Genomic DNA, 72,089 nt, shown 5'->3' with positions numbered 1-72,089 from the left:
CTACCTATGCAAAACAATAAACCACCATATGCCTAAATTACAAAGTATAACCTTTGTGCTTACCAGCAATGGAACCTCAACCTACTTTTGGTATGATACTTGGCTCACCCCAAAACCACTAGCTACCACATTCCCCAACCTCTTCTCCCACTCAGAGGTGCCCATGATTAGGGTTGCAAATATTGGGCATTTTGGTTTGGAGGCTAACCCGCGAAATTGTTTAACCTTTTACGCTTCGCAGGAGTTGGTTTTGCTTTTGGCTGTGCTGCAGGATTTTTTGCCGTCTTAGATAAGGGTCAGCGCTTTCTCATTGGGGCCTTGCGTTCTCCACTAGGAGTGCCTATGATGTACTCATCCGGACAACCGACGACGACTGGAATGCACCACTTATTTGGCACTCCAAGGTACCTAACAAGATCAAGATCTTTGCTTGGCCGCACCGCGACAGGCTCCACACATGCGCCAACCTCGTCCACAAGCACATCATCTCCGGCGCTGCCTGTCCGCGGTGTCTGGCGCCCTTCGAACACGCCCCCCACCTCTTCATCGTCTGTCCCATCGCCGCCTGCATTTGGCAACGTGTGGGCATCAGACCAATTTCGGACTCCATCGACGATCTCTGGGATGCCTTGCCTCATCCACATGCGCCTGCCGGCGCCTAGTCTTTCGTATTTCTCACAATCTTATGGAAAAGTCGGGAAGCTCGTAACAATAAAGCCTTTAGGGCCATAGATAGGCACTCCACTATCTCCTCTACACTAATCATCTCCAATCTAGACCTGTGGTCAGATAGGCTCTCCAGGACATGTGACAAGGAAGCCATCTCCTCGTGACAGTTCTTCCTCTCTGCATGTTGTAATGTAGTCCTGTAATTCTGTAACACAACTTGTTGTGACACGTTTGAGTAATATATTCAGGAGCCCCTTTGCATGTAGCAAGGAGACTATCAAATGCAGTATCAGTAGTCGACATTTACGTACTTATGCATATATGGGTAGTGCATCCCTGGAACAAGAAGAACTCAAAATAAGTCAAATATCCTGAGGAAAAATCCGTTGATAAAATCACCAGTATGTCAAAAAGGAAAGGCAATAGCTTTGTTCGCCTCTGCCTCCGAATGCACGAACGGGTGATTCCATCTCCACCTGTTCCCGAACAACCACATGGCAATGCAAGAACCAAGTACAGGTGTGGTACTAATGGGAGCAATAATTAATAGTGCTAGAGTATACAGTAAATTTTCGCTGAGACATCGCGTGTGAATCATGATGCCATTCTTTCACACAGTAGAAAACTAGAAATGCCTTTTGGCCAGGGGAAGCAGAGCAAAAAACTCCTGACATCTGCTGTATTGGAATGTCCAAGGAAGTACAATTTAGACAAGGCCACTATTTTTCTTGGATTCTCTGGCTAGCTGGTTTTTACACGTCATTTGAGTATCCCTAAAGGAGGTTGTAGGCACCAAGTTGGTCATGTAACATTAAGATGACGCGGAAGAGTAATTTCCTATGCCTTCCAAGCCTATCTAGCTAACAAAGATCTGGTGCAGTCCTGACTCCGTCATTGTTGCATGAATGTCCACCGTCTCTAGAGAAATCAGAACTAAGCGGGTTTGACATCACGGATTGCATGTATAGTTGGTTTTAAATAGCGGATTGGGGTCCGCGTAGCGGAATGTGGATAGCGGGTGATATTGCGGGCACTATGTCCGTGTAGCGGCATATTTCTAGATCATTAACAAAATGTAATGACATTTAGTTTGAGCAATAGCGGATGCTATCTTCGCTATTTAAAACTAACCTCATCTCTACGCAATAGCGAACTAATAGTTGGACGTTGTAAGTGTGAAGGCACCTCGTCTCTTGCCATTTTATCAGCCAGTGTGTACATGGTTATTCAATAGTGCTCTTGGTTGTTCATTCTTTGTCGTTTTATGCATTACTCTAAACTATCTTTCACGTGTAGTAGTTGGAATAATTATTACGATAATACCAGAATTTGGTGGGGTGTTTCTGGTGGTTGCCATTATTTATTTGAGCTATAATATATCGGATGTGTACCTTTTACCAATATTTTAAAAATTAGAGAGAAAAAATGATAAACAACGTACTCAATGAATGCGCAAAGGAAGAGTTCGAGGGTGCTTGAATACATTTTAGTCCCATGACTAAAAGTAGTGGAACTAAACCTTGCTAGCCTCATCCATGCTTGGATCCAAATACTAAAGAGACTAAAATCAAGTTATTGAGCATTTATTATCCTCCAAACCCTCCAATTCAGAACTCGCATGTGTTAAAGGAGAGGAATTAAATGAGGAGAGAGAAGGATAATACATATTTTAGTAGGTTTCCTATGACTAAAAAATTTTAGCCTCAAGACTAGTCCTAGCCTTTCTTTAGTCAGGGGTGCTTGGAACTTTAGCCTCTAAAAGAGACTATTTTTAGTCAGACTAAAAATAGTCCCTTGGATCCAAGCACCCTCTTCCTCAACAAGTAGCTAAGAGCATCTCCACTCGCCCCCAACAACCCTCCTCCCCCGGGCCCTTTTTTTATCGCCGACGCTAAAAATACAGCCCAATCGGCCCCAGAAGCCCATTTCTCGCCGGTTAGACCTGGATTTGGCGCCAGCGGCCCCTGGGCGAACCCGGCGCGCTGTGGGGCCGCCGAATCAGTGATCGGTCTCGTCTCGTCTTCCTCATTGCCTCGGTTTCCCGTAGGGAATCAATGCCAGGGCTACCGCCGGTCAGCTTTACATTGATTTCTCACGGGCGGCGCAGTGCGGCGACGCGCCTCCTCCCGCCACGCATACACACGCTTGCCGCCCCCCGGCCGCTATAAAATCCGCCCCCTTCCTCGCCGGTGGACGCACTCGCCCGCATCCTCTCTCTCACCGCCGACGCCCCCCATCTCATCTCCCTCTCTCTCCGCGTGTAGGCCCTGCCGATAGGAGAGTAGTTCCCAAGCGACGGAGTGGCGATCAACGGCTTCGACCGACGCCACCTGCACGAGTGGGAAGCCCATCTCCTCCACCAGGAGAACTATCCAGCGCCACCTGACATGCGCGTGTCGGGGCGGTGGAGGCGTCCCCATACCCCTGCAGACGATCGAGGCCGGCCCCTTCCACGCTGAGATCGAGCGTGTTTGGGCCTCTCTGACGGAGGAGGAGCGGGACTTCTCAGAGTACGCCGCCGATGCCCACGCGCATTGTGCAGCGTACTTTCAGCGCCGCCACGAGGAGCAGCTCACCTCCACCAACCACGTGCCGGTGATAAGGGGCCACAACAAGAGCGACGGCCGCCACCTGTGGTGGGGCGCCCCCGGCCGCACGCTCCACGCCATCCTATAGTACCTCGAGGGCGGCAACTATCTGCCGCTTGAGTACCCGGCAACCCCGGCCCCCCGCCAGAGTGGCGGCCCGTGGCTGCCGAGGCGCATGGCGGGAGGGTCCTTCTCCTCCTCCTCGTCCTCCCGTTCCTCCGGGTCGACGACGCTCGTCAGCGTCAAGGCTGAGCCCGTGGAGACGCCGCTCGGCCGGCGCACTCGCGGCGCCGCCCCCGTCATCAACGAGGGCGGGCATGCCTCCTCTGCTCGTACCTCCCGCCTCGTGAAGCCGAAGACGGAGCCAGGGCTCACCGCCGTGAAGAGCAAGCACGATGACATGGCCGCCGCCGACGAGGCCTCTATCAAGTGGACGCGTGAGGACTAGGCCCGGTTGGAGATGGAGCGCCAACGCTGCTTCCTAGAGGAGATCGCTAGTCAGCACCGTGGCCGCGACGAGGGAGGCATCATCGTCCTCGAGGACAGCGACAACGAGGCGTCGCCGCCAGCCAAACCAGTCCGCCAGGGCGACCCTGGGCAGGGGTCTAGTAGGGACGGCCGCGATGTGAAGAAGGAGAAGGAGGATGACGACGATGGCGACTACGGCGCCTTCAGCAAGCTCTTCGGCCTGTGGGCGCGCGCGGGCGGCGGTGGCTTGGCAGCCATACTTTTTTTTCTTTTTTTTTCCTTTTAGGTTATGTTTTCAATATGTAAAAAAGACGATGGAATGCCTAAATATAGCCGAATCTGTGTCATGTTTGCCCGAAATTTGCCTGACTATGTTTTTAAAAACCTTTAGAAAATGTCACCTGGGGGCGGCGGCTGAAAACCCGATCGCCCCACAGTCAAATTATCGCCGGTTCGCCCCCAGGGCGGCGCTATTTCCAGCCCCTGGGAAGCCGAACGGCTGGAGATGCTCTAAAGGCGACCGACTGTCAAGTTCATTTTCACATGTTTCTAGAACAAAAAGAATTTCAAGTAAAAGGATGATCCTGAGGAGAATCCCGTAGACGGAAACATCGCCACCCGTTGCCTTTGTGTGTTCAGAAATAAAACATGTGATCAATTGTGGGAGGGATGCCTCCCAGAAGGTGTTTGTTGAGGGAAGAGGTGTCTCCCCAACACACCCTTTCACCATGTATATAAGTGGATCTCTCATGTTGTAATGAAACTAGTGGATCATTTAGACTCTTTGTTTGTCTCTTTAATTTTGCTCTACAATACATTATCAGCACTTATCTCTGCCAAAAGCAATTAGACCACGGAACGAGAAATAGATAGGCAGTCCCAAGAAGGAGGGCTGCGTGCAAGGCATCGCCGGCATGGAACGAAGACATGGAAGGAAGAGGAGATGCCTCTCGACGGCGGCCTCCACAACGAATGCTCCGACCATGCCATCCGGCTGCGCAGCGACATGTAGTCCCACGGCGGCTGTACACGACTGCGGGTTGCACCTGGTCCTGATGCCGCGTCAGCAACGCGGGCTGCAGCATGCATGATTGACGCGGTTTTCCAGAGAACAAGCAAACCAGGCCAGAAGAATTTCCCCTGCATCGGCACTTGGGACACGGCATGCACATCTCGTCCATGCCCGGGAAGGAAAATCAATTGACATAGATCAATTGGCATGCACTCATTCAATTTTTAGTGCATTGTATTGATTACTACAGATTGGGTTTAGATTGATGAACTAACCGTTGCACTTTGATGCCTTTTCTAATCATAATTCCAGAACTGCCAGCGATGGCGTTCCTCACGCAAAGACGAAGCAGACAGGCGTCCACGAACTGAAGCCTCAACGGGCACTAACGGAGGCCATCAGCGGTGGCAGCCACGACCGGAACTTCGCGGACCTTCAACCGGTGGAAGCCGTGGCGGCAAAAGCGTGCGGTGCCACTGCTGTGGCGACGGCCAACTCGGCACGGGTGCTCGTGCCCGACGGCCGCCATGGACGTGCGCGGCAATCGGGGCAGCGGCAGCCAAGAATGGTGGCTCAAGGCAAGGCCTACGGCCGGAGCCAAGCCCGGCGGCTCCGTACAGCGGCGCGGCCTCTTCTCCAAGAGGCGGGCGGCGAGGCAACGGAGCACGGAAGCAGGCGGCCATCCCGTGCGGCGACGCACAACCATCAAGGCTTGGTGGTGGGGCGCCCTAGGCTAGCGACGGCGGTCGAACATGACCTCCCCCCAGGCGTGGCGGCCTCCTAAAGGCCGGCGGCACGGCTAGCCTATCCCGACGGGAGAAGGATGGAAATCCTATCATTTGGTGATTTTGCAAATCAGCCAAGGATTCTTTGATAATCCTGAAAAGTCTTTTTTTTTAGCATCAGTACAGACACAAGCGCTCATATACACGCGCATACGCTCATCCCTATGAACGCACACATGCACACCCTACCCCTATGAGCACCTCCGAGAGACTGAGCCGGCATATCATCTTGAGATTTACGAAGTCACCGTAGGCGCCTCGTCGTCGACGGGAACGTCTCCTCCCACTGAAAGCGCATCGCCGGAAATCCTGAAATAAATGCAGAAATAATGCGAGCACCAGGATTTGAACCCTGGTGGGTTGGGGATACCACTGTCCACCTAACCATCTCAACCACAGGTTGGTTCGCAATCCTGAAAAGTCCTTGTTCTGGTTAGCCCTTGGGGCTTACGGAAACTTACAATAGAGCAATATGATGCTCGTTGGACTTTGCAGTTTAGCCATGGGCTGACTGTTTTCGGCACTTTAACCATAGGGTTATTGTTGCTTGCGTTTTATGCCCTAGGCTTCAGAGCAAATATACGTGCCAGACCAACAGGTCTAGTTGAATTGCATAATATAATTGATTATGCATCATTTTACATCATGTAAAATGATCATATGAGGCCCCAAGTTCTCATATATGTTGCACAAGTATGTCTATACTTCTGCATTTATTACATGAGTAATATTGTTGCAAAGCAATATGTTGATTCCATTATTGGAATAGAATATGGAACTTGCTTGCACATTTGGGAAACATAAGGTAGTAAAGTGTATGACGCTGCCTGACTATGTCAAATTTACATTTGTCACGAGGAATCGACAAATGGTATCTCCTGCTTAATTGCAGATTATCCATGTTATTGTGAGGTCTATATTATGTCATTCCGACATAATGACTACCTTCAATTTTTCACACAACTTATCTTATGGATTATATTATGACAACGATTAATTTCGTTCACAACTGTGAGGTCTACATCACTATGTGATGATTACCTTCAATGTGTTTTTAATTAACACAAGGTTGTGAGAAGCTCCATAAGAGTGAGGTCTACACTACTTAGTAGTGATTATCTCCATGTGCTCAAAGCAAAAAAAATGAAGGCACAAAACTTATGACATAGCCATTATAAGGCCTACACCAGTAGTGCCTATCTTCAAGATGTTTTTCCAAATACTTGTCAATTTCATAGCATTTGTCATTGGTTGTGACTATGGTGTCACATACTCCATCAGGAGATAAATCCAAGGCAATGGTAACTATGCTGCATGTTATGCTATGAAGAGAATTATGCTAAATACTTGCATATTTTGGTGATTACCTTCCATGCATACACAACTTATGAGACGCCATCATAGATATGAATTAAGTTTCATGCACAGCTGAGAGGTTCACGTCATTTTATGGTGATTACCTTCATATGTTATAAATAACATAAGGTTGTGGAGGCTATGATTAATGGGAATTGTCCATAAGACTAAGGCACCACTAGGTGGTCGACTACCTCTATGTGTTTTAAGGAAATTAAAGGTTTGTCCCTTTTGAGGTGACTACCTTTACTTGGAAGATCCACACCACACTATGGTGTTCTTCTGGAAGGCTTACCCTATGGGTCACTAAAAATCACCATCACCATGATTATGCTTAGCCATAGCATTTTCATCCTACTTAATTTACTGAAGGTAAATTAATGCATGAGAATTTCATGCAACATATGGCTGACCTTTTTGTAAAGGAAATGCGATGAGATGACATTTGGTGGCAGTAACTATTTAACATGGGTCATGGACATTAAAGATTTTGTCGACCTGGAGCCTTGTTGCCACATAAACTCCACCTGCATAAAATGTCATGGCTATTTATAAATAGCTAAGAATATGCATATTTGCATTTATGTGTCATCGCAATGGCTCGGTTCTCAAACTGAGCATGTAATGGATGATGAATATCCATTTTCCCTTTGAGCCTTCATTGGGGCGAGATATATTGTTATAAGCATCACATGAATGATTATTCATTCGTTGTCAGGACTTCGAGTCCATTGAGCCTTATAATTCTGTTGTCTATAAATCAACACTATGTTGAGATTATGTGATAAGGCGGCTTCAGATACATATCTGACTATAAGTTCTTACTGCACTTTACGTTCTCCTAGGATGGTAAACAGAAATATCATCTTTGTTTCAGGTTGCAATTCCTGAAACTCATGCTGGTACTCTTAGTACTAAGCAATAGTGGTTAGAGAACCATGAGGAGTTGAATGTAAAGTGAAGAAAAAAATGACAAGGAGAAATTGAGTGTATATCTCAAAAGGCAATGGATCATTTAATTTAAATGATCATAAAGAAAACTTTCAAGTTTGTCAGAATGGTGGTTTTACGAAATGTCGTACTAATGATTACCAATTGGTCAAGTATTGGGTTGAATCATACCACCGTCTCACTGGAGGCAAATGTATTTAATGGGATAAGTTTGAAGTTCCACTTCAAAAGGAAACAACCAGAAAATATTCTGGCATGGTAAAGGAGAATGAACTCCTCTATATTGATGATATGCTTGTGGAATGATATTCCAAAGATATTTTGGAGATCTCGTGTAGTCTCCTAGTTATCCCTAAATATCATTAGCCTATAATTTTACTACTACATGTAGTATAAATTGTGACGTCTTGTCCCTAGAACATGATAGTTGAGGAAATTGAGTGTATGAGTCAGTTCATACTCAATCTTGTTGCATACATAATAATGTTTCCTCCTTTATCATCATGGTATTGGACGATTAGAGACATTATTGACAATTCTGTTGGCCACAACTTGACAAGTTGCAATATTCCCAACAATCATCAGATTGTTTTGTGCACTACGTGTGACATTGGGGAATTAATTTTAAGGCACTTTCACCTTAAAATTTGAAATGAGCCAGCCAATACTCTTGATTGCATTCAAGAATATGTTTGGATTATTCAACCATTATCTGGGTTATGTTGGTACTTTATGAAGGAAATATGCCCTAGAGGCAATAATAAAGTTATTATTTATTTCCTTATATCATGATAAAAGTTTATTATTCATGCTAGAATTGTATTAACCGGAAACATAATACATGTGTGAATACATAGACAAACAGAGTGTCACTAGTATGCCTCTACTTGACTAGCTCGTTAATCAAAGATGGTTATGATTCCTAACCATAGACAAAGAGTTGTTATTTGATTAACGGGATCACATCATTAGTTGAATGATCTGATTGACATGACCCATTCCATTAGCTTAGCACCCGATCATTTAGTATGTTGCTATTGCTTTCTTCATGACTTATACATGTTCCTATGACTATGAGATTATGCAACTCCCGTTTTCCAGAGGAACACTTTGTGTGCTACCAAACGTCACATCGTAACTGGGTGATTATAAAGGAGCTCTACAGGTGTCTCCAAAGGTACATGTTGAGTTGGCGTATTTCGAGATTAGGATTTGTCACTCCGATTGTCGGAGAGGTATCTCTGGGCCCTCTCGGTAATGCACATCACTTAAGCCTTGCAAGCATTGCAACTAATGAGTTAGTTGTGGGATGATGTATTACAGAACGAGTAAAGAGACTTGCCGGTAACGAGATTGAACTAGGTGTAGGATACCGACGATCGAATCTCGGGCAAGTAACATACCGATGACAAAGGGGACAACATATGTTGTTATGCGGTCTGACCGATAAAAGATCTTCGTAGAATATGTAGGAGCCAATATGAGCATCCAGGTTCCGCTATTGGTTATTGACCGGAGATGTGTCTCGGTCATGTCTACATTGTTCTCGAACCCATAGGGTCCGCACGCTTAAGGTTACGATGACAGTTATATTATGAGTTTATGCATTTTGATGTATGGAAGGTTGTTCGGAGTCCCGGATGTGATCACGGACATGACGAGGAGTCTCGAAATGGTCGAGACATAAAGATTGACATATTGGACGGCTATATTCGGACACCGGAAGTGTTCCGGGTGATTTCGGAGAAAACCGGAGAGCCGGAGGGACTAGGAGAGGGGGGGGCGGCGCCCCCCTTTCCTTCTCCCTCCCCACTTCTTTCCCCCTCCTAGTAGGAGTCCTACTCCTACTAGGAGGAGGACTCCTCCTTGGCGCACCATAGGGGCCGGCCGGCCTCCTCCCACTTGCTCCTTTATATACGGGGGCAGGCGGCACCCCTAGACACAAGTTGATCCACGTGATCATATTCTTAGCCGTGTGCGGTACCCCCTTCCACCATAGTCCTCGATAATATTGTAGCGGTGCTTAGGCGAAGCCCTGCAACAGTAGTACATCAGGATCGTCACCACGCCGTCGTGCTGACGGAACTCTTCCCCGACACTTTGCTGGATTGGAGTCCGGGGATCGTCATCGAGCTGAACGTGTGCTAGAACTCGGAGGTGCCGTAGTTTCGGTGCTTGATCGGTCGGGCCGTGAAGACATACGACTACATCAACCAAGTTAACGCTTCCGTTGTCGATCTACAAGGGTACGTAGATCACACTCTCCCTCTCTCGTTGCTATGCATCACCATGATCTTGCGTGTGCGTAGGAAATTTTTTGAAATTACTACGAAACCCAATAGTGGCATCCGAGCCTAGGTTTTATATGTTGATGTTATATGCACGAGTAGAACACAAGTGAGTTGTGGGCGATATAAGTCATACTGCTTACCAGCATGTCATACTTTGGTTCGGCGGTATTGTTGGACGAAGCGGCCCGGACCGACATTACGCGTACGCTTACGCGAGACCGGTTTCCCCGACGTGCTTTGCACATAGGTGGCTTGCGGGTGACCGTTTCTCCAACTTTAGTTGAACCGAGTGTGGCTACGCCCGGTCCTTGCGAAGGTTAAAACAGCACCAACTTGACAAACTATCGTTGTGGTTTTGATGCGTAGGTAAGATTGGTTCTTGCTTAAGCCCGTAGCAGCCACGTAAAACATGCAACAACAAAGTAGAGGACGTCTAACTTGTTTTTGCAGGGCATGTTGTGATGTGATATGGTCAAGACATGATGCTAAATTTTATTGTATGAGATGATCATGTTTTGTAACCGAGTTATCGGCAACTGGCAGGAGCCATATGGTTGTCGCTTTATTGTATGCAATGCAATCGCGCCGTAATGCTTTACTTTATCACTAAGCGGTAGCGATAGTCGTGGAAGCATAAGATTGGCGAGACGACAACGATGCTACGATGGAGATCAAGGTGTCGCGCCGGTGACGATGGTGATCATGACGGTGCTTCAGAGATGGAGATCACAAGCACAAGATGATGATGGCCATATCATATCACTTATATTGATTGCATGTGATGTTTATCTTTTATGCATCTTATCTTGCTTTGATTGACGGTAGCATTATAAGATGATCTCTCACTAATTATCAAGAAGTGTTCTCCCTGAGTATGCACCGTTGCGAAAGTTCTTCGTGCTGAGACACCACGTGATGATCGGGTGTGATAGGCTCTACGTTCAAATACAACGGGTGCAAAACAGTTGCGCACACGGAATACTCAGGTTATACTTGACGAGCCAAGCATATATAGATATGGCCTCGGAACACGGAGACCGAAAGGTCGAGCGTGAATCATATAGTAGATATGATCAACATAGTGATGTTCACCAATGAAACTACTCCATCTCACGTGATGATCGGACATGGTTTAGTTGATTTGGATCACGTGATAACTTAGAGAATTAGAGGGATGTCTATCTAAGTGGGAGTTCTTTAAGTAATATGATTAATTGAACCTAAATTTATCATGAACTTAGTACCTGATAGTATCTTGCTTGTTTTATGTATGATTGTAGATAAATGGCCCGTGCTGTTGTTCCGTTGAATTTTAATGCGTTCCTTGAGAAAGCAAAGTTGAAAGATGATGGTAGCAATTACACGGACTGGGTCCGTAACTTGAGGATTATCCTCATTGCTGCACAGAAGAATTACGTCCTGGAAGCACCGCTGGGTGTCAGGCCTGCTGCTGGAGCAACACCAGATGTTGTGAACGTCTGGCAGAGCAAAGCTGATGACTACTCGATAGTTCAGTGTGCCATGCTTTACGGCTTAGAACCGGGACTTCAACGACGTTTTGAACGTCATGGAGCATATGAGATGTTCCAGGAGTTGAAGTTAATATTTCAAGCAAATGCCCGGATTGAGAGATATGAAGTCTCCAATAAGTTCTATAGCTGCAAGATGGAGGAGAACAGTTCTGTCAGTGAGCATATACTCAAAATGTCTAGGTATAATAATCACTTGATTCAAATGGGAGTTAATCTTCCAGATGATTACGTCATTGACAGAATTCTCCAATCACTGCCACCAAGCTACAAGAGCTTCGTGATGAACTATAATATGCAAGGGATGAATAAGACTATTCCCGAGCTCTTCGCAATGCTGAAAGCTGCCAAGGTAGAAATCAAAAAGGAGCATCAAGTGTTGATGGTCAACAAGACCACTAGTTTCAAGAAAAAGGGCAAAGGAAAGAAGAAGGGGAACTTCAAGAAGAACAGCAAGCAAGTTGCTGCTCAAGAGAAGAAACCCAAGTCTGGACCTAAGCCTGAAACTGAGTGCTTCTACTGCAAGCAGACTGGTCACTGGAAGCGGAACTGCCCCAAGTATTTGGCGGATAAGAAGGATGGCAAGGTGAACAAAGGTATATGTGATATACATGTTATTGATATGTACCTTACTAATGCTCGCAGTAACACCTGGGTATTTGATACTGGTTCTGTTGCTAATATTTGCAACTCGAAACAGGGACTACGGATTAAGCGAAGATTGGCTAAGGACGAGGTGACGATGCGCGTGGGAAACGGTTCCAAAGTCGATGTGATCGCGGTCGGCACGCTACCTCTACATCTACCTTCGGGATTAATATTAAACCTAAATAATTGTTATTTGGTGCCAGCGTTAAGCATGAACATTATATCTGGATCTTGTTTGATGCGAGACGGTTATTCATTTAAATCAGAGAATAATGGTTGTTCTATTTATATGAGTAATATCTTTTATGGTCATGCACTCTTGAAGAGTGGTCTATTCTTATTGAATCTCGATAGTAGTAACACACATATTCATAATGTTGAAGCCAAAAGATGCAAAGTTGATAATGATAGTGCAACTTATTTGTGGCACTGCCGTTTAGGTCATATCGGTGTAAAGCGCATGAAGAAACTCCATACTGATGGACTTTTGGAACCACTTGATTATGCATCACTTGGTACTTGCGAACCGTGCCTCGTGGGCAAGATGACTAAAACGCCGTTCTCCGGTACTATGGAGAGAGAAACAGATTTGTTGGAAATCATACATACAGATGTATGTGGTCCGATGAATATTGAGGCTCGTGGCGGATATCGTTATTTTCTCACCTTTACAGATGACTTAAGCAGATATGGGTATATCTACTTAATGAAACATAAGTCTGAAACACTTGAAAAGTTCAAAGAATTTCAGAGTGAAGTTGAAAATCATCGTAACAAGAAAATAAAGTTTCTATGATCTGATCGTGGAGGAGAATATTTGAGTTACGAGTTTGGTGTACATTTGAAACAATGCGGAATAGTTTCGCAACTCACGCCACCCGGAACACCACAGCGTAATGGTGTGTCCGAACGCCGTAATCGTACTTCACTAGATATGGTGCAATCTATGATGTCTCTTACTGATTTACCGCTATCGTTTTGGGGTTATGCTTTGGAGACGGCCGCATTCACGTTAAATAGGGCACCATCAAAATCCGTTGAGACGACGCCTTATGAACTATGGTTTGGCAAGAAACCAAAGTTGTCGTTTCTGAAAGTTTGGGGTTGTGATGCTTATGTGAAAAAGCTTCAACCTGATAAGCTCGAACCCAAATCAGAGAAATGTGTCTTCATAGGATATCCAAAGGAGACTATTGGATACACCTTCTATCACGGATCCGAAGGCAAGACTTTTTTTGCTAAGTTCGGAAACTTTCTGGAGAAGGAGTTTCTCTCGAAAGAAGTGAGTGGGAGGAAAGTAGAACTTGACGAGGTAACTGTACCTGCTCCCTTATTGGAAGGTAGTGCATCACAGAAAACTGTTTCTGTGACACCTACACCAATTAGTGAGGAAGCTAATGATAATGATCATGAAACTTCAGAACAAGATACTACTGAACCTCGTAGATCAACCAGAGTGAGATCCGCGCCAGACTGGTATGGTAATCCAGTTCTGGAAGTCATGCTACTAGATCATGATGAACCTATGAACTATGAAGAAGCGATGGTGAGCCCAGATTCCGCAAAATGGCTTGAAGCCATGAAATCTGAGAAGGGATCCATGTATGAGAACAAAGTATGGACTTTGGTTGACTTGCCCAATGATCGGCAAGAAATTGAGAATAAACGGATCTTCAAGAAGAAGATGATGCCGACGGTAATATTACTGTCTACAAAGCTCGACTTGTCGCAAAAGGGTTTCGGCAAGTTCAAGGGGTTGACTACGATGAGACCTTCTCACCCGTAGCGATGCTTAAGTCTGTCCGAATCATGTTAGCAATTGCCGCATTTTATGATTATGAAATTTGGCAGATGGATGTCAAAACTGCATTCCTGAATGGATTTCTGGAAAAAGAGTTGTATATGATGCAACCGGAATGTTTTGTCGATCCAAAGGGAGTTAACAAAGTGTGCAAGCTCCAGCGATCCATTTATGGATTGGTGCAAGCCTCTCGGAGTTGGAATAAACGCTTTGATAGTGTGATCAAAGCATTTGGTTTTATACAGACTTTTGGAGAAGCCTGTATTTACAAGAAAGTGAGTGGGAGCTCTATAGCATTTCTGTTATTATATGTGGATGACATATTACTGATTGGAAATGATATAGAATTTCTGGATAGCATAAAGGGATACTTGAATAAGAGTTTTTCAATGAAAGACCTCGGTGAAGCTGCTTACATATTAGGCATAAAGATCTATAGAGATAGATCAAGACGTTTAATTGGACTTTCACAAAGCACATACCTTGACAAGATTTTGAAGAAGTTCAAAATGGATCAAGCAAAGAAAGGGTTCTTGCCTGTGTTACAAGGTGTGAAGTTGAGTCAGACTCAATGCCCAACCACTGCAGAAGATAGAGAGAAAATGAAAGATGTTCCCTATGCTTCAACCATAGGCTCTATCATGTATGCAATGCTGTGTACCAGACCTGATGTGTGTCTTGCTATAAGTCTAGCAGGGAGGTACCAAAGTAATCCAGGAGTGGATCACTGGACAGCGGTCAAGAACATCCTGAAGTACCTGAAAAGGACTAAGGATATGTTTCTCGTATATGGAGGTGACAAAGAGCTCATCGTAAACGGTTACGTTGATGCAAGCTTTGACACTGATCCGGACGATTCTAAATCGCAAACCGGATACGTGTTTACATTAAACGGTGGAGCTGTCAGTTGGTGTAGTTCTAAACAGAGCGTCGTGGCAGGATCTACGTGTGAAGCGGAATACATAGCTGCTTCGGAAGCAGCGAATGAAGGAGTCTGGATGAAGGAGTTCATATCCGATCTAGGTGTCATACCTAGTGCATCGGGTCCAATGAAAATCTTTTGTGACAATACTGGTGCAATTGCCTTGGCGAAGGAATCCAGATTTCACAAGAGAACCAAGCACATCAAGAGACGCTTCAATTCCATCCGGGATCTAGTCCAGGTGGGAGACATAGAGATTTGCAAGATACATACGGATCTGAACATTGCAGACCCGTTGACTAAGCCTCTTCCACGAGCAAAACATGATCAGCACCAAGGCTCCATGGGTGTTAGAATCATTACTGTGTAATCTAGATTATTGACTGTAGTGCAAGTGGGGTACTGAAGGAAATATGCCCTAGAGGCAATAATAAAGTTATTATTTATTTCCTTATATCATGATAAAAGTTTATTATTCATGCTAGAATTGTATTAACCGGAAACATAATACATGTGTGAATACATAGACAAACAGAGTGTCACTAGTATGCCTCTACTTGACTAGCTCGTTAATCAAAGATGGTTATGTTTCCTAACCATGGACAAAGAGTTGTTATTTGATTAACGGGATCACATCATTAGTTGAATGATCTGATTGACATGACCCATTCCATTAGCTTAGCACCCGATCGTTTAGTATGTTGCTATTGCTTTCTTCATGACTTATACATGTTCCTATGACTATGAGATTATGCAACTCCCGTTTGCCAGAGGAACACTTTGTGTGCTACCAAACGTCACAACGTAACTGGGTGATTATAAAGGAGCTCTACAGGTGTCTCCAAAGGTACATGTTGAGTTGGCGTATTTCGAGATTAGGATTTGTCACTCCGATTATCGGAGAGGTATCTCTAGGCCCTCTCGATAATGCATATCACTTAAGCCTTGCAAACATTGCAACTAATGAGTTAGTTGCAGGATGATGTATTACAGAACGAGTAAAGAGACTTGCCGGTAACGAGATTGAACTAGGTATAGGATACCGACGATCGAATCTCGGGCAAGTAACATACCGATGACAAAGGGAACAACGTATGTTGTTATGCGGTCTGAGCGATAAAAGATCTTCATAGAATATGTAGGAGCCAATATGAGCATCCAGGTTTCGCTATTGGTTATTGACCGGAGACGTGTCTCGGTCATGTCTACATTGTTCTCGAACCCGTAGGGTCCGCACTCTTGAGGTTACGATGACAATTATATTATGAGTTTATGCATTTTGATGTACGGAAGGTTGTTCGGAGTCCCGGATGTGATCACGGACATGACGAGGAGTATCGAAATGGTCGAGACATAAAGATTGATATATTGGACGGCTATATTCGGACACTGGAAGTGTTCCGGGTGATTTCGGAGAAAATCGGAGAGCCGGAGGGTTACCGGAACCCCCCGGGAGAAGTAATGGGCCATATGGGCCTTAGTGGAGAGAGAGAGGGGCAGCCAAAAGTGGGCCGCGCGCCTCCTCCCCCCTGGTCTGAATTGGACTAGGAGAGGGGGGGGGGCGCCCCCCTTTCCTTCTCCCTCCCCACTTCTTTCCCCCTCCTAGTAGGAGTCCTACTCCTACTAGGAGGAGGACTCCTCCTTGGCGCGCCATAGGGGCCGGCCGGCCTCCTCCCCCTTGCTCCTTTATATACGGGGGCAGGGGGCACCCCTAGACACAAGTTGATCCACGTGATCATATTCTTAGCCGTGTGCGGTGCCCCCTTCCACCATAGTCCTCGATAATATTGTAGCGGTGCTTAGGCGAAGCCCTGCGACAGTAGTACATCAACATCGTCACCACGCCGTCGTGCTGACGGAACTCTTCCCCGACACTTTGCTGGATCGGAGTCCGGGGATCGTCATCGAGCTGAACGTGTGCTAGAACTCGGAGGTGCCGTAGTTTCGGTGCTTGATCAGTCGGGCCGTGAAGACGTATGACTACGTCAACCAAGTTAACGCTTCCGTTGTCGATCTACAAGGGTACGTAGATCACACTCTCCCCCTCTCGTTGCTATGCATCACCATGATCTTGCGTGTGCGTAGGAAATTTTTTGAAATTACTACGAAACCCAACACTTTATGGTGTTCATAGACGCATCTAGAAGATTGTCTTAGATGTGTATTCACACAAAACCATCTGTTTAGTGAATGAATTGCTCAAATTGACGAACTTAGAGCAAATTATCCTAACGTGGGATAATTCCATTGGAATGTAAATACCGTTGAAGTTCATTCACGAGCATTCAATGGTTATATTCAGTATATAGTACATAACCAGAATGGTTTGGCTTGATCTCTTATGAAAGAGATTCAATGTTGCATAATTGTGATTTACCAACATTTTTTTTGATGGTAACATGCGGTCTCACACTGCACAACTTTGGTCTAAATAAGATCAAATGATATTGCACCCCCTTGCAGTTTGTACGTGTAAATAAGTGAAGTATTTCCCATCTGCGGTAATTCGGTTGCATACCGGTATCACCACCCCAGCGTATATCATGGGCCTTCACATATGGTTGGGATCTATGTGTGGAATAATTATGGTTTGATCGTTAATCCGTCGAATACCTTAACCCTATGAAGGGAGTTATTTGCAGCCCATACGCTGATTGCTTTTGCAATAAGAATATTTTCTGGTATTAAGGAGAGATATGTACCACAAAGAATGCCAGGAAATGGATAATAAATGTAATAGAAATTTTTTCCACGTACTTAAGAATCTGAACTTGAGGTTCAGGTTATGTGAAATTTGCAGCATATTGCAAATAATCTGCCAAGTATATTTACTGATGACAAAAGTGTCATTATGGTCAATTACCAGAATGAGTGGAGGTACCTAATGAACCACTCATATCCCTAGATGAGAGCAAGAGGGGGAGAATTCTGGTTGCATGAGATTAAGTTCTCATATGTTTCAGTGGAAACATAGGAGATTGACCCCTCGATCAGTAAATATGATTCAACCTTGGGTTGAATGACACCTGAGGGATGCGCGACATCCAAAGTCCATCACATATGTGCACACATTTTTATGTGTTGGGACATCAAAATACCTTGACTCCGTTGTTGTGGGAAATCACAAGGAGTTAAGAGGCATAACAAGAATTCCACAATGATATTGATTCATGAGAATCGTATATGCGAAAGTCTACATATGTCAACATAAAATTTTTCTCGAGAATTGCTAGAATTATTTTGGGCCCTGAACCAAATCCATGGAGAGTGTTGTTGCACTTATATTGGTTCAAATGAAAGGAAGCAATTAAGGAAGAGTAGCACTCGCTCATCAAAAGAGAGGTATTTACCATTGTAAAACTCGCTACTCATAAGTATCTTCTAGAGGGAAGAGAAGTGAATTTTCGTTTGGAAACGGAAATAAATGAGGTGGTGATAAAGCGAGGCTTGTAGCACAAGGGTTTTTCGCAGAGACCCAACATCGGTTACGATGTAGCATACCTTCTTGGTATGAGTGGAATTATGTTTCGATACTGAATGTTAATGGCAGTACAGATCCATACGGTTCACGCATGTAATGTCTACATACTCCCATGGTCAGTTAGTTTGGATGTATATATTGAAGTCATTGAATGACTTAATACTCTGAATCCAAAGGTAAATCGCAACATGCATGTGTGGAACTTCTGAAGTCATTCTATGACTTAAACTAGTCGGAGAATTGTGTGGTGCAACCGACTAAGTGAGTTATTACTTGACAAGGATTACTCCCATACTAATGTTTGTTGACATGTATTCATGGAGAAATCCTGGATTGGATTTTACATCACCTTAATTTGTGGCGTCGATGATCTTATCGTCAAAGTCTATATAAGACATGAAATACACACAATCATGATTAAGACGGATTATTGGGTTAAACCAAATTATGCTAAGTTTATGACTTGAGCATATCCCCCTAAGATATCGGTCTTCATATATCCAAAAGTATTAGAGAAGTTCAATATGGATATATTATATCAAAGACACGTATGGTCATATTATACCTAATATGGGATACAAAATCCTTGAGACATTGGGGAGATGGTGAAGTGATAGTGGGGCATGAATTGCCATATCTATATACCATCGACACACTCACATATCTTGCAAAATATGTCAGGCCTGACACTATAGTTTTTGACAATTTATTGGGAGTGCAATCCCCCGAAAGGTATAAGGTTTGTGTAAGGAATATCCTCAGATATATCTAGGGCACAAAGGATCTTGATCAATTTCATCCGGAAAATCAAGATGGGACCTGATAACCCATAAGTATAGGGGATCGCAACAGCTTTCGAGGGTAGAGTATTCAACCCAAATTTATTGATTCGACACAAGGGGAGCCAAAGAATATTCTGAAGTATTAGCAGCTGAGTTGTCAATTCAACCACACCTGGAAAACTTAGTATCTGCAGCAAAGTGTTTAGTAGCAAAGTAATATGATAGTAGTGGTAGCAGCAACAAAAGTAAAGACAGCAAAAGTAATGTTTTTGGTATTTTGTAGTGATTGTAACAGTAGCAGCGGGAAAGTAAATAAGCGTAAACCAGTATATGGAAAACTCATAGGCACCGGATCGGTGATGGATAATTATGCCGGATGCGGTTCATCATGTAACAGTCATAACATAGGGTGACACAGAACTAGCTCCAATTCATCAATGTAATGTAGGCATGTATTCCGTATATAGTCATACGTGCTTATGGAAAAGAACTTGCATGACATATTTTGTCCTACCCTCCCGTGGCAGCGGGGTCCTATTGGAAACTAAGGGATATTAAGGCCTCCTTTTAATAGAGAACCGGAACAAAGCATTAGCACATAGTGAATACATGAACTCCTCAAACTATGGTCATCACCGGGAGTGGTCCCGATTATTGTCACTTCGGGGTTGCCGGATCATAACACATAGTAGGTGACTATAGACTTGCAAGATAGGATCAAGAACTCACATATATTCATGAAAACATAATAGGTTCGGATCTGAAATCATGGCACTCGGGCCCTTATGACAAGCATTAAGCATAGCAAAGTCATAGCAACATCAATCTCAGAACATAATGGATACTAGGGATCAAACCCTAACAAAACTAACTCGATTACATGATAAATCTCATCCAACCCATCACCGTCCAGCAAGCCTATGATGGAATTACTCACGCACGGCGGTGAGCATCATGGAATTGGTGATGGAGGATAGTTGATGATGATGACGGCGACGAATCCCCCTCTCCGGAGCCCCGAACGGACTCCAAATCAGCCATCCTGAGAGGTTTTAGGGCTTGGCGGCGGCTCCGTATCGTAAAACGCGATGATTTCTTCTCTCTGATTTTTTTCTCATCGAAACTCAATATATGGGGGTGGAGTTGGAGTCGGAGACGCAACAGGGGGCCCACGAGGTAGGGGGTCGCCCTATGGGGGCGCCCCCCACCCTCGTGAGAAGGGTGTGGCCCCCCTGGTCTTCATCTTTGGCGAGGATTTTTTATTGTTTTTTCTAAGATGTTCCGTGGAGTTTCAGGTCATTCCGAGAATATTTGTTTTCTGCACATAAAACAACACCATGGTAATTCTGCTGAAAACAGCGTCAGTCCGGATTAGTTCCATTCAAATCATACAAGTTAGAGTCCAAAACAAGGGCAAAAGTGTTTGGAAAAGTAGATACGACGGAGACGTATCAGGACCATGGTTTGATATATTGATAGTGGCTAATTATTTGATCCCACAATGCCATATCAAAGACTAGGTTTGCTGGAAGAGTATTTTGAAGCAAGTCTTCAGAATAGACTCTAAACGAGTCCTTTCAGTAATCATTATGTTTTATTTGAAGCATCACAAAATATGGATGACTTCATAGAATGATTGACCACATGTGAAATCATGTGGGGATTATCATTATCTACCAAGATAATGTCACTTGTATTGCTTATGTGTTATATTTATCCTTGTGAATTATAGAAATGTAAGAGGATAATATGTAAACAGATTATTGTGATGTTCACAATGTCTCTATCAATGTTTATATTCCAGAACTAGATTCGTGGAATTGGTATGAGATATTCTTGAGGTTTGCAAAGTTCAGGGGGAGTAAAATCCCAAGTTATAACCCATTTGGTGATCCTCAAATCACTCATATTATACTCTTTTTCCCTTTATGAGTTTTCCATGATGGTTTCTCATATAAGGTTTTTAATGAGACAATATAAATACAAGTGCGGATATATGCCATATTGGTTTCTCCTTATATTTTTCCCACTGGGTTTTAAAGGAGTTTTCGATGGCATATTATTATAAGGTTTCTCCTCATTTTTCCCCACAGGGTTTTAGGAGAAGTTTTCAGTTTGCAATATACAACTGACAAATTGATCAAGGGGGAGTGTTGAGAAATAAAATATGTGATCAATTGTGGGATGGATGCCTCCCGGGAGGTGTCTGTTGGGGGAAGAGGTGTCTCCCCAACCAGGGCCGGTCCTGAGATTTCGGGGGACCGGGGCGAAACTACAATCCCAGGCCCTTCGGGGCCCTTAATATAAATGTCTAATTGATAATCATCATACGTGGGTATAATTTGTATCAAAGAGAATAATTAAGTGTGTCCTAAATGATTGTGCATATCACATAATGTATTACATATTACCTTCAAAAATTTCTCCTAGCATTATGAGATGCAAAATCGCTAATAATAGTATCAATATCAATTTCGTCAAGCAATTTTTTTCTCAATGCATAAAGTTGTATGGCCATTTAACATCTCTTGCGACATTGTAGATCTCAGGTAGTTCTTCAACAATATCAACTTTGAATAAATTTCTTTCAGCTGATGCCACAGTAACAGGCAGAGTAAAGAAAATCTGATATGCAATACAAAATAAATATGGGCTCATGATCACTCACAGTGCTATCATCCATGTTGACGTCAGCATTGCCTTTTATAGGAGTATGACCATCATCTTCCTACTTGCCATTAGTTTGGTCACCCGCAAGAACTATCGTCAACTCGTCTGGATTTCTTGGAGTACTGGTATCGCTCTTATAGTATTTAAAAAGAGATCCTCTCAATTCTTCTATCTCCTCATCTGCGTCCTTCTTCCTTTCTTTCTACCCGAACTCGACATGACCCTTGCTGAAACTAGAAGGAACAAATTAAGCTAATTAAAATATTAGATTTAGTATAGAAGATCATCCAATGTATTGACAATCTGCTAGTACCTTCTCCCTGTAATCCAATCTGACTACATGCGCGCAATGCTTCGAGCGCCCTAACAACAATTCCCTGTTAACCTGATTGATCAATTGACAAGTGGGAAATCAGGATTAGAAAGAAAATAAACAGGAAGAAGAACATGCGAGGGAAGAGGGTGCGACGAGATGTACCTGCCGCAGTCGCCGCGTCGTTCCTGAGGAAGCAGAGTTGAAGAGGATTAGACGAATAGAAACAGTGGAACAGCCAAAAGGGCAGGGAGCAATCGATCCGAAGTTGAAATAGTGATTAGTGAATCCGAAGTTACAGGAAATAGTGATTAGTGAATCGAAGATTCCTTTTCCTCTCCAGTCTCCACGTACATGCAAACATGGGCTAGGCCCACCATATACTTTTTAGTTTCCTAGACTAGCGTACCAGAGGCTGAGCGAGGCGCTGAGATTGGCTTCAATTGTGTTTTTCCCTCGAAGACTTGTATGCATGTACGTACTAGCGTACATATACCTGAGATGGGGCCCCTGACTTTCGGGGGCCCGGGGCGGCCGCCCCGTTCGCCCTGCCCCAGGACCAGCCCTGTCTCCAACACCCCTTCGTCATGTATATAAGTGGATCTCCTACGTTGTAATGAAACTAGTGGATCATTTGGACTTTTTGTTTGTCTCTTTAATTTTGCTCTACAATAGTGTGGAATCGCTACATCTTACAATCTCTAGATCTAGAACAGTTTCACTTTTGTGGATCTTTTGATGTTCTTTTACAGCCTAAAACTGGTTAATCACGTGCTGCCACGTGCTATTTATTTGGGATATGAAGGGGTACGAGATCTGGGGATACATCTGGCGCTAACCGCCTCCTAATTGTGGACATGGCCGTTCATTGATAGGTTTTATTTTTTATTTTTAAAACGTGATCTCTTGGATCTTTCCTGATATGGTGCATGCCATTGGGATTTCTATGTGTTGGCCTGTGACGGGCACGTCGCCGATTTTTTTTACAGAGATTGCCAGGTACGTGGATGTAGAATTTTATGGTGGCGCCGCTGTCTTCGTGAATTCTGGACGCCGCTCTTACAGATCGTTCTGGTCGTCTCCCGCTGTTTCTTTCCACGCCTCTGGTCCTTATAAATACGAGATTCTCCCCATTGTTTTCCTTCGTGCTTCAGGCTGTGGTCTTCACCCAGTACCGGTTCTTGGATTAATGGCTCGCGGGAGTTCTGGCCGAAGCGGCCTTCGCCGTCCGGGGCGTCCTCCTGGAATCCGTGGGGCTGTTGTTGGTCGTAGACGAGATGGTGGCGCACCCATGGCGGATGGTGCTATTGGTAGCTAGCTACCCGATGATCAGTTAGAGCAACTCTAACGGACCGACATAAACGGATGGCGATTTTGTCTGTTTTTTGTCCGTTCGGATCGGCCGCCCATCCGGCATCCGCCCTGTTTCTGATATGGGTCGGCAACGCGTTCAATGCGCCGACCCATATGTGCAGGCGTGGCTGGCTGGCAATCCAATTTTACATTGATTTGCATTCAAACATATTGTGAAATGAAAATATTAAAACAAATCAAATAGTCTAGCCGTCCAAATAAATAGTATAGTTTTACAAACCAAATACAAATAAAAATGTTTCACGTAGTTTTGCAAACGAATAAAAGAAGATACAATCTATTGGTTGCCAACATGAGTCCACATATACTCAACCAAATCATTTTGCAGTTGCACGTGAGTTTTCCAATCACGTGTGTCTTCATGAAACTGAGTGAACTGCTCAAATGTTGCCGCTACTCCATGCTCAGGCACAACATTCTCACCCTGAAACTGAAAGCCTTGATCGTACAGACATTCCGGGCGCTCGTCTTCTACGATCATATTATGCATAATCACACAAGCAGTCATCACCTCCCATAGTTTCTGCATGCTTCAAGTATTAGCAGGATACCGAACGATGCCCCATCAAGATTGCAAAACACCAAAGGCACGCTCGACATCCTTCCTAGCACTCTCTTGCTCTTGGGCAAATCTTTTTCTTTTCTCTCCGACAGGGTTGGGTATTGTTTTGACAATAGTGGTCCACTGAGGATAGATACCGTCACCCAAATAGTACCATTTATCGTAGTTGTGGCCGTTGACAGTAAAGTTAACCGGTGGGTTGTTGCCTTCGGCAAGCCTAGCAAACACCGGCGAGCGCTGAAGCACGTTGATATCATTGTGTGATCCAGCCATGCCAACGAAAGAGTGCCAGATCCAGAGATCTTGAGATGCCACGGCCTCTAGTATGACAGTGCAACCCCTGACATGTCCCTTATACTACCCTTACCAAGCAGAAGGGCAGTTCTTCCACACCCAGTGCATGAAGTCTATGCTGCCAAGTGATATGACCGTGTGTAATTTATTTATGATGGTCGCTGCTAACAAAACAAAGTCTACACCTATGGTCGAATATGCTACTGGTATTGTTCAAGATAAAGCTCTAATTGTTGTTGATCATGAAACTACGCGTGGGCTGACTAGGGGAGCAAGTATGGAGTTGATACGGTGGACTAGTATGAAGCAAAGTGATGCATGCGTTCTTGCATGGAAGGTCTTTTCTTGGAGTTGCAAAAAAGGAAAGAGATCATGTATGTTCGGTAACTACAAATACAAGGCACGGCGATGTATATTATATTTGTTCCTGCCATGCAAGAAGGCTTACAAGATAGATGCGGGCAGGAGACTTAATGCATGGAGTTGTTTATCTCTACAGGATGTAGGATGGGGCCCACCAGAAAGAAAGATGGCGTACAGGGTTAAACTAGCTAGAAAATCCAATCTGAGATGTAAAAAGATTGGACTCTTATATTTTATACTAGTTTATTTTCTTTCCAAAGTTGAGTGCATGCGTGAGGGGTTTAGACCAGGTTCAAGTCAGTTATTTAAAGCCATTGTGCATGGATGTAAAAGGGAGGTTATTGTTTTATGAAATAGACACGATGTATTTTCAAGGGTAGACACCCGTATCAAGTTTTAGAGGGATCTTTAGAAAACCTCTGCGTTGCGATTTCTGTGAGGAAATTGTTTTTGCGCGTGAGTACCATCGTCGAGATTGGTTTTCTCGTGCTGAGCCGCAAGGTTCAAACCCTCTATTTCTTGTACATCGCGTGCGCGGGAGAGAGGCTACTGCTGCTGAAGGTGGAGTGTCGTGAAAGTTCGGGACGCAACAACGGATCGGATCTCGCCAACGGGGTTCGGTCCTTATCAGGTGGTAATCAGAGCATCAGGTTGTTCACGACACTATGGAGAAGATGGTGAGGGCATCGTCATTCAATAAGTTAAGCTATGGATTTCAGTTGGAGGAGGAAGGCCGTTGGACCGGGCTTTTTCACACGCGTGTGGTGGTGAGAGAGAGATCATGTGCCATGACGATCGATCACATGAATTTGATCAACGCTGCAAGCATCAAGATGGTGGAGAAGCTGAATCTACCAATGACACCACGTCCACAACCATACTTGTTTCGTTGGGGTCAAGAAGAGCTCACTGTCACGCAGCAAACCAAGGTACCATTTTTGTTGGGAAATTATTTTTGTGAGGTTTTGTGCGATGTGATTCCGGCACCGATGGTTTCGTGTCACTTGTTGTTGGGCAAGCCATGGCACAAAGAGCACGATGTTGTGTATGATGGTCAAACACACAGATATACCATTAAGAAGGGTAAGAAGTGCATGCTCGTGCCCATGGGTGAGGAGCGTTATATTGCTTGGAGAAAAGAACATCAGGAAAAGATTAAAGAGGAGGGAGAAGCAACGAAGAAGAAGGTTCAAGCTGGTAAAATTTCTACAATCATGATGCAGTCTATAGATAAGAATTTTTCTGAACAAATCGACTCGAAACCGAGGACGGTTTCGTTGCAAGGGGGAGAGGATGATATGATCGTGTGTAATTTATTTATGATGGTCGCTGCTAACAAAACAAAGTCTACACCTATGGTCGAATATGCTATTGGTATTGTTCAAGATAAAGCTCTAATTGTTGTTGATCATGAAACTACACATGGGCTGACTAGGGGAGCAAGCATCGAGTTGATACGATGGACTAGTATGAAGCAAAGTGATGCATGCGTTCTTGCATGGAAGGTCTTTTCTTGGAGTTGCAAAAAAGGAAAGAGATCATGTATGTTCGGTAACTACAAATACAAGGCACGGCGATGTATATTATATTTGTTCCTGCCATGCAAGAAGGCTTACAAGATAGATACGGGCAGGAGACTTAATGCATGGAGTTGTTTATCTCTACAGGATGTAGGATGGGGCCCACCAGAAAGAAAGATGGCGTACAGGGTTAAACTAGCTAGAAAATCCAATCTGAGATGTAAAAAGATTGGACTCTTATATTTTATACTAGTTTATTTTCTTTCCAAAGTTGAGTGCGTGCGTGAGGGGTTTAGGCCAGGTTCAAGTCAGTTATTTAAAGCCATTGTGCATGGATGTAAAAGGGAGGTTATTGTTTTGTGAAATAGACACGATGTATTTTCAAGGGTAGACACCCGTATCAAGTTTTAGAGGGATCTTTAGAAAACCTCTGCGTTGCGATTTCTGTGAGGAAATTGTTTTTGCGCGTAAGTACCATCGTCGAGATTGGTTTACTCAGTCATATCATGTTTGCAATATTGTCTATGGAGGCGAGCATCCACATGTTGAGCAAGAACTTATTGATGGAGGAGGAGGGCATCGGCGAGGCCGTTCTTTTTCACACTCATTGCGTCGTGAAGGAGCGGTGTGTCAATTTGACGATTGATGAAGGTTCTGCAGTCAACATGGTGAGCATTGAGGTGGTGAAAAAATTGGGGCTGAATATGGCGCCCCTTGAAAGACCGTACACGCTGAAGTGGTTCAAAGGTGAAATAAAAATTACATATAGGATTTTGCTAATTTTTGATCTGGGGAAATATTGTTGTGCGGAATTTTTTCATGTTTGTCCAGTGCCCATGGTGTCGTGCCATATGCTACTTGGAAACCCATGGTGCACGCGTGTCGGGGCTGTTCGGAATGTCAAGAAAAATAGTTTCTCTTTATCATGGAAGGGCCAAAGAATTTGTTTTATTCCTATGCCAGTGGATGTGTTCACAGCAGATTGGAAAAATCGTTTGGTGAAAAGAAGAGAACAAGAAGAAGAAACAAAGGAAGAAGTTGATGCACCAAAAGAGGGATTGAATCTGTTGTTGGAGAAGGTCAAAGAAAATTGTGGTACAAAGGGACAGCGGTGGAGTGTTTTCAAAACACAGTGCATGATCAAGGGCCATGCATGCAAGATGATAATTGACGGTGGTAGCTTTACCAATGCCATTAGCAAGGATGTCATGCAGGCTTTGGGTTTGTCCATGTGGCGGCACCCCAGCCACACCATGTGAGTTGGTTATATAACTCTGGAAAATTAAAGATTACACATAAGGTACGTGTACCTTTTGCAGTTGGAGCTTATATTGACAAGGTAGGCTGTGACGTTATACCAATGGATGCGTGCCAGTTACTATTGGGAAGGCCGTGGCAGTTCGATCATGATGCAACGCATGCCGGAAAATCCAACATTTATACATTCATGCATGATGGAAAGAAACACATATTGAAACCGATGATGGACAGTGCAATTATTGTAGACATGCGAGTTCCAGAAAAGGAGGTGTCTTTGAAAGTTATCTCAAAACCGAGGACGGTTTTGTTTGAAGGAAGGGAGGATGATACGAACACGACAACATCTAGTACATCAAAAAGTGTGGCTGCTATTGAAGTTAAACAAATTGAGTCGAGCGAGAAGAGCTTATTCGAGAATGTTGGAGGAACTACCAGACGTTTAAATATATTGCACCGTGGTAGAGATGGCAAGAAACGTGAGCTATGTGGACCTGGCTTTTGTGCCATTAATTGTAGAGACGCAATATACAGGAGGGTCAAAATTACACATCAGCCAAGATTGAAGCAAGGAGTAAATTGCAGCCAACCCATACATGTGAGCGTATGCATGCACACAGGCCTGGAGCCAATTAAACCAAGAGATAAAATATTGTACAGTTTGAATCAGCTTGTCAAGGAACACAATCAAGAGCCTAAGCCAGAAGAGATTACGCCCACCTTTCGTACACCTTCACGATGGTTTAAAATTGGGAACATGAAGCTGCACGTTGGGTCCTAATTGCATGGAGATCAGTTTTGGAGTTTTATTTCGAGTATGTGATATACAGAAAAACGTCCGAGTTACGGGCGGCCATATCTTGTGTATTATCTGTGATTTTTCCATCGTGGAAATTTACTAGCGACGGAGGGTTGATCATCACATCGACGCCTACGTGCTGATCCGAAGGGGTCATTATTTTTGTTTGTGTATTTTCGTACACAAGTGAAAATTATCTTGAAGGTTGCAAGGAGGAACAAGTGGGCGAATTGTTGATCAAGCATCGCCGTGAAAGATCGGGTCAAATCATCGGCGCGGCCAAGGTCGTGCCTTCATCACCAAGCATCCCCGGGAAGCCCCTGCTGGCATTCATCGCCAGCAAACGGGCTGTATCTTCAGCTGTCGGCTCTCTCAAGTACTCAGGGTCAAACACAGCAATCACAGTCTTGCAGAACTTATACAGGGACTCTAGGCATGTAGACTCGCTCATACGGACGTACTCATCAATGAGATCACCGGGCATTCCGTATGCAACCATTCGGATGGCGGCAGTGCATTTCTGATAAGAGGAGAAACCAATCTTGCCGACGGCATCCTCTTTGCACTCGAAGTAGTCATCATAGCCGACCACTCCCTCTCTAATACGGTTGAAAACATGCCTACTCATACGGAACCGGCAGCGGAATTTGTGATATTTGAACAACGGGTTTGTTGTATCAAAGTAGTCCTTCCAGAGAAGGAAATGCCCGCTCTCTCGGTTGCGATTCAACGCCGGAAGGTGGCCCGGAATGGAGCCACGAAACGACGACCGCTGGCTGTTGAGGTGGTGATGGACCAATACGATAGCCAATATCTCCTCCTCCTCCTCGGACGACGAATCGTCGGAGTCGCAAAGGAAATTGTGGAAAAAGAACTCGTCGACAGAGTCCATCTCGTACCTTGGCAAACTGTCAAACAACTTACGGGCATCGACGAAGAAGACGGTCGCCGAGGGAGTCGCGGCGCCCACAGACCAGCTATCTGCCCTGCCGGCGTCCGACGAGTGTGACGGCGTGCGACGAGCATGCCGGTCGGATGTGGCAGGGGTGGCGAGGCGGCTTCTTGATCGCGGGCAGCTATGCGGTGGGGGAAGCGGCGGTGGGAAGCAGTTTACTCCATGGCGGCAAAACAGCGGCGGAGGGCGACGGGGGGGGGGGGGGAGTGGGCGGCGTTGCTGGGCGGATGTGGAGGCCGCGGCAGCTGGAAGAGTCGCCGGAAAAAATGGGCGGCGGCCCTTGCGACGGAGAAGGCGGGAGGGTTGCTTTGTTGGCCGCAGGATGAGACGGGACGTCAATGTGCCACAGACCAACGGACCCGGGGACAGAAATAGGCAAGCGCGCGTGCGTCCGTCACGTGTCCACGCCGACGCAAATCAGATTTAAAAATGGGCCAGGAATGGATCGTCCACGGACAAAAAACGGACGCCCGTCTCTTTGGGTCGACACGTTGGGCCGCCTTTTCTGTCCGCGCCGATTCAAACGGATGGCCGCGGATGAAATGGATCGCCCCATTGGAGTTGCTCTTAGTTCATGGTGGTTGTCATCCCGCTGGCTCCGGCCTTCGCCGTCCGGGGCGTCCTCCTGGAATCCGTGGGGCTGTCGTTGGTCGTAGACGAGATCGTGGTGCACCCATGGCGGATGGTGCTAGTGGTAGCCGGCTACCCGATGATCAGTTAGTGCATGGTGGTCGTCATCCCGCTGGCTCCGCACCTGCTGGTAGGCTTGGCTTAACCGGTGGTCTTTTGTTAATTCTCCTGCGTATTCAATGTATAATTAGGTGTTTGTCTGGTCGTTTTCTGCAGGGGCTAGAGCTCAGGGTCCATCCACCAGTGAATTGCCCCGTCGGCGTCGAGAGATTCGTTTAGGAAAGCGTCCTGTTAATTTTGTTGCCGGTAAGCAGGGGCGGAGCCAACGTTGTACCGTTGGGTTCAGATGAACCCAGCGAAATTTGCCAGCTACGTGCATGTTATGCACGACATACTAGGCTGACCCCAATAAAAAATTAAGCTTGACCCTATCAAACTGCTAACGCCACATGAATAGACAAGTAAAAAGGCCCAAAAGCCCACTGTCAGGCATGTTTGTTACTAGATCAATACCTGTATGTACGATGAAATATCCTAAAAAAAACTGTATGTACGATGAACACACAAATGGCAGCCGCACACCTCATCGATTTCCCAACTCTCCTCGCCTCTCTCTCTCCCGTCTCGCCCAGGTTTCTGTTAGCCCTAGCCCGTTGCTTCGTCCTCACCTCCTCAGACGCCGACGCCGACGCCTGACGGAATCGATAGCGACAAGCACGGAAGCGCTCAACTGCAGCTTAATTCGAGCCTTGAAGGCAGTCAGATTACCTCTTTCCTCTTTACGTTCTACCCAATCTAAATCTAATAGCCTAGTACAGGAAACTTTTGCCCTAATTTTCTAATTCTTATTTTCGTGTACTTTGTCTGATGTAGGCTATGGAAAGATATTTTTCAAAGAATAGAAGTCGATCACCTGATCCAGAATTCCAGATAATGATGTGGGGACATCAAGGTCACCCGTTAGATGTAAGAAAAGTGCATCAAATGTTGCTGTCAGTAGTCTCCCGAAGCCTTCTATCAAGAAAGAGATTAATTCATATGAATTGCCCTAAGATCCGGCTGATCAGAGGTTAATGGCGTAGACAAATAAACATGTTACTTTTCCTTTGGTCTATCATCTTCTAAAGCTGCTATTGATATTACCAGTTGCCACATCATCCATGGAGATGCTTTTCAGCTATGAGTATTGTCAAGAAAAAGTTGCGCAACAAAATTGGTGATCAGTTCACGAGTGATTGTCTAATTTGCTATGTGGAGAAAGTGATGTTTTCTCCCATTAGTAATGATGATGTGTTTGATCTTTTTAAGGCCATGAAAAATAGAAAAGGGACGCTCTGAAATGTAAGTGACTTTACATGATTCTTTCACATGATGTCACTTTTATTTTAAACTTGCCAGACTAACTTATTAGTTTCTTCAATGTTTTCAGAAAGATGAGAAGCTGGATCTGAAATATGAATTTTATTTGGTACTACTCTATTTATAATATGTACAAGCGATTTTATAATTTCAACCGATTGGTAATTTATGTGCTCTTCAATTTTAAAGTAACAAATATGTGTGATAAGTCGTATCATTTTCCTATTCATTGTGCTTTCTTTGACTGATATAATCTCGTTGCGATATGTCACAAAGTAGGACTTGGTTTATACGGAATTTTGACAGCTAGTTAGTGAATGAACCCACTGGCGAAAATTCCTGGCTCCGCTCCTGCCGGTAAGTACATGCAGCCTCTGTTTTAAAAAATGCTTTCGTGATCGCGTGCATGCAGCTGCGGGTTGACGTGATTCCAGTGGCTTGCAGTATATTTCTTGTAATAAAAAATGTTTGGTGGGTGCTTTGTCGACGGATTAGCAGTACATGCGAGCTGGCTTTCTTGTGATCAAGCAGTGCGTGTACGCAATTGTGTAGGCTGATGTGACAACGTGCATGTGTCTGCTTTCTTTACAATTTATTATTTCGTGCTATCTGCTTGCAAGTAAGTTATTGGTCGATTGTTTTAATATACGCTCTCATTTATTTATAAATAATGTTTGCGCGTAGGTCATTCTTCGTCTTAATCTGGTGCTCAGGACGCTGCGGAATTTGCTGTTGATCCTATTGTTGGTAGTCCCACCTTGTTTCCTGGTATTATTTTATCCAAGTTATACTTGGTTGTTCATGCTGGAGGTTAGGTTTTGCTTGATTCATGATTTATATGTTTTTTAGGAGGCTCTTCGTATGTGTCTGCTGGTCCGGCTACTCAGCAGCTGGCTCTACCTTGCGTTGATGATCCAGGTCTGTTGTTTTTTTGTTTTACACATTGTTTATTTGATCTTTTGAATTTATTTCATATTTTGTTTTTTCACCTTTTTGTAGGAACGGCCGCTGGTGATATGAGACAAAGTCTCTTCGAAGGTTCGAGCCTTGGACTTGGCCAATTTCGTGCTCCGTCCATAGTTAATCGACCACGCGTGGTTCCACTGCGCAAGTTAGGTTCGTCCTATCGGCCTACTCCATTGGTTAAGTCTGCGTTGATGATATTTTCTGTGTTTTATGTTTTTTTTAGCCCTGACCGTAGAACAATCGTTCTACGGTATTTTCATTAATAAAAAGTGTAAACTTTACAAGTTATAATACAAGAATGAAACAAGGGACAAATGTCCCCAGCCAATCCCTGCTCTAGGAATCATAGGTAGACCCATTAAAGATATAAATCTGTCCATGCTTCAACCTTGATTGCTTTGTCTTCTGTGGCTCGAAGTTGCACAGCCCAAAGTCCTTCTGACAGGTGAAATTTCCATGAATCAATCGCCGGTGGAGCAGACCGGAAGATTTTGTCATTTCTGACTAACCAAATACTCCAGCAACTCATAATGATAATATCCAGTGCCAAATCTTTAGGAAGCCGAGTAGAAATTAGAACAATCTCATCAAAAGTGGAGATACCTATGGTTCTCCCCGGTGCTATGAAATCCCAGCAAGACAAAGCAAATGGGCAATTCCAAAATAAGTGAAGTAGAGTTTCTTCCACATTGTCAGAGCAGAGAGCACAGGTTGAGTCTGGGAGGTGCATATTGCGTCGAAGTAGCATATTCCTTGTGTTAATTCGGTCATGTAGGAGAAGCCATCCAAAAATCTTGTGTCTCAGTCTGCAATTAGTACTCCAGAGATTCTGTGTTTTATGTGTGTTCTATAGTTAAAATTTTGTTCGCTATCTTTTGTTGGTTCAAGTATTGGCTACTCCCGTTATGGAACATGCTGATATATTGCGTAATCGACGCAAGCGGAGGTTGATATGGAGTTACCGGTCGGGAAGGAAGAAAGGTTTGTTATGTATTTTTTTTGTGCTGTTTTATCACGTGTTCAATGCCTTCCTTATTTATTGGTTACATGTTAATTATCATTGTAGTTCGGGGGATGGAACCTGCTTTACCAAAGGAGCATATTCTTTTGCTTAAAGGTATATTTGTTTAATATATGTGGTTTGATGATTTCTTTTGTATTTAGTTTGCACTTACACTTTTCTCTCCATTTTTGTTGAAATTTTAAAATTCATCATGTGAGTTATTGCAGCTACATCTAGAGGTTGTTCCTATTATGGTGGGCCGGAATTTAGTTGCCAGAGGTGTGGGGCTTTATACTGGTTTCGTGAAGGATCCAGGTACCATGCAGACGCGAATGCTCGCCAGCCTATTTATATAGGTTGTTGTCGTGGTGGCAAAGTTTGGTTGCCTAAGTTTGCTGATTGGCCATCTCCATTGGATGGCTTAATGTGATTTGATGGAGATGGAATTTCCAGTCAGTTTATGCGGTTGATTAGACAGTATAATTCTATGTTTTGTTTCATTGGGTGCTCAGATTGATCACAATATCAATATTGGTGCTGCTCCTTATGTGTTCAAAATGAATGGAGTGGTGTACCATCATATTGGTTCACTTCTACCCATTGGAGGCTCTTCTCCAAAATTTGCGCAGTTATATATGGTGGACTCTGCTGATGAGGTCAGGAGCAGAATTAATGTATTTGATAGAGAGAGAAATGGTTCTCTTGAGCCTGATCTTGAAATTGTGACGGCCCTCATTCAAATGTTGAACATGCATCACCGTTTGGTCCATAAATTTAGAATTGCTCGGCAAAGTTTGTGCAGTCCTGATGTGTCCAAGGTGTCTATACGTTTTTTGGGTGATGATGGCGGTCCTCATGGTACACGTTTTTCTGGACCTACTGCTTCATAGGTTGCTGCACTTATAGTGGATGACTTGACTCCTGAATGTAGGAAGTTTGATGTTGTTGCCGAAACACATTCTGGTCGATTGAAGCATATATCTGCTCTCAATTGTAATCTCATGGCCTTCCAATACCATATTCTCTTTCCATGTGGGGATAAGAGTTATATCATCTAGGGATCAAATATGTTGATACTAATGTTCATCGTGCCACAGTGGGTGCAAGTGTTCCAACTATTGATCAGTTGGATGATTATGATGATGATGACGACAATGGTAATACTACGGTTTCCCAAGATGTTAGAGCTTCCCGTGGAGAAGTTACTATGTTGGAGTACTAAAATTACTATTTTCATTATCGTGAGGGTGAGGTGAACCCATATACAAGTTGCGGTGGTCTAAGCCAACAAGTGGTCGTTAATGCATACTCGTGCGTGGAATCTGATCGTTTGGAGTATCATTTCCGGAAGCAAGATAAACTTCGTTTGGAGTATCATTTCCGGAAGGAAGATAAACTTCGTTCAGAGACTTATCAGGGTATATCTGATGCAATGGGTGAAGGTAATTCTACAGGAAAGAATATTGGTGTTCACTTCATATTGCATGGCAGTTTCACTGGTGGGCGACATTACATGTTGCTAAATTATCATGATGGAATGGCCATATGTTGTGAGTATGGTGCTCCCGATCTATTTGTTACGTTCACATGCAATCCTAAGTGGCAGGAGATTGCCGATGCTCTTGCTGCTGAGCCTGGACAGAGTGCTGCTGATCGACCAGACATTACTACTCGAGTATTTAATATGAAGTTTGATGAATTTTTGGATGGCGTGAAAGATGGTTCTTCATTTGGTCCTATTCAAGCATGTACATTTTGGTGGTATTTTGTATTGATCATAAATTATTGTCTACATATTGTTGCATGTTAGATGTTAACATGATGGGTCACCTTTTTTTTTGCAGATTTGTATGTTGTGGAGTTTCAGAAAAGGGGTCTTCCGCACACACATACATTGGTATGGTTGAAGGCTGATACTAAAGATCATTCGCCATCATTTATAGATGGCCTTATATGTGCGGAATTACCAGATCCTTTCACTACTAGAAAAAGGGCTACTAGTAGCGTGGGTTTTTTGGCTATCAGTAGCACTGGTGCCCGCGCTACTGCTACGATGCTACAGCTAAATTTTAGTAGTAGCGCATTTTTTACCCCGCGCTACAGCTACTCCTAACTACTAGTAGCGTGTCATTCTTCCCCCACGCTACTACTATTCTAAGTACTAATAGTGTGCCATTCTTCCCCCATGCTACTACTATTCTAAGTACTAGTAGCATGCCATTCTTCCCCACGCTACTGCTAAGTAATTAGATTTTTTTTAAATTACATGCAATATTCATGGATGGAAAACAAGACACATCCAAGGCAAAATAAAAGAAGGTCACAGAACCATCTTAGCACTTGCAACATTCATGGATACAACATTGAACATCTCAACTCCAAGAGATCACGAGATACCATTTATACATCAGACGCACACAACCGTCACCGAAAGGTAGGTACCTTCCCTAACGTTCCACCACCAACCTAACATGACCACTTCTCTAGATGTATCTACCAAGGAGTCAAGGTCCTTCACCTTGGCAACCTCGGGACGGTGGCGTCGAGGTCCTCCACCTCGGCAACCTCGAGACGGTGGCGTCGAGGTCCTCCACCTCGGCGACCTCCGGCATCGCAATCACCTGGACAATCATCTGTATGACGCGGTCGCCGGGCTTCACAGCAAAGTCCGCCTCCGAGTTGTTGAAGAGCACGACGCCCATCGGATCGCGGTAGTCTGCGTCGATCACCTCTGCGCCCACGTCGGGAAAGTGAAAACATGTTAGTTCGCATTCTTGTGAGTAGGGTATTTTCTTCATTTATCAGTCTCTTTTAGTCTATTATGAATCTTCAAAACGGAAAGACACCTACTAAATGCATACCCTAGCTATACGTGTGCATGCTATCTTGTCGTTTTGGTGCATACAAGAAATTTATACTTGTGTATTTGAGCTATATATGCTTGCAATATTTGTCAGTTAACATTCTGTTCAACATTTATTGTTGCATGGATAGGGAAATAGACAACCAAGGACTTCAGAAAATCGATTCCCACTGCTTTTGAAAACAGGGAATAGGAGAGGTCTATTTTGAATTTTGATATTCCATGCCAACTTCAAGTATATATGCTACTATGTAATCTTCGAACGTGGATCAAAATGAGATTTCAGGCTTTGTCAACCTTACCATGATCAGTACTAAATTCTCTAGGCTGCTCAACCTTTCCTTGTAGAGAGCATTTCTTTCACCTAGTATCTCGTCGTTAAGTTTGGGAAGAAACCTGCATACCTGCAGATGGTCATCCATATCCTGAAGAAAAAACAATATACATTTTCAGTGACTCACAATATATCATCGAATACTGCTCTGGTTTACTCTAAGAATAATTGCTACAAGACTCTCTACATACATACAGGCAAAGCAATTTTCACCAAGAATCAGCTAGCAGTCTAATATAATCCCCTTTCCAATTACTCGAGGAACTGATGAAAAGACAAGTTAATTAGCTGGTACAAAAATTAAACCTTTTGAGATGGATGGATGCCCTCTTCACTCAGATCTAAAGATGATGGATGGATGCACCCAACAGCTTTGTCGCGGACGGCGACGGAGGAGAAGATCTTTGCATATACCTTCAAACTCTGTCGCTATCTTCTACCTGTAAATGAAAACATACCTTACTTATCAGAGAAGCAAATGTGAAATTGTTCAGATTAGATGTATTCAACAGAGACACTTCAATCACAGAGCTCAATATCTACTAGCTTAAATTCAAATGCTTTATTCAAGATTGAGATATCATACTGGACTCTGGCTGCACACTAACTACTCTGTGAGGTTTCCATCTAAGAAACTATCTAGAGAGATAGTAAACGACTAGTCAGAATACATAAACAACAAACTTCGTGAAAGGAAGAGACGACGCCGCGCGAAGGGCCCAAGCAGCAGTCGGTCAGCAACACGAAATCTAACTTATCTAGGCATTCATTCATAATTCAGCATCGAACTGGAAACTAGTGACAGTTTGTTTCTGGTGTCATCCGTTGCTTCAGCATCGCTACAAAGTTTAGTAGTGCCTCCTACTCCTAACGTGGGATAAATTTTTCATCCGTCAGTTGTTACTGACCCAGCAAAAAACATACAGGAAAGACTAGGGGATCACAACCAAGCCCTGTCTGGATCAATTATGCACCATATAATCCAGGTTCTATAATATAAGAGCATTTCCAGCCGCGCCCCCAACAGGCCCTCCCTAGACGTTTTTGCCGCGCCGGCGCCGAAAAAACGCCCAGTCGCCCCCCAGAAGCCCGTTTTTCGCCGGCTCGGGCCGAAACTGGTGCCGGCGGACCCAGGCCGAACCCGCCACCCCGGGGGGCGCCTGGGGCGCTGGCACAAGCGCAAAGGGCGCGTGGGTCCGCCCTGTCGGCGAGTCGAGCGCCTCTTCCCGCCGTTTCTTCCCGCTTTTCCCCCACTTCCCTCCCATTCTCTTCCTTCCTCCCGCCAATCTCCCTCCCGCTCGCCTCCCAGCCGGCCACCATGCCACCGAAGAAGTACGTCGCCCCCCGCGCGGCGGCAACCGCGACCGCCTCCGTCGCCCAGCTGAAGCAGAGGAAGCCGAGGGCGCCGCCGACCAAGCCACCGGGCATGTCAAACGCCGAGTGGAGGGCGGAAGTTCAGCGACGGGAGGCTGTCACCGCCGACCGGCGGAACAGGGCCATCGCCAAGAAGGCCCACGACAACGCGGCGCGCGCGGCTGCGGCTGCCTCATCGGCGGACCAAGCCGAGGCCGAGGCGACTCGCGCGGGGATGATGAATCCACCCGGAAGCCATGCCCAGTATGCTCCCTGGGGCCAGCAAGGCGTCGGCTCTCCGCGGCCATGGGGATCGCCCTCGCCGGGCTACGCCGACGGGGACGCGCACGGTGGGTTCAACCCAAACGTCACCTTCCCCCATGGATACCCGGCCCAGCGCACGCCCTCTCCCGCCTTCGCCGGCGTGCAGTACCCTCCATACAACTACTCGCCGCCCGCCTACGCTTCCTCCCCGACGCCCCCGCTACGCCGTGGCCCGCTGCCCTTCTCGCACCTCGGCGACACCGAGGAGACCGAGGCCAACATGGACGACATTATCGCGGCAGGTTCGGCCGCGGCCGCCTCGTCTCCCGGGTTCGTCACCCAGGACGAGGTGGTGGATCTCAGCGGCGGCATGGACGGCAAGCTCGGCTACGTCTACGGCGAGGACGACCAGGAGGAGGAGGAGGACGACGACGACGAGGAGGAGGAGGAGGAGCCGACGCCTGTTCCGGCGAAGGGGCGCAAGAAGAAGAAGCGGGCGGCCAGGTCAGGTGAGCCGCGCATCAAGTGGGCGTCCAAGGAGGAGGAATGCCTCGCCGAAGCATGGAAAGTCGTCTGCCTCGACCCGACGACCGGCACGAACCAGAGCATCGAGACGTACTGGGACCGCATCAAGGCCGAGTTCGACGAGCGCAAGCTCGTCGACCCCTACTTCAAAGGCGTCTACATGTAGTGCAGCTCCAAGGCGATGGCGAACCATTGGGGGCGTATTCAGGGGCGTGCAATAAATGGCATGGGGTCGTCGAGGAGGTCGCGGCTCGACCCGGAGAGCGGCGCCAGCGTTGAGGATCAGGTATGCCACGCCGGTCTCCTGCCTCTCTTCGTCGTGTACGCCCGCCAACAGTTTGTTCCTCCGCGCAGTTGCTGCGCATGTTCGCCCTGTACCGGCAGAGCAACAGCGACGCTGAATTCAAGTACCTCCATGTTTACAAGCACATTGACAAGTGCGAGAAGTGGGCGGAAGTCCGGCACACCCTCGACAAGGCCAAGGAGACCTACAAGCCGGACGCGCCGACTCCTGGTGCATCGGAAGGGCGGCCGGACGGCAACAAAGTTGCCAAGAAGGGGAAATACACCGACGCGACCACCGCTCGAGTGCAGGAGTCCATCGAGCACTGCCTCGCCGACGCGCAGGCCCGAGCCATCCTTCGTGAAGAGAAGACCGAGGTGCGGTGGTCAGCGTTGATGTCGAGCAGCGCCGTCAAGCTCGACCTGCTCCGAACAAACGTTGCCGCGAAGAAGAGAAACACCGACCTGGCTTTCCTGTTGGGCGGGGTGGACATGCTCCAGAGCATCGACGAGGCGGTCAAGGCGTGGTACTTGGCGGAGCGCGGCCTCATTCTGAACCAGTTAGGCCGCCGACGCCGACGCACACGCCGCCGCCGCCGCCAAGCCCGTGTGATGACGCCTCCGCTGTTGGAAATATGCCCTAGAGGCAATAATAAAATGGTTATTATTATATTTCTTTGTTCATGATAATTGTCTATTGTTCATGCTATAATTGTGTTATCCGGAAATCGTAATACATGTGTGAATAACAGACACCAACATGTCCCTAGTGAGCCTCTAGTTGACTAGCTCGTTGATCAAAGGATAGTCATGGTTTCCTGACTATGGACATTACATGCCATTGATAACGGGATCACATCATTAGGAGAATGATGTGATGGACAAGACCCAATCCTAAGCTTAGCTCAAAGATCGTGTACTTCGTTTGCTGTAGCTTTTCCGAATGTCAAGTATCATTTCCTTAGACCATGAGATTGTGCAACTCCCGGATACCATAGGAGTACCTTGGGTGTGCCAAACGTCACAACGTAACTGGGTGACTATAAAGGTACATTACAGGTATCTCCGAAAGTGTTTGTTGGGTTGACACGAATCGAGACTGGGATTTGTCACTCCGTATGACGGAGAGGTATCTCTGGGCCCACACGGTAATGCATCATCATAATGAGCTCAATGTGATCAAGTGGTTGATCGCGGGATCATGCAGTACGGTATGAGTAAAGTGACTTGCTGGTAACGAGATTGAACAAGGTATTGCGATACCGACGATCGAGTCTCGGGCAAGTAATGTACCGATTGACAAAGGGAATTGAATACGGGATTGATTAAGTCCTCGACATCGTGGTTCATCCGATGAGATCATCGAGGAGCATGTGGGAGCCAACATGGGTATCCAGATCCCGCTGCTGGTTATTGACCGGAGAGGCGTCTCGGTCATGTCTACGTGTCTCCCGAACCCGTAGTGTCTACACACTTAAGGTTTGGTGACGCTAGGGTTGTAGAGATATTAGTATGCAGTAACCCGAAAGTTGTTCGGAGTCCCGGATGAGATCCCGGACGTCACGAGGAGTTTCGGAATGGTCCGGAGGTAAAGATTTATATATAGGAAGTCCAGTTTCGGCCAGCGGGAAGGTTTCGGGGGTTACCGATATTGTACCGGGACCACCGGAAGGGTCCCGGGGGTCCACCGGATAGGGCCACCTATCCCGGAGGGCCCCATGGGCTGAAGTGGCGTGGGAACCAGCCCCTGATGGGCTGGTGCGCCCCACCCAAGGGCCCAAGGTGCATAGGGTTGGAAACCCTAGGGGGCCGTTACCCCCCAAGGGGGCATGCGCCCCCCTGGTTGGAAACCCTAAGGGGGCCGTTGCCCCCAGGCCCCCCCTCTTTTAGATGGGATCTCCAAGGGGGCATGCGCCCCCCCTAGCCCCTATATATAGTGGAAGGGAGGGAGGGCAGCCGCACCTTGCTCTTGGCGCCTCCCTCTCCCTCCGTAACACCTCTCCTCCCCGCTTGTGCTTGGCGAAGCCCTGCCGGGATCCTGCTGCATCCACCACCACGCCGTCGTGCTGCTGGATCTTCATCAACCTCTCCTTCCCCCTTGCTGGATCAAGAAGGAGGAGACGTCTTCCCAACCGTACGTGTGTTGAACGCGGAGGTGCTGTCCGTTCAGCACTTGGTCATCGGTGATTTGGATCACGGCGAGTATGACTCCATCATCCCCATTCACTTGAACGCTTTCGCTCGCGATCTACAAGGGTATGTAGATGCACTCCTATTCCCCTCGTTGCTAGAATACTCCATAGATTGATCTTGGTGATACGTAGAATTTTTTTTAATTTCTGCTACGATCCCCAACAGTGGTATCAGAGCCAAGTTTATGCAGTTACTATGCACGAGTAGAACACAAAGTAGTTGTGGGCGTCGATATTGTCAATTTGCTTGCCGTTACTAGTCTTATCTTGATTCGGCGGCATCGTGGGATGAAGCGGCCCGGACCAACCTTACACGTACGCTTACGTGAGACCGGTTCCACCGACTGACATGCACTAGTTGCATAAGGTGGTTGGCGGGTGTCTGTCTCTCCCACTTTAGTTGGATCGGATTCGATGAACAGGGTCCTTATGAAGGGTAAATAGAAATTGGCAATTCACGTTGTGGTTTTGGCGTAGGTAAGAAACGTTCTTGTTAGAAACCTATAGCAGCCACGTAAAAACTTGCAACAACAATTAGAGGACGTCTAACTTGTGTTTGCAGCAAGTGTTTTGTGATATGATATGGCCAAAGGTTGTGATGAATGATGAATGATATATGTGATGTATGAGATTGATCATGTTCTTGTAATAGGAATCACGACTTGCATGTCGATGAGTATGACAACCGGCAGGAGCCATAGGAGTTATCTTTATTTATTTATGACCTGCGTGTCAACATAAACGTCATATAATTACTTTACTTTATTGCTAAAGCGTTAGCCATAGTAGTAGAAGTAATAGATGACGAGACAACTTCAAGAAGACACGATGATGGAGATCATGATGATGGAGATCATGGTGTCATGCCGGTGAAAATGATGATCATGGAGCCCCGAAGATGGAGATCAAAGGAGCAAATGATATTGGCCATATCATGTCACTATTTGATTGCATGTGATGTTTATCATGTTTTACATCTTATTTGCTTAGAACGACGGTAGCTTAAATAAGATGATCCCTCGTAATGATTTCAAGAAAGTGTTCCCCCTAACTGTGCACCGTTGCGAAGGTTCGTTGTTTCGAAGCACCACGTGATGATCGGGTGTAATAGATTCTAACATTCGAATACAACGGGTGTAAGACAGATTTACACACGCAATACACATAGGTTGACTTGACGAGCCTAGCATGTACAGACATGGCCTCAGAACACAGAAGACCGAAAGGTCGAGCATGAGTCGTATAGAAGATACGATCAACATGAAGATGTTCGCCGATGTTGACTAGTCCGTCTCACGTGATGATCGGACACGGTCTAGTTAACTCGGATCATGCTATACTTAGATGACTGGAGGGATGTCTATGTGAGTGGGAGTTCATTTAATTATTTGATTAGATGAACTTAATTATCATGAACTTAGTCTAAAATCTTTACAATATGTCTTGTAGATCAAATGGCCCACGTTGTCCTCAACTTCAACGCGTTCCTAGAGAAAACCAAGCTGAAAGACGATGGCGGCAACTATACGGACTGGGTCCGGAACCTGAGGATCATCCTCATAGCTGCCAAGAAAGATTATGTCCTAGAAGCACCGCTAGGTAACACACCCGTCCCACAGAACCAAGACGTTATGAACGCTTGGCAGACACGTGCTGATGATTACTCCCTCGTTCAGTGCGGCATGCTTTACAGCTTAGAACCGGGGCTCCAAAAGTGTTTTGAGAGACACGGAGCATATGAGATGTTCGAAGAGCTGAAAATGGTTTTTCAAGCTCATGCCCGGGTCGAGAGATATGAAGTCTCCGACAAGTTCTTCAGCCGTAAGATGGAGGAAAATAATTCTGTCAGCAAGCACATACTCAAAATGTCTGGGTTGCATAACCGCTTGACTCAGCTGAGAGTTAATCTCCCGAATGCCGCGGTCATTGACAGAATCCTTCAGTCGCTTCCACCGAGCTACAAGAGCTTTGTGATGAACTTCAATATGCAGGGGATGGAAAAGACAATTCCTGAAGTATTTGCAATGCTGAAATCAGCAGAGGTAGAAGTCAAAAGGGAACATCAAGTGTTCATGGTGAATAAAACCACTAAGTTCAAGAAAGGCAAGGGTAAGAAGAACTTCAAGAAGGACGGCAAGGGAGTTGCCGCGCCCGGTAAGCAAGCTGCCGGGAAGAAGCCAAAGAATGGACCCAAGCCCGAGACTGAGTGTTTTTATTGCAAGGGAAGTGGTCACTGGAAGCGGAACTGCCCCAAATACTTAGCGAATAAGAAGGCCAGCATCACGAAAGGTATATGTGATATACATGTAATTGATATGTACCTTACCAGTACTCGTAGTAGCTCCTGGGTATTTGATACCGGTGCGGTTGCTCACATTTGTAACTCAAAGCAGGAACTACAGAATAAGCGGAGACTAGCGAAGGACGAGGTGACGATGCGCGTCGGGAATGGTTCCAAGGTCGATGTGATCGCCGTCGGCACGCTACCTCTACATTTACCTACGGGGTTAGTTTTAAACCTCAATAATTGTTATTTAGTGCTAGCTTTGAGCATGAACATTGTATCAGGATCTCGTTTAATTCGAGATGGCTACTCATTTAAATCCGAGAATAATGGTTGTTCTATTTATATGAGAGATATGTTTTATGGTCATGCTCCGATGGTGAATGTTTTATTCTTAATGAATCTCGAGCGTAATGCTACACATATTCATAGTGTGAATACCAAAAGATGTAAGGTTGATGATGATAGTCCCACATACTTGTGGCACTGCCGCCTTGGTCACATAGGTGTCAAACGCATGAAGAAGCTCCATGCAGATGGACTTTTAGAGTCTCTTGATTACGAATTATTTGACACGTGCGAACCATGCCTCATGGGTAAAATGACCAAGACTCCATTCTCAGGAACAATGGAGCGAGCAACCAACTTATTGAAAATCATACATATTGATGTGTGCGGTCCAATGAGTGATCGTTATGTTCTCACCCTCACTGATGACTTGAGTAGATATGGGTATGCCTACTTAATGAAACACAAGTCTGAGACCTTTGAAAAGTTGAAGGAATTTCAGAGTGAGGTTGAGAATCAACGTGACAGGAAAATCAAGTTCTTGCGATCAGATCGTGGGGGAGAATACTTGAGTCACGAATTTGGCACACAGTTAAGAAAATGTGGAATAGTTTCACAACTAACGCCGCCTGGAACACCTCAGCGTAGTGGTGTGTCCAAACGTCGTAATCGCACTCTATTAGATATGGTGCGATCTAAGATGTCTCTTACTGATTTACCGCTATCATTTTGGGGCTATACTTTAGAGACTGCCGCATTCACTTTAAATAGGGCTCCGTCGAAATCCTTTGAGACGACACCGTATGAATTATGGTTTGGGAAGAAACCTAAGCTGTCATTTCTAAAAGTTTGGGGATGCGATGCTTATGTCAAGAAACTTCAACCTGAAAAGCTCGAACCCAAGTCGGAAAAATGCGTCTTCATAGGATACCCTAAGGAAACCATTGGGTATACCTTCTACCTCAGATCCGAAGGCAAGATCTTCATTGCCAAGAATGGATCCTTTCTAGAGAAGGAGTTTCTCTCGAAAGAAGTAAGTGGGAGGAAAGTAGAGCTTGATGAAGTACTGCCTCTTGAAGCAGAGAGTAGCGCAGCTCAAAAAAATGTTCCTGTGGTGCCTGCACCGATTAGAGAGAAATTTAATGATGATGATCAAGATACTTCGGGTCAAGCTCCTACTGAACTTTGTAGGTCCACAAGGACACGTTCCACACCAGAGTGGTACGGCAACCCTGTCTTGGAAATCATGTTGTTAGACAACGGTGAACCTTCGAACTATGAAGAAGTGATGGCGGGCCCGGATTCCGACAAATGGCCGGAAGCCATGAAATCCGAGATAGGATCCATGTATGAAAACAAAGTATGAACTTTGACTGACTTGCCCGAAGATCGGCGAGCCATAGAAAATAAATGGATCTTTAAGAAGAAGACAGACGCGGATGGTAATGTGACCATCAATAAGGCTCGACTTGTCGCTAAGGGTTATCGACAAGTTCAAGGGGTTGACTACGATGAGACTTTCTCACCCGTAGCGAAGCTGAAGTCCGTCCGAATCATGTTAGCAATTTCCGCATTCTATGATTATGAGATATGGCAAATGGACGTCAAAACGGCATTCCTTAACGGCTTTCTTAAGGAAGAATTGTATATGATGCAGCCGGAAGGTTTTGTCGATCCTAAGAATGCTAACAAGGTGTGCAAGCTCCAACGCTCAATCTATGGGCTGGTGCAAGCATCTTGGAGTTGGAACATTCGCTTTGATAAGATGATCAAAGCGTTTGGGTTTATGCAGACTTATGGAGAAGGCTGCATTTACAAGAAAGTGAGTGGGAGCTCTGTAGCATTTCTCATATTGTATGTGAATGACATACTGTTGATAATGATATAGAATTTTTGGAAAGCATAAAGGCCTACTTGAACAGGTGTTTTTCAATGAAGGACCTTGGAGAAGCTGCTTATATATTAGGCATCAAGACTATAGAGATAGATCGAGACGCCTCATTGGTCGTTCACAGAGTACGTACCTTGACAAGATATTGAAGAAGTTCAAAATGGATCAGTCAAAGAAGGGGTTCTTGCCTGTATTGCAAGGTACGAGATTGAGCACGGCTCAATGCCCAACCACGGTAGAAGATAGAGAAAAGATGAGTGTCGTCCCCTATGCCTCGTCCATAGGGTCTATCATGTATGCTATGCTGTGTACCAGAACTGATGTAAACCTTGCCGTAAGTTTGGTAGGAAGGTACCAAAGTAAACCCGGCATGGAACACTGGACAGCGGTCAAGAATATCCTGAAGTACCTGAAGAGGACTAAGGATATGTTTCTCGTTTATGGAGGTGACGAAGAGCTCGTCGTAAAGGGTTACGTCGATGCTAGCTTCGACACAGATCTGGATGACTCTAAGTCACAAACCGGATACGTGTATATTTTGAATGGTGGGGCAGTAAGCTGGTGCAGTTGCAAGCAAAGCGTTGTGGCGGGATCTACATGTGAAGCGGAGTACATGGCAGCCTCGGAGGCAGCACAAGAAGCAGTCTGGGTGAAGGAGTTCATTACCGACTTAGGAGTCATACCCAATGCGTCGGGCCCGATGACTCTCTTCTGTGACAACACTGGAGCTATTGCCCTTGCCAAGGAGCCCAGGTTTCACAGGAAGACCAGGCATATCAAGCGTCGCTTCAACTCCATTCGTGAAAGTGTTCAAAATGGAGACATAGAAATTTGTAAAGTACATACGGACCTGAATGTAGCAGATCCATTGACTAAACCTCACCCTAGAGCAAAACATGATCAACACCAGAACTGCATGGGTGTTCGATTCATCACAATGTAACTAGAATATTGACTCTAGTGCAAGTCGGAGACTGTTGGAAATATGCCCTAGAGGCAATAATAAAATGGTTATTATTATATTTCTTTGTTCATGATAATTGTCTATTGTTCATGCTATAATTGTGTTATCCAGAAATCGTAATACATGTGTGAATACATAGACCACAACACGTCCCTAGTGAGCCTCTAGTTGACTAGCTCGTTGATCAAAGGATAGTCATGGTTTCCTGACTATGGACATTAGATGCCATTGATAACGGGATCACATCATTAGGAGAATGATGTGATGGACAAGACCCAATCCTAAGCTTAGCTCAAAGATCGTGTAGTTCGTTTGCTATAGCTTTTCTGAATGTCAAGTATCATTTCCTTAGACCATGAGATTGTGCAACTCCCGGATACCATAGGAGTACCTTGGGTGTGCCAAATGTCACAACATAACTGGGTGACTATGAAGGTACATTACAGGTATCTCCGAAAGTGTCTGTTGGGTTGGCACGAATCGAGACTGGGATTTGTCACTCCGTATGACGGAGAGGTATCTCTGGGCCCACTCGGTAATGCATCATCATAATGAGCTCAATGTGATCAAGTGGTTGATCGCGAGATCATGCATTACGGTACGAGTAAAGTGACTTGCCGGTAACTAGATTGAACAAGGTATTGGGATACCGAGGATCGAGTCTCGGGCAAGTAACGTACCGATTGACAAAGGGAATTGAATACGAGATTGATTGAGTCCTCGACATCGTGGTTCATCCGATGAGATCATCGAGGAGCATGTGGGAGCCAACATGGGTATCCAGATCCCGCTGTTGGTTATTGACCGGAGAGGCGTCTCGGTCATGTCTGCGTGTCTCCCGAACCCGTAGGGTCTACACACTTAAGGTTCGGTGACGCTAGGGTTGTAGAGATATTAGTATGCAGTAACCCAAAAGTTGTTCGGAGTCCCGGATGAGATCCCGGACGTCACGAGGAGTTCCGGAATGGTCCGGAGGTAAAGATTTATATATAGGAAGTCCAGTTTCGGCCAGCAGGAAGGTTTCGGGGGTTACCGGTATTGTACCGGGACCACCGGAAGGGTCCCGGGGGTCCACCGGATAGGGCCACCTATCCCGGAGGGCCCCATGGGCTGAAGTGGCGTGGGAACCAGCCCCTGATGGGCTGGTGCGCCCCACCCAAGGGCCCAAGGCGCCTAGGGTTGGAAATCCTAGGGGGTCGTTGCCCCCCGAGGGGGCATGCGCCCCCCTGGTTGGAAACCCTAAGGGGGCCATTGTCCCCAGGGCCCCCCCCCCTTTAGATGGGATCTCCAAGGGGGCATGCGCCCCCCCTAGCCCCTATATATAGTGGAAGGGAGGGAGGGCAGCCGCACCTTGCTCTTGGCGCCTCCCTCTCCCTCCGTAACACCTCTCCTCCCCGCTTGTGCTTGGCGAAGCCCTGCCGGGATCCTGCTGCATCCACCACCACACCGTCGTGCTGCTGGATCTTCATCAACCTCTCCTTCCCCCTTACTGGATCAAGAAGGAGGAGACGTCTTCCCAACCGTACGTGTGTTGAACGCGGAGGTGCTGTCCGTTCGGCACTTGGTCATCGGTGATTTGGATCACGGCGAGTATGACTCCATCATCCCCGTTCACTTGAACGCTTCCGCTCGCGATCTACAAGGGTATGTAGATGCACTCCTATTCCCCTCGTTGCTAGAATACTCCATAGATTGATCTTGGTGATGCGTAGAAATTTTTTAATTTCTGCTACGATCCCCAACATCCACGACGCCCAGCACCACCGAAGCCGCACCGACAGCGCCCAGCGCAGAAGCAGCTCCGACACCGCCAAGCCCGCGTACGCCAACTTCGCCGACGCCTGGGGCAGAGCCCGCCGAGTGATGCGTTGCGCACGTGAACTTCTGCCGCTCTATTTTTTTTACGCCGAACTGTGGCTTGCGATCGCCCGACTTGTGGCGTCTTTTGTGAGCGGGAACGACTAAGTTCGAATTTTTCGCGTCCTGGGGGCGGCGCCTGGGGGCGTGACTGGGAGCTAGGTTGCCCCCAGGGGCCGAACTAGCGCCGGTTCGCCTCCAGACCGTTCTTTTTTAACGCCCTGGGGGGCCGAACGGCTGGAGATGCTCTAACACTCCCTACAATCCAGGTTCCTCCGTGTAATAATATCTTGGGAGCTGGAATCAAATCTTAGTTACATATAGGAGTTATAGGTAGTACATACACGAACACCAAGATGGCGAGACTACATGATAGGATCAAAACGTAACAACACAAATGCTGCCCAGCTGCTTATGCTCTCAGGTTGGCCAACAATACAACCTCTGGCCAACTTTGGTGTTTATTATGATGTGAAATATTTAATTAGGCCAATTACCAGAGTCTGCCAAAGAAGAAAGTATATACCTTCAATGTACATTAAACTATTGAGATACTTCAACAAAAAAATGTATTAACGATTTAAAGTGGTTTACTAGGATGTGCAATTTAAATTGATTTGATGATGACTGATATAGGTTTTAAAGGTTGAAAATCCAAGCTCACCATATCTGATGTTGCCGCTGCCTTTGGAACTAGTGAATTACCAAGCACGTCCCTAATATACTGATCCTGCACACAGTAATAATAGCTTTCGTAAAAAAAATCCAGACTCTGAAACAGGAACCTTTATCTGAAACAATTCGACAGACCTGTGACTGCAAAATTTCTTAAAGTGTATTGCTGCTGTTGTCTACAGACTCGTAGTAAACATCAATTAAGTCTGTAGGTTCAAGCTGAGCAGTCTTCCGTAATTTCTGGATTCTGTTTACAACCTGAAAATGGTTGCTCATGAATTAGGAGACCAGATTGTTGAATGTTCATCAAAACGAAACTAGTGAATTTCCAGCATGATGTGTGCCAGACAAAATTAGTGTATTTTCAGGCATCAAGAAAATGAACCTATGCGTCAGCAGACAGCAAACATCTTTGTAAATTACAATAGGCCAAAGACCGACACAATTGTGTGAAACACAAACCCAAGAGCACCAATCCTATACAAAGGACAAAAAAATTGTGCTCATGCGGCAGTTGTAGTAGGCAGGGGCGGAGCCAGGAATTTTCGCCAATGGGTTCATTCACTAACTAGCTGTCAAAATTCCGTATGAACCAAGTCCTACTTTGTGACATATCGCAACGAGATTATATCAGTCAAAGAAAGCACAATGAATAGGAAAATGATACGACTTATCACACATATTTGTTACTTTAAAATTGAAGAGCGCATAAATTACCAATCGGTTGAAATTATAAAATCGCTTGTACATATTATAAATAGAGTAGTACCAAATAAAATTCATATTTCAGATCCAGCTTCTCATCTTTCTGAAAACATTGAAGAAACTAATAAGTTAGTCTGGCAAGTTTAAAATAAAAGTGACATCATGTGAAAGAATCATGTAAAGTCACTTACATTTCAGAGCGTCCCTTTTCTATTTTTCATGGCCTTAAAAAGATCAAACACATCATCATTACTAATGGGAGAAAATATCACTTTCTCCACATAGCAAATTAGACAATCACTCGTGAACTGATCACCAATTTTGTTGCGCAACTTTTTCTTGACAATACTCATAGCCGAAAAGCATCTCCACGGATGATGTGGCAACTGGTAATATCAATAGCAGCTTTAGAAGATGATAGACCAAAGGAAAAGTAACATGTTTATTTGTCTACGCCATTAACCTCTGATCAGCCGGATCTTAGGGCAATTCATATGAATTAATCTCTTTCTTGATAGAAGGCTTCGGGAGACTACTGACAGTAACATTTGATGCACTTTTCTTACATCTAACGGGTGACCTTGATGTCCCCACATCATTATCTGGAATTCTGGATCAGGTGATCGACTTCTATTCTTTGAAAAATATCTTTTCATAGCCTACATCAGACAAAGTACACGAAAATAAGAATTAGAAAACTAGGGAAAAAGTTTCCTGTACTAGGCTATTAGATTTAGATTGGGTAGAACGTAAAGAGGAAAGAGGTAATCTGACTGCCTTCAAGGCTCGAATTAAGCTGCAGTTGAGCGCTTCCGTGCTTGTCGCTATCAATTTCGTTAGGCGTCGGCGTCGGCGTCTGAGGAGGTGAGGACGAAGCAACGGGCTAGGGCTAACAGAAACCTGGGCGAGACGGGAGAGAGAGAGGCGAGGAGAGTTGGGAAATCGATGAGGTGTGCGGCTGCCATTTGTGTGTTCATCGTACATACATTTTTTTTAGGATCTTTCATCGTACATACAGGTATTGATCTAGTAACAAACATGCCTGACAGTGGGCTTTTGGGCCTTTTTACTTGTCTATTCATGTGGCGTTAGCAGTTTTATAGGGTCAAGCTTAATTTTTTATTGGGGTCAGCCTAGTATGTCGTGCATAACATGCACGTAGCTGGCAAATTTCGCTGGGTTCATCTGAACCCAACGGTACAACGTTGGCTCCGCCCCTGGTAGTAGGGCACCCCTGGCCGGGAGCACAGCATGGCGTCCCCCCGCAGCGCGTCATAGCTGATGTACCTCCGCCCACCGCCGGTCGCCCACAGCAGCCGCCCGTGCACCACCGGTTCCGCGCCCATCTACGCCGCCTCCACCCCCATGTCTACGTCCATGTCCAGGGTGGCGATGGTGATGGCGCCGTGGCCTCCCCTCCCCTGCACGAGCAGCAGCAGCAGGAGGAGGATTAGCAGCGGCAGCACGGGGGTGGCCGCCCATGCAGGCATTGCCGGAGGAGGAGGGGGAGGGGGATCTAAGATCTCAAAGAGTGGAATAGTTGCTCTGACAGAGGGGATGAGGTTGAGGAAGGGGGGACGGGAGGCCGCCGGTGGAGGGGGTCTCGATCTAGATCTGGCTCCGGGTGGGTGGCGTGGGAGTGGAGTGGATGGTTGGTGGCATAGCAATAGCGCGGTGTGTCCCACCTGCGCTACAACTATTCATCTAGTAGTAGCGCAGGTTTTATACCTCATGCTATGACTATTGTCTGTTGAGGAGCCAGGGTGAAAATCATTTAGTAGCAGCGCAGGTTTTTGTGCCCGCGCTACTACTATGCCACACCAGTAGCGCGTTTTTTTTCCCGCGCTACTACTAAGTAGCAATAGCGCGGGTCAAATAACCCACGCTACTACTAAATGTCTATCTATCTATAAGGATTTTCATAGTAGTGTTTGGTTGATCCTTTGGGTTATGCTCTTGTGGATGAGTTTATGGTACATGGACCATGCGGAATGTACAATACTAAATGTGCTTGCATGAAGAACAATTGTTGTTCCAAGCGTTTTCCCAAGGCATTTAGTGATGAGATAATGGTTGACCATGTCGGATTTCCTGTCTATCGAAGGCGTGACAATGGACGTTATGTGCTTAGGCAAAAAGATTCTCTTCGTTTGGGAAACCAATGGGTTGTTCCATATAATATGAGATTATTGAAGAAATTTGATGCCCATATAAATGTGGAATGGTGTAACAAGACCAATTTGTTGAAGTATTTATTTAAATATCTCATAAAGGGCCATGATGTTGTTCGAATGCGTGTTGATGTTGACGATAGGCCAAGGGGTATTTTCACGGTTCCCTTTCCTACTGGCAAAAATGAGATCGTTGATTATGTTAGATGCAGGTGCGTATTTCTAGGTGATTAATTTGTTTTTTTGGATGCATGTGCTTATGGTAGATGTACTTCTCCATTCTATTAATTATTTTGTACTTTGTAGGTATCTTTCTGCATGTGAAGCTTTTTGGAGGATGTTTGCATATAGTATCCATGGTCGCGAACCTTCAGTCGAGAGATTAATTGTACGTCTTCCTAATATGAATCGAGTCATATTTTCTGAAAGAGACGAATTGGGAAATGTGCTAAATAAGCCATCGGCTTTGAAGACTATGCTGACGGAGTGGTTTGCTACAAATCAGAAATATAGATCAGCCGAATCATTGACATATCTTGATTTTCCAAGTGAATGGGTTTGGAATAAAAGTGATAAGATGTGGACAAAGAGGAAGCATAAAACAAAGCTTGGTAGCAAGATTGGACGCATTTATCATGTGCATCCAGGAACTGGTGAATTGTTTTTCCTTCGAATGTTGCATATGATTGTGCCCGGTGCAACATGCTTCGAGGATTTAAGAAGGTATAATGGTCGACTTTATGATACTTTTAAGGAGGCATGTCAATCAAGGGGTTTAGTAGGAGATGACAACGAGTGGTTTAAACTATTTGATGAAGCTATCGTGTGGGCAAGTCCGTTTCAGCTGCGACACCTCTTCATGACTGTTCTTCTACACTGAGGTTGGCAATGGTCGCGCTCTATTTGAGCAATTCTGGCCAAGTATGTCCGAGGATATATCGTATAGGCTTTCAGCTGCACTTGGTAATCCTAGGTATGATGTGCCACCGGATTATCTCCAAGATCGCCTCATGTGTGAACTATCCTCCATGTTCACAAAAAATGGGTCAGGTCTTGCATCTTTTAATTTGACCTCACGTACAATTCCAGCTGATGACGAATGCTTCAACAGATTAGTTGCTGAGGAATTGAGTAACGATGCTGCCAGGTTGACTGTTGAGGCTGAGACACTATATTGCAAGTTAAATGATGAACGCAGAAGTATACACCATGAAATAGTATCAGCTGTTTATGTGGCCAAAGGTGGTGTCTACTTTGTTTCTGGCTGTGGAGGGTCTAGCAAAACATTTTTATGGAATTCTATCGTTGCTACTCTTAGGTCTCAGCGTCGTGTTGCGCTCGTTGTGGCTTCATCGGGTGCTGCATCTTTGTTGTTACCCGGGGGTCGAACTGGTCATTCGAGATTTAAAATTCCGTTGGATGTCAATGAGCGTTCTCAGTGTGGCATATCTAGAAGTTCTATGCTTGCTGGTTTGTGTCAGCGAGCATCTCTTATTTTATGGGACGAGGCTCCAATGACTGACCGCTTATGTTTTGAAGCTTTGGATAGGACATTGAGAGATGTTTTATCTATCCATGATGAGAATAATGGACTATTGCCATTTGGAGGGAAAGTGATGCTATTGGGTGGTGATTTTAGGCAAATTCTACCAGTTGTGGAGGGCGGCACGAAAGAGGACGTTATTAATGCGGCATTGATCTCTTCTCCGCGTTGGCAACACATTAGGGTCCTTAAGCTTCATACAAACATGCGACTTTTTAATCCAGCGTTGTCTTGCCAGGCACGTGCAGAGCTAGCAGAGTTTTCTGGTTGGATGCAAAGTATTGGTAATGGTTCCATTACGATGCACTGTAAGGGTGAAGAGTGTTCACCGTCTTGGGTTTCCATCCCTGAAGATATGTTACTTTTTCCTACTATAGATAACATGGAAGCTGCTGTTGATGATGTATACGATGGGTTCTATTTAAAATACAATGACGGTGACTATCTGTCCCGCCGAGCTATTGTTTGTCCAACAAATTCAGTTGTAGATAAATTAAATGATGTTGTCTTCAAGCGTGTACCTAGGCTTCCTACCGATTATTTAAGTTATGATTCCATATCAAAAACTACAGACTCTGTTGGTGAAGTGGAACTGTTTTACCCTCCCGGGTTATTGAATTCCATCACTATAAATAATTTTTCCCATCATAAGATTTCACTTAAGGTTGGTGTTGTTGGAAATATGCCCTGGAGGAAATAATAAAATGGTTATTATTATATTTCTTTGTTCATGATAATTGTCTATTGTTCATGATATAATTGTGTTATCCAGAAATCGTAATACATGTGTGAATACATAGACCACAACACGTCCCTAGTGAGCCTCTAGTTGACTAGCTCGTTGATCAAAAGATAGTCATGGTTTCCTGACTATGGACATTGGATGTCATTGATAACGGGATCACATCATTAGAAGAATGATGTGATGGACAAGACCCAATCCTAAGCATAGCTCAAAGATCGTGTAGTTCGTTTGCTATAGCTTTTCCGAATGTCAAGTATCATTTCCTTAGACCATGAGATTGTGCAACTCCCGGATACCGTAGGAGTGCTTTGGGTGTGCCAAACGTCACAAGGTAACTGGGTGACTATAAAGGTACACTACAGGTATCTTCGAAAGTGTCTGTTGGGTTGGCACGAATCGAGACTGGGATTTGTCACTCCGTATGACGGAGAGGTATCTTTGGGCCCACTCGGTAATGCATCATCATAATGAGCTCAATGTGACCAAGTGGTTGATCACGGGATCATGCATTACGGTACGAGTAAAGTGACTTGCCGGTAACGAGATTGAACGAGGTATTGGGATACCGACGATCGAGTCTCGGGCAAGTAACGTACCGATTGACAAAGGGAATTGTATACGGATTGATTGAATCCTCGACATCGTGGTTCATCCGATGAGATCATCGAGGAGCATGTGGGAGCCAACATGAGTATCCAGATCCCGTTGTTGGTTATTGACCGGAGAGTCGTCTCGGTCATGTCTGCGTGTCTCCCGAACCCGTAGGGTCTACACACTTAAGGTTCGGTGACGCTAGGGTTGTTGAGATATTAGTATACGGTAACCCGAAAGTTGTTCGGAGTCCCGGATGAGATCCCGGACATCACGAGGAGTTCCGGAATGGTCCGGAGGTGAAGATTTATATATAGGAAGTCAAGTTTCGGTCATCGGGAAAGTTTCGGGGGTACTCGGTATTGTACCGGGACCACCGGAAGGGTCCCGGGGGTCCACCGGGTGGGGCCACCTATCCCTGAGGGCCCCATGGGCTGAAGTGGGAGGGGAACCAGCCCCTAGTGGGCTGGTGCGCCCCCCTTGGGCCTCCCCCTGCGCCTAGGGTTGGAAACCCTAGGGGTGGGGGGCGTCCCACTTGGCTTGGGGGGCAAGCCCACGCCTTGGCCGCCGCCCCCCCTTGGAGATTGGATCTCCTAGGGCCGGCGCCCCCCTAGGGACCCTATATATAGTGGGGGGGAGGGCAGCCGCACCCTAGCCCCTGGCCTCTCCCTCTCCCTCCCGTGACACTCCTCCCTCTCCATGTGCTTGGCGAAGCCCTGCCGAGATCACCGTTGCTTCCACCACCACGCCGTCATGCTGCTGGATCTTCATCAACCTCTCCTTCCCCCTTGCTGGATCAAGTTGGAGGAGACGTCTTCCCAACCATACGTGTGTTGAACGCGGAGGTGCCGTCCGTTCGGCGCTAGATCATCGGTGATTTGGATCACGGCGAGTACCACTCCATCAACCCCGTTCTCTTGAACGCTTCCACGCGCGATCTACAAGGGTATGTAGATGCACTCCTTTCTCTCTCATTGCTAGATGACTCCATAGATTGATCTTCATAGCTGCCAAGAAAGATTATATCCTAGAAGCACCGCTAGGTAACACACACGTCCCACAGAACCAAGACGTTATGAACGCTTGGCAGACACGTGCTGATGATTACTCCCTCGTTCAGTGCGGCATGCTTTACAGCTTAGAACCGGGGCTCCAAAAGTGTTTTGAGAGACACGGAGCATATGAGATGTTCGAAGAGCTGAAAATGGTTTTTCAAGCTCATGCCCGGGTCGAGAGATATGAAGTCTCCGACAAGTTCTTTAGCCGTAAGATGGAGGAAAATAATTCTGTCAGCAAGCACATACTCAAAATGTCTGGGTTGCATAACCGCTTGACTTAGCTGAGAGTTAATCTCCCGGATGACGCGGTCATTGACAGAATCCTTCAGTCGCTTCCACCGAGCTACAAGAGCTTTGTGATGAACTTCAATATGCAGGGGATGGAAAAGACCATTCCTGAAGTATTTGCAATGCTGAAATCAGCAGAGGTAGAAGTCAAAAGGGAACATCAAGTGTTCATGGTGAATAAAATCACTAAGTTCAAGAAAGGCAAGGGTAAGAAGAACTTCAAGAAGGACGGCAAGGGAGTTGCCGCGCCCGGTAAGCAAGCTGCTGGGAAGAAGCCAAAGAATGGACCCCAAGCCCGAGACTAAGTGTTTTTATTGTAAGGGAAGTGGTCACTGGAAGCGGAACTGCCCCCAAATACTTAGCGGACAAGAAGGCCGGCAACACTAAAGGTATATGTGATATACATGTAATTGATGTGTACCTTACCAGTACTCGTAGTAGCTCCTGGGTATTTGATACCGGTGCGGTTGCTCACATTTGTAACTCAAAGCAGGAGCTGCAGAATAAGCGGAGACTGGCGAAGGACGAGGTGACGATGCGCGTCGGGAATGGTTCCAAGGTCGATGTGATCGCCGTCGGCACGCTACCTCTACATTTACCTACGGGATTAGTTTTAAACCTCAATAATTATTATTTAGTACCAGCTTTGAGCATGAACATTGTATCAGGATCTCGTTTAATTCAAGATGGCTACTCATTTAAATCCAAGAATAATGGTTGTTCTATTTATATGGGAGATGTTTTATGGTCATGCTCCGCTGGTGAATGGTTTATTCTTAATGAATCTCGAGCGTAATGTTACACATATTCATAGTGTGAATACCAAAAGATGTAAGGTTGATAATGATAGTTCCACATACTTGTGGCACTGCCACCTTGGTCACATAGGTGTCAAACGCATGAAGAAGCTCCATGCAGATGGACTTTTGGAGTCTCTTGATTACGAATCATTTGACACGTGCGAACCATGCCTAATGGGTAAAATGATCAAGACTCCGTTCTCAGGAACAATGGAGCGAGCAACCAACTTATTGGAAATCATACATACTGATGTGTGCGGTCCAATGAGTGTTGAGGCTCGCGGTGGCTATCGTTATGTTCTCACCCTCACTGACGACTTGAGTAGATATGGGTATGTCTACTTAATGAAACACAAGTCTGAGACCTTTGAAAAGTTCAAGGAATTTCAGAGTGGAGGTTGAGAATCAACGTGACAAGAAAATCAAGTTCTTGTGATCAGATCGTGGGGGAGAATACTTGAGTCACGAATTTGGCACACACTTAAGGAAATGTGGAATAGTTTCACAACTCACGCCGCCTGGAACACCTCAGCGTAATGGTATGTCCGAACGTCGTAATCGCACTCTATTGGATATGGTGCGATCTATGATGTCTCTTACCGATTTATCGCTGTCATCTTAGGGCTATGCTTTAGAGACTGCCACATTCAGTTTAAATAGGGCTCCATCGAAATCCGTTGAGACGACACCGTATGAATTATGGTTTGGGAACAAACCTAAGCTGTCGTTTCTAAAAGTTTGGGGATGCGATGCTTATGTCAAGAACTTCAACCTGAAAAGCTCGAACCCAAATCGGAAAAATGCATCTTCATAGGATACCCTAAAGAAACTATTGGGTATACCTTCTACCTCAGATCCGAAGGCAAGATCTTTGTTGCCAAGAATGGATCCTTTCTAGAGAAAGAGTTTCTCTCGAAAGAAATAAGTGGGAGGAAAGTAGAACTTGATGAAGTATTACCTCTTGATCCGGAGAGTGGCGTAACTCAGGAAATTTTTCTTGAGGTGTCTGCACCGACTAGAGAGGAAGTTAATGATGATGATCATGAAACTTCAGATCAAGTTGCTACTGAACTTCGTAGGTCCACAAGAACACGTTCCGCACCAGAGTGGTATGGCAACTATGTCTTGGAAATCATGTTGTTAGACAACGGTGAACCTTCGAACTATGAAGAAGCGATGGCGGGCCCAGATTCCGACAAATGGCTGGAAGCCATGAAATCTGAGATAGGATCCATGTATGAAAACGAAGTATGGACTTTGACTGACTTGCCCGTTGATCGGCGAGCCATAGAAAATAAATGGATCTTTAAGAAGAAGACAGACGCGGATGGTGATGGTAACGTAACCATCTATAAAGCTCGGCTTGTCGCTAAGGGTTATCGACAAGTTCAAGGGGTTGACTACGATGAGACTTTCTCACCCGTAGCGAAGCTGAAGTCCGTCCGAATCATGTTAGCAATTGTCGCATTCTATGATTATGAGATATGGCAAATGGACGTCAAAACGGCATTCCTTAACGGCTTTCTTAAGGAAGAATTGTATATGATGCAGCCGGAAGGTTTTGTCGATCCTAAGAATGCTAACAAGGTGTGCAAGCTCCAACGCTCAATCTATGGGCTGGTGCAAGCATCTCGGAGTTGGAACATTCGTTTTGATGAGATGATCAAAGCGTTTGGGTTCACGCAGACTTATGGAGAAGCCTGCATTTACAAGAAAGTGAGTGGGAGCTCTGTAGCATTTCTCATATTGTATGTGGATGACATACTGTTGATGGGAAATGATACGGAATTCTTGGAAAGCATAAAGGCCTACTTAAACAAGTGTTTTTTAATGAAGGATCTTGGAGAAGCTGCTTATATATTAGGCATCAAGATCTATAGAGATAGATCGAGACGCCTCATTGGTCGTTCACAGAGTACGTACCTTGACAAGATATTGAAGAAGTTCAAAATGGATCAGTCAAAGAAGGGGTTCTTGCCTGTATTGCAAGGTACGAGATTGAGCACGGCTCAATGCCCAACCACGGCAGAAGATAGAGAAAAGATGAGTGTCGTCCCCTATGCCTCGTCCATAGGGTCTATCATGTATGCTATGCTGTGTACCAGAACTGATGTAAACATTGCCGTAAGTTTGGTAGGAAGGTACCAAAGTAAACCTGGCATGGAACACTGGACAGCTGTCAAGAATATCCTGAAGTACCTGAAGAGGACTAAGGATATGTTTCTCATTTATGGAGGTGACGAAGAGCTCGTCGTAAAGGGTTACGTCGATGCTAGCTTCGACACAGATCTGGATGACTCTAAGTCACAAACCGGATACATGTATATTTTGAATGGTGGGGCAGTAAGCTGGTGCAGTTGCAAGCAAAGCGTTGTGGCGGGATCTACATGTGAAGCGGAGTACATGGCAGCCTCGGAGGCAGCACAAGAGGCAATCTGGATGAAGGAGTTCATTACAGACCTAGGAGTCATACCCAATGCGTCGGGCCCGATGACTCTCTTCTGTGACAACACTGGAGCTATTACCCTTGCCAAGGAGCCCAGGTTTCACAGGAATACCAGGCATATCATGCGTCGCTTCAACTCCATTCGTGAAAGTGTTCAAAATGGAGACATAGATATTTGTAAAGTACATACGGACCTGAATGTGGCAGATCCATTGACTAAACCTCTCCCTAGAGCAAAACATGATCAACACCAGAACTGCATGGGTGTTCGATTCATCACAATGTAACTAGACTATTGACTCTAGTGCAAGTGGGAGACTGTTGGAAATATGCCCTAGAGGCAATAATAAAATGGTTATTATTATATTTCTTTGTTCATGATAATTGTCTATTGTTCATGCTATAATTGTGTTATCCGGAAATCGTAATACATGTGTGAACACATAGACCACAATACGTCCCTAGTGAGCCTCTAGTTGACTAGCTCGTTGATCAAAAGATAGTCATGGTTTCCTGACTATGGACATTGGATGTCATTGATAACGGGATCACATCATTAGGAGAATGATGTGATGGACAAGACCCAATCCTAAGCATAGCTCAAAAATCGTGTAGTTCGTTTGCTATAGCTTTTCCGAATGTCAAGTATCATTTCCTTAGACCATGAGATTGTGCAACTCCCGGATACCGTAGGAGTGCTTTGGGTGTGCCAAACGTCACAACGTATCTAGGTGACTATAAAGGTACACTACAGGTATCTCCGAAAGTGTCTGTTGGGTTGGCACGAATCGAGACTGGGATTTGTCACTCCGTATGACGGAGAGGTATCTCTGGGCCCACTCGGTAATGCATCATCATAATGAGCTCAATGTGACCAAGTGGTTGATCACGGGATCATGCATTACGGTATGAGTAAAGTGACTTGCCGGTAACGAGATTGAACGAGGTATTGGGATATCGACGATCGAGTCTCGGGCAAGTAACGTACCGATTGACAAAGGGAATTGTATACGGATTGATTGAATCCTCGACATCGTGGTTCATCCGATGAGATTATCGAGGAGCATGTGGGAGCCAACATGGGTATCCAGATCCCGCTGTTGGTTATTGACCGGAGAGTCGTCTCGGTCATGTCTGCGTGTCTCCCGAACCCGTAGGGTCTACACACGTAAGGTTCGGTGACACTAGGGTTGTTGAGATATTAGTATACGGTAACCCGAAAGTTGTTCGGAGTCCCGGATGGGATCCTGGACGTCACGAGGAGTTCCGGAATGGTCTGGAGGTGAAGATTTATATATAGGAAGTCAAGTTTCGGCCATCGGGAAAGTTTCGGGGGTACTCGGTATTGTACCGGGACCACCGGAAGGGTCCCGAGGGTCCACCGGGTAGGGCCACCTATCCCGGAGGGCCCCATGGGCTGAAGTGGGAGGGGAACCAGCCCCTAGTGGGCTGGTGCGCCCCCCTTGGGCCTCCCCCTGCGCCTAGGGTTGGAAACCCTAGGGGTGGGGGCGCCCCACTTGGCTTGGGGGGCAAGCCCACCCCTTGGCCGCCGCCCCCCCTTGGAGATTGGATCTCCTAGGTCCGGCGCCCCCCCCCCCCCTAGGGACCCTATATATACTGGGGGGAGGGAGGGCGGCCGCACCCTAGCCCCTGGCCTCTCCCTCTCCCTCCCGTGACACTCCTCCCTCTCCATGTGCTTGGCGAAGCCCTACCGAGATCACCGTTGCTTCCACCACCACGCCGTCGTGCTACTGGATCTTCATCAACCTCTCCTCCCCCCTTGCTGGATCAAGTTGGAGGAGACGTCTTCCCAACCGTACGTGTGTTGAACGCGGAGGTGCCGTCCGTTCGGCGCTAGGTCATCGGTGATTTGGATCACGATGAGTACCACTCCATCAACCCCGTTCTCTTGAACGCTTCCGCGCGCGATCTACAAGGGTATGTAGATGCACTCCTTTCTCCCTCGTTGCTAGATGACTCCATAGATTGATCTTGGTGATGACGTAGAAAATTTTAAAATTCTGCTACGTTCCCCAACAGGTGTTCCTGTTATGCCGCTCAGAAATATTAATCAATCATTTGGTTTATGCAATGGAACACGTTTGATTATTACCCGATTGGGTGACAGGGTTTTAGAGGGAGAAATCATCACTGGTTCTAATAAAGGGCAGCGCGTGTGCGTTCCATGTATAGTTCTGAATTCAGCGGGGTCTAAGTGGCCATTCACACTACGACGGTGTGAATTTCCAATAAGGATGTGTTATGCAATGACAATCAATAAGAGCCAGGGACAAACATTATCTAAGATGTGCATGTATTTACGAGAGCCTGTATTTTCGCACGGGCAACTGTATGTTGCAGTATCACGCGTTATTTCGCGTAGTGGTCTCAAGTTCCTGATTGAGGATGATCATGGATGTCCAGCTTCCGAGACAAGAAATGTAGTCTACAAAAAAGTTATCTTACGACTATAGATGATGGGTGGTGCGTTATATAGTACGCAATCTAATGATTTTAGTGAGCCAGCCTGTAAAATGCATGCATGTAGTGACCGATCCAGAATACAAAGGTGTGCGCCACATACAGCAAGAATAAATGAGCCTCATCAGAGATGTACAAACATGCATTCCCCAGTTTATCCACATGCAGCATGCATGATGGCAATACACATGTCTCTTTCCAGGTTATCTTCCTTCATCCATATTTTTAGGCATATAGGGTTCTCCTATCTTAAATTAGTAACACTTATTGTAAACAGTAAACACAATCCGTATGGAGACACGGTATTGATGGGCGCGGCGTGCCGCTGTGTGGGCTTTGCTAGTAGGGAACAAAGCCTAGACCCTATACTTCACCGTGCACTAATTCGAGGAGCAAGTTTTTCCGACAAACAAGTGTCCCTCTAAAGCAGTAATTAACAGTGCCAGAGTGTCCAACTCTACATGACCGTGTTACGTCCACTCTTCTGGGTTATTTCTTCTCTGAAGCCTCCGTGGGAATTTTATGGAAGTTCAGAAAAGCCAACAGTTTCTTCCGTTAACATGACAGTTGGATTGTACTACAAGAGAGTTAAGACCAAAGAATTGAATTTGTGGATCGAAACAAAATTCGGCATGAAGTAGCATGCCGTACTCGTGAAAATAAGTAGCATGCGGTACTCGCATTCTTTCCATGACAAGAAAATTTTCAGTTCTCACTTATCACCAGCCATGGATCAACTTTTCAATCAGTGAGTTAGTCAATCAGTCGGCTCATAAGTTTATGGCCCTTCTAGACTTCTAGTAAAATCACATCTACGTTATTTCTATGTGCGCCGCGGCACAGGAAAAGGCGGTCAATTGAACCAGTGGCCCCACCATGCGAGGACAGATAAGAGAGCACGGTTCTGCTGGAAGAGGAAAGAAGGTGCCCTTCTCCTCGTGGACCTTCAAGTCACCACAGTTGAGTCTTGTGACCCAATAGTTGCACGAGTAGACGAGAACGCAGACATTTCTGTGATCCTAGTGGCTAGTGATCATTTCTAATCTACGCAAGGCCATAATGTCAACTATGCAGCTTGACAAAAGACCACAAGTTCGACTTTAATTTCAGATACCTCATAATCCCTAGCAACTCATCGGACGAATGTCTGTGCTATGTGAATATTGTAATTGAGCAGTCCATCTTTTTGTTTGCTAGAGGAGATCATGGTTTACAATGTCCACGGTGACCTATATAGATGAACATGCGCAGTTAGTTCCTCCAATGCATTTGGCTGATGGCTCACATCATTTTTATACATGCGTCTATGGTGGACACGTGATGTTCACATGAGTGTGGTTCATTCACTGCCGTGCATTTAGGTAGCTAGCTTCAAGCCAATATTTCCATGCTCTTGGTCACGTGTACTTTTCACTTGAGTAAAAAAGAGGACTTATCACCATTGAACGATTAGTACTCTGGACACATGGTGGTGAATAGTATCTGGCTAGTTAACTTCTTCTTGTAAAGAGAGCTTTTGTTGTCTCAAAAAATCATATCATGATGACACAACTAACTAAAAATAGTTTTTCATGTTCACATTTGAATAATAAGATGCACAAAACCCACAAAAGGCAAAATTAAAATATAATAGATGTCAAAATGTGATATTAGCCTATTACCAACGGCGAAGGTGAAAGCAATGTCTAATGAGGCTCATTAGCTTTACGAAGCGAAGGACAAATTTGTTTTACAATGTCCCTAGTCAACCGAGAAGGCACGTGAAGTTCCTATATTTTATTGAATTCACGGTTATGTGCGCGTCGCGCGAGAATCTGATGAACTTTTGTGAGTGTCTATCAAAATGGTTTGCAATGCATGTACGAATAGATAACTATTATGCTTTGTGAGTGAATACACTAGTTAGTAAAACCACAAAGAAAATCAAGAAGCTCATCTATGTTGTATGATCATAGAGATTACAATTAAATTAATTTAGTAAAAAAAGTCCAGACCATCAAAGTGTAAAGAGTTTTTGCATGTTTGTCGAATACCCCAATCGAGTGGCACAGAAGAATAGTCTTAGAGGATCGTTTGCATTCTTCTTTTAGCATTGCTAGATAGTACTTAACACTAGCAATGTTTATCCCAGATGATGCATTTGGGTAGGTAGTTCAATGGTTGATTTTCATACATTTGTGGCAATCTCAAGGGTTTATTGAGGGTATGACAGGTCAACATGAGTTTACCAATCATATAATTTCTGTCAACATACATTGTTTTGGTGGAAAGAATCATGTATTTACAGGCAAAGTGTATAATACAATTTTTCTAATGATCATCTTTCGTCTTTTAAAATTTACCATGTGACCACTATCACAATTCCATATGAGTTACAAGCCACTCACGTAGGAATTTGTGAGAGGATGAGAGAAGACTACTATCCCAAACCATATGAAAAGAAAAATGAATAACAAAACTAAAATCGGGACCCTACAGATTCCTGAGCAAATCGAGCCAAGTGTTTTTATGCAAATCAACACCATTGCCAAGAGGAAAGCCGGAGGAAGGTGTCGGAAACCATGGTTAGAGAGATCCAGTACCATCTTCAAGCTTGCATATCGAAGACAAAGCATCTACCAAATGGTTGAGCATTGATACAAGGAACTTCCATATAGAACATTTCTTGATATTAAAATCCTACAAAGTTCTTATGAAAACCCTTCAAAGCAATTGTTAAGCTTTTGATTTTGATAATTAAGTATGTGTTTCCCAATGATTGTCCTTTCTATTTAATAAATATATTTTACAACAATACAATAATCAAACAATAAATCATATATATTTTTTGTTTCAGTTTTTACATTATTAATTCAAATATTCATGTTTCGTAGAACAAAATCTCATTGAAATATAACATTTGGGGTGTCATCTAGTTAACAATATGCACCAGCCACATGCATGCATGCATCCACACTGTTCATAATTACCCCCCAAAAGTCACATATAAAAAGTAAGATGAGTTTTGGAAGTTGTGTGTGTTATTTATGAAGAGTACAAACATTTTATTTGGTTATTTTATATAGTGTTTGTCCTAGATGATGCATTCGGCCGGGTAGGTAGTTCAATGGTTGCTTGTCATATAATTTTGCCATCTCAAGGGTTCATGTAGGGTATGATGAGTCAATGTAATTTTAATGATCATATATATTCTCTCAACTTAATTTTTGAGCAAAATCTGAGATGACAAACCACACAATGTTGGTGTCCGCATTATTGTATGTCCATGATGCAAAATCTGAGCACCCTTCTAAACTTGTTGGTGGTGGTGGTGGGGGGGGGGGGGGGGGGGTCTTGAGGATCTTTGCAGCTAGGTCTGCTGGAAACATTTCACTAACATTTACCATCAGTGGAGAACACACGGTTGACAATCTTATCCTCCTCCACCATGAAATTTGTACATGCCATGCTAGGAAATGAGTTTGGAATCCAGTTATCTTTAACCAAAGGTACCTGCTGCGCATCTCCTACTTGCACAATAAGCCCATATGAATGAGTTTCTTATGGAACAATATGTCGCGCTATATGCAGGAAGCCGATCTTGGGCATCATTATCTCCAGAAATCTCCATGTGGGAAATATCTTCCTTTCAAGACCTTGAAGCATAAGGAATTGGGGTTCACTAAAGGCCTCCAGCATTGCCTTGCAAGCATGGCTTGGTGAAAAAGCACCAAGTCCCCGACTCCCATTTCTCCGAGATATTTGGGAGTGGATAACCAATCCGAAGACCTCCAATGAAAATTTTCCTCCCATCTTCCACTACCCACCGGGAATTGGAGATAGGTCTACACACGTTCTCACATATTTGGGCTGGACGTTAGAAGCATCTCATAACATATCTTGGGATGGCTTGATCCACTGACTTCATAAGTACTTCTTTACATTCTCTAGATAACGGCCTGTCATTCAACCACTTTAATTCTTCCATAGCCTCCAAGAGAGGATAGTGAAACTTCTCATTGGAGAACGCCCCACCCATGAAGGCTTGGCTTGTAGAGACTCTCTTGGACTCTCAGCTTGTTCCTTATTTGCTCTTTCACCCAATTGTCACAATGTGGTCCAAAGAAGACAAATGACTTATGCAAGTTGATCTTATGGACCGAGCCTTTATTAGTCACGATTGCAGTTTTATGAGTGTGCGCTTCTATTGTCGCCTTTCACAAAAAAGATGTTGTCGTCGAAAAATAAAAATAGGAAGGCTTGTTTTCTATTTTGGGATTCCTCTGATGTTCCCTATTGATTCTAAAGCCGCACCAGCGAAGTTTCATAGGTTTGCTTTTCCCTATATGTATTCAACTTTTATAAATAAAGAAAAGTCTAAACGGCCAACAAACTGGCCAACTTATATTTTGGATGTTTGAGGCAGTCCAATACGACATTTTCTATTCAACGCCATGTCTCCCGAATCACATAGGGGAACGCTACATGGGCAAGTCGATGCTCGCCTTTAACGAGACGAAAGCTGAGGTCGCCTGCAGGGAGCTAGTAGCGGGCTGCCCAGTAGCCATGACCTTTCGTCACACTGGCATCACACATGTGTTTTCTAAATTTTGTTTCTATTTTGAGAAAGATGAAATATCTATATTATGAAAAATAATTTAAATACTTTTTTTAAAGTGGTCATCAAACATTTTTAAAATATTTGTGCAGTGTAAAAATAGTCACTCAACTATTAGAAAATATGTTCACCATTAGAAAATATATGAGTCACTTCAAAAATGTTCACCTGTTTCAAACAAATGTGCGTGAAACTTATGAAAAATGTTATACAATGTGGAAAAAATCTTCGTGTAATTCAGAAATATCCATTTGTGCCATTAAAAAATGTATGTAACATTTAAAAAATGTTCTTGCATTTCAAAAGTATGTTTGTGACACTCAAAAAAATGTCAAAGTGTATTTATAAAATGTTCAACATGTATTCAATATTTTTTCAAAATATGTTTTGAAATAATTGTTAACCATCCATTTGAAAAATGTTAAATGTATATAAAAATTTCAAATTCGTGTGGAAAAAAGTATACATCAAAATATATATTTTAAAAAAGTAAATCATGTACTTTAAAAATGTTTTACATGCATACGAAATGTTCTTGATGTATAAATAAAATGTAGAATGTGTATCACAATTAGAGATGTGTTGAAAAAAAAGTAAACCAGGAAACTGAGGACAGAAAAAAACCAGCGAAAAAATAAAACTAAATGAAAGTGGAAAATGGAAAACCCAAAATTTATGCAAAACAGTGAAAAACCGAAATAAAAAGTCCACCGAAAAATAAACTACTGCGTAGTTACAGTATTTGGAAAAATCCTATTTGACGCTAAGTCCGTCAAACTGTTGAGGGTTCGCACAACCCAGGGAGCTCCTAACGGGCGCTTGATGCGCTGGTTGAGGATCCGGGCGCCCACTGCAGCATATTAGTGGGCCGGCCATGAACACGCAGCGCACTGTCAAAAATATATTTAGGGCGCAAAAAATTCAACCCAAAACTCGCTCTTGGGAGGATTCGACCCGAGCCAACTAGCTGCAGTGCATGCTAGCTAACCACTAGACCAACTACGCCCAAGTGAAAGAATGTAACGCGAAACTTTTAAGAACTGAACCATTTCCGCGCTATATAGAAAAATGTGATTCCTTTTGATTTTATTTTTTAAATTGAATGTCCACAGAAATAGAAAAAAGTTCATGCAATCAAAAAGTTCATAAAAGTGAAAAAGAGTTCATCGATTTTCAAAAAGGTTCACAAATTTGAAAATAGTTCATAGATTTTGAAAAAAAAAGTTCACTGACTTTGTAAAAAGTTCATCGATTTTTTAAAAAAGTTCAAAATTTAAAAAAAAGTTCACAGATTTTGGAAAAAAGTTCATTGAATTTGAAAAAAGTTCATCGGTTTTAAAAAGGGAAAACTTTGTTTTTGCCACTCTAGTTTTTGCCCACTTTGCTTATGCCACTCTAGAATTTGACTACTTTTTCCACTCTTAATTTTTGACAATATATCTCTTTTACCATTCAGTGGCAAAAGCAAAAAATTTAGAGTGGCAATTGTGATACATTGTCAAAAGCTAAGAGTGGTAAAAGTGAAATGAAAAATTATCGTTTTTGCCACTCTAGAAGTTTTCCCTTTTAAAAAAAGTTCATCAAAGTCCTAAAATTCATCGAATTTGAAAAATAGTTCATCGATTTTCAAAAAGGTTCACAAATTTGAAAGTAGTTCATAGATTTTGAAAAAAAAAGTTCACTAACTTTGTAAAAAGTTCATCGATTTTTTAAAAAAAAGTTCACAATCTAAAAAAAAGTTCACTGATTTTGGAAAAAAGTTCATTGAATTTTAAAAAAGTTCATCGGTTTTAAAAAAGTCCATCAAAGTTGTAAAAAGTTCATCGAATTTGAAAAATAGTTCATCAAATTGGAAAAAGTTCATTAAACTTTTAAAAAGTTCATCGAATTCAAAAAACGTTCACGAATTTGAGAAGGAAATTCTTGTATTTAAAAAAAAGTTTGGCAAAAAAACCATTCCAAAAAGAAAGAAAGAAAAAAACCAAACAAAAGCATTCCAGAAAACAAAACAGATTATAAGAAGAGAAACGCTAAAAGTACACACGTGAAGTCCGCTGGCTGGTTGGTTGTGTCATAGAACGTCGAGCCAGTAGATCGCGTGTTCGATACCCCGTATTTGCTGTGTTTTTTGCGTCTTTAAACAGGAAAAAGAAAGTAACGTGGGCCGGCCCAGTGCGGAGAAAGGGGGTGTCCGCCCCGTACGGTTAAGGCTATAACGGGCGCTACGGGCGCCGTTTAGGAAATGCCTACAAGAGATCCCCCCGAGCGCGAGAATTGGGCCGGCCCACTATACCATAGCGAGGCAGCCGGTTTTGGGAACGTTCCAGAAGCTTCGCTGAACCGATTTTTGTTTTTAAACCGGTTTAGTAGTTTTGTTTTGTGATTTTTTTATTTTTCTTTTTTTAGTTTTTATGTTTCATTTCTTTTTTTTCAGTTTCATTTTCTCTGTTCCTTTAATCATTTTTTCGTTATTTGTTCCTTTTCAGGTACATATTTTTCTTGTTTGCCTTTTCTTAGTCGCAAATTTCAAAAATGTTTAACATCTTTCGAATTTTTTTGTTTTTTACATTTTTCGAAAATAAAAATTCTATTGGTTTTTTAAAAAATTGTTCATGTTTTTCAGAAATTTTAAATTTTGAAATTTGTTCATGTTTTTCCCAAAATTTTGAAGTTTCAAAATTTTGTTCATGTTTTCCAAATAATTTTTGTGATTTCAAATTTTTTTCCCGTTTTAAAAAATGTTCAGATTTCCGGATAAAATCATGTTTAGAAACAATGTTCGTAAATTTTTTGTTCTCATTTTTCAAAATTTGTTCGCATGTTCAAAAAATGTTCATAAATTCCAAAATTTGTTCACGTTGACCAAATTTGTTCGCAGCTTCCAAAGTAATCAGAACTTCAAAAATTTTCACATTTTCAAAAAAGGTCAAAGTATTAAAAAAAATCATGTTTCTCGAAATTTGTTTGTATTTTTCTTGAAATTTCAGAGTTCAAATTTATTTCATGATTTAAAATTTTGTTCGATTTTTTAAAATTTAAAAATGTGTTCGAAAATGTTGAGAATTTTTTTTAAAACATGAACAATCCTCACTTATGGCTCCACACATGGCGTGGGGAATAGGTGGGGCCCTCGTTCATGATTTTTTTTTAGCATCAGTACAGACACAAGCGCTCATATACACGCGCATACACTCACCCTATGAACGCACACACGCACACCCTACCCCTATGAGCACCTTCGAGAGACTGAGCCGGCATATCATCTTGAGATTTACGAAGTCACCGTAGACGCCTCGTCGTCGACGGGAACGTCTCCTCCCACTGAAAGCGCATCGCCGGAAATTCTGAAATAAATACAGAAATAATGCGAGCACCAGGATTTGAACCCTGATGGATTGGGGATGGCACTATCCAACTAACCAACTCAATCACAGGTTGATTCGCCTCGTTCATGATTTTTGACATGTTAAACTTACTGGAGAGGAAGGGCGCAGCGCCTTCCGGCCAACTCCGAACGAGCTGCGAGTACAGGGACCCCCGTCACCGACTGCTCAATCCATCCGAGTCGTCACCCCACTCCACCATGGTTTCCACGCCGGTGAACGTCACCCGCCGCTGTCCCCCTCCCTCTATTTAAATCTGCCGAATGGCCTCACTAATCAGCCAGTCAGGGCTCTCCCGAATCGGTATTTAAGTGAAGATGTACTTCTAAAGTACGCCTTCGACGCGGCACCTATGGAATTTCTAGAAAATCATTTTAATTCATTTTTAATTACCAAGTTGACCCAACTTTGACAACATGTATCTTTAACTTTGACAACATGTCCAATTGAGCTGAAACTTTTTGCACTATTTTTATTGTAAGCTCTTTTTTCTGCTTAAAAATGCTTGGATTCTTGTGACCAGTTTAGAATTTATGGAGAAATAAATTTCTTTATACATTTATTTATTAAAAACATTTCCAGAGACATATAGCTAGGTGGTGAAGATCAAAATTCCTATACCTACTTGGAGTAAGGAAAGCCACACCATCCATTTGCATGATGGCGATGCAGTGCCATGGTTTTAAAATAATATTTTGGCTTAAATTTGAATAATTCAAAAATGGTTTATTCATGCCTATTATGTGGTAACATTTTAGTTTGCTACTTCCATGTTGAATTTGGTGTCTAATATGATCAGTAGGTGCATATTTAAAATAATCCTGGGACAATATAGAATACTTGTTAATTCACATAGGTTGAAAGTAGAAATAACATGGTTATCATATTCTTTGGAATGGTAAGTTGGATAGTACTATGACTATGATCATGTTTATAAAATTAATAGGGAAGGAATTGTTTTAACTAAACTAAACTTGATGACATAATTCCTTCATATGTTTATCAAGAGATAATGTCGTTCAACCGAACTTATCAGTGCAACCACATTTGCCTTTATGGAAAGGTCCTAACTTGGTCTATTGTTTTGCATGTTATCCATATCACCAGAGGGAAGGTCATGTGTGCGTGCTATCCTTATCAGGTAGGCGGCGATAATATTGTGAGCCCACTTTAGTTTATATGGATCCAGATCCCCAGTTGGGATCACTGAGCCACAAGGTGACATAGGAGCCACCCAGAACATGACACAAGGGTATGTCGTGATACGGTAAGAGTGTCATAAGGTAGACAAGTTTTCTTTGACGTATGTCTGTAGTGTGGATAAAGTGTTCAACCACTTCATAGTGTTTGAAACTATTCGAATAGTAGTGTTCGTGGTATTGGACACAGTTTGTACTAGGTCACACTATCTGATCGCCACTGATACTGATGGAAGGACTCATCTTTATAATTTAGTAAGTAACAGTTTGGCAGAAAGTCGATGATGATTGTGGCATGATCGTGAGGTCATCACGAGATTAAATTGATTGATCAGATGGTCAAAAATAAAATGGTCCGTGTGACCTTAAAACGATGGGTTATTACTACAAAAAGTTTAACAATATCATGTTTATTATTTACTTTCACCCATTTAATAATTGCTCATAATATAACCTATTATTGCCATGTAATTGTTTTGTCTTGATGCTTTTGGTTGTTGTAAGCTTGCAGTACATTCAAGGTACTCCCCTTGCGTGTCATGCCAGATGTAGGTGATGCCGTGAATGTGTATCTCAAGGATCCCGAGCCCGTGGACTAGGATGTTTCCCAAAAGTGTCCCTTTGGAGTGGAGTCCATCATTGTGCGCTATTCCGCTGCTAGTAATAGAGGCTCGAGCATGTTCACCATCTTGCCTCACTAGGAGTTGTAATACCTGAACCCATATACCCTTAATTAGTATTTGCAATAAATAGTTGTTATTTCTGTGCCAAGTTAGAGTTAATTGTACAGAAGTACCACAATTGGGGTATTGAAAGCAGATTGGTACCAAATTTGGTAATTTTTCGGGCAAGGCGTTGCAGCACTGACTAAATGACGTATAAACACGTATTGACGGGGAAACTGACAGCGGGCTTCAGAGGCTGACGTGGCATCTTCTTTCACAGAAAAATCCCTCGGTTTA

The 72,089-nt window shown here is 44.5% G+C and overlaps 2 protein-coding genes, 1 long non-coding RNA gene and 2 pseudogenes across 3 annotated transcripts; 3 read left to right on the top strand and 2 right to left on the bottom strand.

Annotated features, from left to right (window-relative positions):
- The first annotated feature begins 26,903 nt into the window (after window positions 1-26,903).
- LOC147981757 (uncharacterized) lies at window positions 26,904-28,417 on the top strand (annotated as a pseudogene).
- Window positions 28,418-28,697: 280 nt separating this feature from the next.
- LOC147981756 (uncharacterized) lies at window positions 28,698-29,327 on the bottom strand. Its single transcript, XM_087516089.1, has one exon. The coding sequence runs from the start codon at window positions 29,325-29,327 to the stop codon at window positions 28,698-28,700; it is 630 nt and encodes a 209-aa protein (XP_087372215.1).
- Window positions 29,328-33,772: 4,445 nt separating this feature from the next.
- Window positions 33,773-34,570, top strand: LOC147981755 (uncharacterized; annotated as a pseudogene).
- Window positions 34,571-35,679: 1,109 nt separating this feature from the next.
- Window positions 35,680-49,407, bottom strand: LOC125549295 (uncharacterized). Its single transcript, XR_007301307.2, has 4 exons — window positions 49,256-49,407; window positions 49,110-49,175; window positions 36,514-36,985; window positions 35,680-36,079 (listed from the first exon to the last, which is right to left on the bottom strand). It is a non-coding gene; the product is annotated as an uncharacterized LOC125549295 (long non-coding RNA).
- Window positions 49,408-53,744: 4,337 nt separating this feature from the next.
- LOC147981754 (uncharacterized) lies at window positions 53,745-61,941 on the top strand. The gene is made up of 2 exons (XM_087517207.1): window positions 53,745-54,207; window positions 61,508-61,941. The coding sequence occupies exons 1-2, from the start codon at window positions 53,745-53,747 to the stop codon at window positions 61,939-61,941; spliced, it is 897 nt and encodes a 298-aa protein (XP_087373333.1).
- The last annotated feature ends 10,148 nt before the right edge of the window (window positions 61,942-72,089 follow it).

Source organism: Triticum urartu, chromosome 3A (genome assembly GCF_056163025.1).
Source record: "Triticum urartu cultivar PI428250 chromosome 3A, HENAU_Tu73, whole genome shotgun sequence".
Lineage (NCBI taxonomy): Eukaryota > Viridiplantae > Streptophyta > Magnoliopsida > Poales > Poaceae > Triticum > Triticum urartu.
Note: the sequence above shows the minus strand (reverse complement) of the source record. Positions and strands in the feature narration are given on the sequence as shown.

Bases quoted from the DNA above. Each gene is read 5' to 3' on its own strand.
- LOC147981756 (XM_087516089.1), bottom strand. From the start codon at position 29,327: ATGGACTCTGTCGACGAGTTCTTTTTCCACAATTTCCTTTGCGACTCC.
- LOC147981754 (XM_087517207.1), top strand. From the start codon at position 53,745: ATGCGACTTTTTAATCCAGCGTTGTCTTGCCAGGCACGTGCAGAGCTA. The intron at 54,208-61,507 runs GTGTTGTTGGAA...GTTCCCCAACAG, and splicing joins TAAGATTTCACTTAAGGTTG to GTGTTCCTGTTATGCCGCTC.